General features: G+C 40.7%; 2 long non-coding RNA genes across 2 annotated transcripts; both read right to left on the minus strand.

Moving 5' to 3' along the window:
• Window positions 1–4,830: 4,830 nt before the first annotated feature.
• Window positions 4,831–33,233, minus strand: LOC140694853 (uncharacterized). The gene is made up of 5 exons (XR_012070496.1): window positions 33,075–33,233; window positions 24,860–24,935; window positions 18,355–18,452; window positions 11,652–11,775; window positions 4,831–5,061 (listed from the first exon to the last, which is right to left on the minus strand). It is a non-coding gene; the product is annotated as an uncharacterized lncRNA (long non-coding RNA).
• A 22,442-nt stretch (window positions 33,234–55,675) lies between these two features.
• On the minus strand, window positions 55,676–68,541 carry LOC140694843 (uncharacterized). Its single transcript, XR_012070487.1, has 5 exons — window positions 68,323–68,541; window positions 58,912–59,059; window positions 57,614–57,673; window positions 56,698–56,892; window positions 55,676–55,951 (listed from the first exon to the last, which is right to left on the minus strand). It is a non-coding gene; the product is annotated as an uncharacterized lncRNA (long non-coding RNA).
• Window positions 68,542–72,089: the final 3,548 nt, after the last annotated feature.

Below are 72,089 nucleotides of genomic sequence, written 5' to 3' on the forward strand. Positions count from 1 at the left end.
TAGTACCTCCCCATATATATTTATGTCGTGTATTTTCCCACTGAAAAGAAACTGTGTGTTCCCAACTAGCAAGGTGATTGACGGCTTTCACACACACTCAGCTGTCAGAATTGAGCATGTGGAGAGGCGTTCGTTCATCTAGCATAAATGGAATTTGAAAGCGATTATAATGACCTATGTTGGTATTAAAACAGTAAAGGGAGGATTAATTTAGAGCCTGTATAGTTATGATCAGCATACATGACAGAATTTCATTTTCAGCATAAATTTCTTTTTTTAACGTTCAGAAAACTTAATTCTTTCCTGTAACTGGATATAGATAGTGAATGTTTTAAAGTCTTTGAGCAACTGCTTTAAACTAGAATTGTTACTTTGCTTCTGGTCTTTAACCTAAGGGAATATCCAGAATTCCAGTGGCAGTTCAAAGCAAGGGCCTGAAACTTGCCTATTACTTGTTTTAAGTACAGTAAGAATAACTGTATACTAGGGTACCGTGGATAACTGAAGGGCTGCTTGGATATGTTATATGTAAGTTATATTTTCAAAAATTATTAATATCATGAAAATCAATCAACCTTGGTGATCTATTTGGTATAATTTAATCTTTAATAATGTAAATTTTGATAGCCCTTTTATTTATGTAACTTATGAAAAATAAGTTGGCTTTATATAACTACTTTTTAAATAAATGATTACATTTTGGGTTTTTTATCATTTGCTTATTAAAAATAGGATATTAATTACACAATATGTATTTTCCTTCAAGTTCATACATTTTTCCCAAAACTATCTTGACTTGTTTAGATAAGTTAACCCATAGTCTGATTTATTTTAAACACTCAGAATGTTCTTATGTATGTTGCTTTATTAGAGAGCAAGAATTCCTTATTATTTTTAATAAAATATACTTGCAGGAAACTATACTGGGATTCTTTCATTCACAGAGTCAAGCAATGATTCCTGTTTTGTTAGATCAGGTGTCTAGGTCTCTCAACTTCCAAAAGATTACATGGACAAAGTTAAAAACGCCATTAATGATCTACTAAGAAAGTTTATTGTGTTCCTTGATTAAAAGTATAAATATGGGTCAGCCTTAAATTCGGATGTAAAACTGTTATGAATTACATGAGTCTTCTCCAAAATTCTTTTTTTAAACATTTTTTATTGATTTATAATCATTTTACAATGTTGTGTCTAATTCCAGTGTTCAGCACAATTTTTCAGTCATTCATGGACAATAACACACTCATTATCACATTTTTTCTCTGTGAGTTATCATAACATTTTGTGTATATTTCCCTGAAAAATTCTTTAATTTGGGCTTTAAACCCTCCAGTAAAATACTGGTTTGAAGGAAGAAGAAAGTTGAGAAATGATTCAATTCAAATTCTATGGGAATAAACAAAGCTAAATGTTTCAGTCATTATTTGAAGCAGAACAGATATGTTTTCTGCACCATATGATTTTAATATTATTCATCTGAACATACGGTATAGACACCATGAGACCACAAGCCAACAAACAAGATGTCAGGTAAAGCAAGAAAAACAACTGAGGGGATTTTCTACTGCAAAATTTCCCCTAACTCGAACTGTAATAGAGAACAAATCTGACGCCACATTGGATCTGTTCCTTTAGTTTGAAGCACTGTGCCCTGTTTTCCAGGCTTAATCTTGCTGGCTCTGCACTTTTTGTAAAACAACGTTGCCTTTAGCCTAATACCTACAGGAAAGCCTATTCTTGGGGCTCTGACCTTTAATGATGTTAGCACTTCTGCACTTATGCAGGGATGGCAAGTTGCAAAATAGAGAATAACCTTTGTTTTGTTGGAGATTTACAGGGACACCACAGCCTGGCACACATGGATGACTGCAAGAACAAAGAATGCCTGCAGCAAGAAGTTTGCACAGCCAACCACACTCCCTCCCCTTTTTAGCTTAAAAGGGGCCTGAATTCTGACTTGGGCAAGATGATTCTCCAGGACATTAGTCCCCCATCTTCTTGGTCTGCCAGCTTTCTGAATAAAGTTACTATACCTTGCTCCAAAACCTTGTCTCCTGATTTATTTTTTTATCGCTGTTGTGTAGCGAGCAGAACAAGTTTGGCCTCGGTAACAGAACCAGCTTTGTCATTTCGTCTGATGTGAAATCTCTCTGGGTGTACACGTGCTTGCCTGGTGGTGGTGGTGGTAGTAGGCAAAAATATTTCACTTCTCCTGATTTCAATAGGCTAAAATTTCCTGCTATTTAAGTCAACTCTAGACTTTTACAGAATCACCTGCAGATGTGCTTCTGGAAGCTAGAAAAATTCCAACAATGAAAATAATTGTATTGTCTCCAGACAAGATACTTTTCCTCAAAACTGAGTAGCTGTGAGACACAATTCAGGAGTACAGATAGATGCAGTGTGCTTCATTTCCCATGTTGTTCCAACACAATTTTCCAGTTATATCAAAGTAAATTAAAATCAGTCTTCAATAGCAGATGCTCTGGCATGATACAACAATGTCAATTCCACATATTGAGCCAGAGCAGCTTTAGAGTAAATAATTTTATACCAAATCCTGCTTGATGTCCTGTCTTCTCCCTGGTGGCTAATTCCTTCTTCTGTCTTCCTAAAAGTTCTCCTGTTATGGGAAGTTAGCCTTTACTGTGCACATTCAATTGAGAAGACACAAATTAAATATAGGAGGGGATGACATGCATATTTAATTCTTACTTATACATAAATACAAACACACAGGACCTGTGTCTTGGAAGACGTCACTTCCTAATATGGGCAAGAGGATGGTCTATAGTTCAATCAATGATCTAAAAGCAGTTTTCTAGGATATAATAAAGCAATGCCTGAGTTATAAGACAGAACAACCCCTGGATATGAAACAGTGGCACCAATCAGTGGGGGCACATGTGTGCACACACACGCCCATGCACACAGAGCAGCCTTGGAGACACTCCATCTGTGCTGATGGAGCAAAGTCATGCTGGGGAGATGAGGAAAAAGTGCCTAATACAATCAAACCAGGACACCTGAGGAATGGGTCATAGGAGTCAATTAAATTTTCTGGTTAGCTGTAGGTCAAACAAAAACACTTTTAGTTTCAAACGTCATTATTAAAAATTTTGTTAAAGCACAGGAGCCTGTTTTCCTGCCTTGCTTAGTGTCATATGCCATATTAAACATGACAGATTCATGCTTCTCTGACTGTGGAATGGGAAAGGCCTTGCTGTCCTATTCTGAATATTAGTCTATGTTTTGCAGCACAGTGGATACTGAAAATGGGGCAATTTGAGTGAATGGGAATGGACATAACCTAGCAGTCATTGACTGTGTGTGATCTGCCAACTTTCTCCAAAAAGAAGGGGTAGCAAGCAAATCAGATTAATTCAGGGATCTTGGGGTGGGGAGTCGGGTGGGCTGACAGCTGGGTGGTCTCATGTAGCTGTTTTACTGTGTAAAATAGTGACTATGAACCACAGTGACACATTGTCAAATTCTTGTGCCTGTAGCTGTGATACCTGGCCAAGTCTGTGCAGCCAATTTTATCGATGGTGCATAATGAAAATAACTAACCTTCCCTGAGGACCATCTTATGTGAAATCCATTCATTGTCTCACTGAATTCCCTAAGAACACTTTTTGGTACATAACAGTCTTAAAATATGAAGCAGGGATAAAATGAAGCTCTGAAGTGTTGAAGCCTTGCCCGAAATCATGCAGTTGGGAAGACGCGGTGCTGGGAGCTAAGCTCGAGCCAGACTACAGAACCTGAAGGGCCCAGCAAGTCCCCTCACCCAGGAACCTGGCCCACAGCCACTGCCAGGTCCTGTTCTGTTTCTATGAGTGCTCATGGGAAAGTGCCAGGGACTTAGCGTAAATATGACTTGATTAAGAAATTCAAACTGGGATAGCCTTTTGTTTGGGACTGCAACCTGGGAGTGAAACTGGCAGTGAAGTAAGGGAGGAAACAGCCCTGGTTGTAAGAACATTTCTAGGGAAGAAGGCTCCCTGATGGGCTGGCATGGGAATCGCTGTGGTTGTGAGCCCCCTGTTGCCCTGTGGGGGTGTGGGCAGGGAAGGAGAGAGACTGTTCAAACTGGTCATAGTCACTACAGTTTGTAAACAGCTGAGTTCTGTTCCCTCACAGCTCAGACACATGCAGGACATGAGGCTGCTTAGCTAATGACCAACAGTGGGTAGCAAAGGCCAAGAGTGGGGTGGGGAGGAGAGATGGGACCACCTTCTAGAAGAACCTCTGCCCCAGGGGTCCAGGAATGTAATGAATGATTGGGGATTCACAAAGGGTTTATATGACCTCATCAGGTAGTTCCTACTTTAAACTGAGAGTCTGGAATATATGGTAAAATACGGTGGAATGACTGCTCTTATTTTAGGTTCTGCAAAAACTTAAACAGATGGATTTCTATCTCCATTATACAAGCACTGCTGGGTAACCTTTAGAGACATGTGAGGATCAAACGAGTGAGTACTTATTAATACTATTACCATGCTTCTACTGAATTAACACTTCTGCAACAGTATAATGGCCACGCTTCTTAACAACTGCCTCTGTAAGAGCTCTTGTAAGTCATAAATAATATTTATAAAGAAAATATATTAAAATAATAACAATTACAGTTACAACAAATATGTTGTTTATAGCGATGTCAGTGTTAGCATCTGCCTCTCATATTAAACAATGCCCAACACTGGATTCCTTAGGAAGTAATGCCAATGCATGTTTGGACTTTTCAAAGTCTTCAGCCCATGAAGACTTTTTACTCACATTGGTCCACCACAGCCAGAATTGCTGTTCCTTGCATGGTGGGCTGCCATGCTGCGATGTCCTGGGCTTTTTCTGGTACCATGCGTCTATACAGGGTAGTCAAGTTTCCACATACCCACTCTGATTTGCAATATATTGTTCTCCAGAGCCAACAGATTGGCCACTGGAAAGAGGCCACAGATAAGGTGGTGAACCCAAACTGAATACCTGTTGAAGGAATGGACACACAACATGGAGTGGTGGATGGATGGAAGGACAGCATCAATTCCTTTACTCCTGTAAAGAGAGAGGGGCAAATGGTGAACTAAATCCCAAAGAGAAAAGACATTCATGGTAATAATAATGTTCAACAGTGAAAGAATCCAAACAAAAGGCAAATATAAAATCTCTCGGAAGAAGACACATTACAACCTGTTTCTTTCACGTATATACCCTTAGTAGGAATAACATACTTAAAAATCTTCAACCAATCATAGTTATTTTCTGGTAACAAACTTGGGAATCTTGAAGCATATTATTCACTCTCAGTGTTGAAATAATACAATCTTGGAAGATGATTTGTCATTGAGGATTAAGAAAAAGAATATTGTGGTTGTATATAAGAATTTAAAAAGGAATAAGGAATGTACTTTTGGGAAAGCTCTGCATAGAGAATGTTGGAGGAAATGCACTGAAAATAGGCAAGTGAGCAAGCTCCCTTGAGTCTGGGAAGGTGAGTGCAGCACATTCAGAGAGTCTATGAAGTTATTACAAGTCACAGAAAGGTATGCAATTAAAGTGTCTTCCTAAGCAAAATATCCTTCTTCAGGAATTTTTATCTTGATATTTCTATGGTCTGTGTGGTCACAGGAAGTCAAAGTTATGGTGGTGGCTTAGAAGTTCTTTTCTCTCTGTCTGTAATTTACAGGACATTGCTACAGATGGGGCAGCAGAGATCTGCGGTAAGCTGTTCCATGGGGTGGGGGAGCAGTTAGAAATGATAAGGCCAGAGATCTAAAAGACTTTTAGACCCTAACTGGCAGACTTTTAAGTAAACTACCACAGGTATGTAACTAAGACAGTGGATGAAAGGCAAGTTTGTAGTCCCTTTAGTGTTACTGCTCAGTCAAGGGATAGGGACCACTCTGGCCAGGAACGGCAAGACCGTGGATTGGGTGGATGAGTAGGAGGAGCTGACATTTGCTTCTGACCTGAGAGGCAGGGGTGTGTTGCCGAAAAACCGACAGTGCTGGAAAGAAGCCTCATGTCCCCAGCCTAAAAGGAGATGTCATATTCAGGGAAGTCACAGAGAAAGAACCAGAGTTAGTGATGCCACAGGGTCAGCAGCGTGGCAGCAGTGATGTCAGTATCTGTTTCCATAACCCACCTAACCCTACATGAACAAGTCTGCCTACAGGGGGCGGGTAAGTATCAGAAAAATGTGGAGTAGGTGCAGCCACTGGCAAATTGGCAAGTGGACATCTTAATGAAATGCACTGCTCACAGTCACCATATTGGAAAGAGGGCCCCACACTGTCAGATCCCTTTCTAATTCAAGAGAAACTAGAAATTAAGACTTCATTAGCAATCATCCCTGTTCAAACCCAGAAAAGATATCATTTATAATGACAACCAAGGCACAGACTATTCAGAAATAAATTAATGAAAAATGTTAAAATGATTCTGATAAATGACTTAAAAAAGAAAAAAAATAATGATTGAATGAACAATAGAATGCACCATCCTCTTCAGTTGGCAGACTCAAATTTGGGGGACATAGAACATTTTTTCTCCAAAATAAATTTAGTATCTGAATGCAAATTTACTTAATAAACCCGAATGGATTTAAGAAAAATTTCTGAAAGGTGATCCTAAATTACTTCCAGAAATATACACAAATATACAAATAAAATAATGAGGAGAGATGTTTGAATTTGTAATATTAGGCACACTCTGGAAAAGGATAAAATAGGACCAACTGTAGGAGATATTAATCTATGGTCATGGAAACAGTATAGAAATAGTGCACTGAGAGTATGAATGAAATAGAATACATTTCAAGAATAGATGTGGATATTTAAGAGATTTTAGTAATATTATAAAACTGACACTTAAAATCAGTGGATTCAGGTACTGGTGTAATTAACTAAATCATTAGAAGGCCTGGTACATTGTCCGCACTTTTGACATTAAAATAAATTCCAGAAAATTTTTTAATTAAAAATAAAACACTAGAAATAACCCAACATGATTTAATCTGTTCAGATAGTCAAGCGAGAAGAACTTTCTAAAAAGCTTTTGGAACAAATACCAACAAGAGCAAAGGCCTAGCAACACAGCAAGGCCAGAAACGCCCCCTGTAAAACAAAACTGACCCTTGCCCAACCCTCTCTCACTGCCCTGTATTGCTCTCTGATACTTTCTATACTTTCTTCTTCCCTTTAAAGTCCAGTATCTTGGAGAAGTGCCTGCGCTGATGACTCCTCCAGGGCTCAGAGCCCTGCATCCCCCACGGCCCTCACCGCGGCACTGAGAAAGGAGTTGCACTGCCTGTGGCTGCGTGTTTCAAACCAGTGGGCATTTTCAGCTCCTGTTTATTTGATTACCAGGTAGCTTTTGCCGTGGACAAATATTTTCCTCTCAGTGGAATGTTTTCCCCCTTAATTTTTGTTTTAATTAAATAAATATTAAAAGCCCAGGCAGAAAAGTGTGTGTGCACATATGCACACACACAGATACACACAGATCTGTTTTTTAAAAGCTACCTAAGTGTAGTCCTCCTCCGCCTTTTCCTCAGTTTAGACAATTAGAGGTGGGCTTTAGCCCTTGCTTTTATGCCCCACACAACCCCCTTTCTCACTACGCTCCTTTTATTCAGTGTTCAAATCCCTCTTAAGCCAGGTTACAGCCTTCTCTGTGTTGCCTCAACTCGTTTTCTCTCAACTGCACTGCTATTCTTCTTTCTCTTGGTGGACCTCTCTTCTCCCATTTGCCATGTACATGGCCCTTTTCCCCAAGGCCTCGTCTTCAGTCCTCCACCTGGCAGGACTGAATCGCCCCCACAGCCTCACCCACAGCTCCTCTGAGCTCCTGACTGGTGAAACCAGCTTAACAATGGACATCACCCCTTAGATGTCCCATAGACACTTCACACTCCAAATGTCACACACAGAACCATCTCCTCGAAACCAGCTCCTCCCCTTACACTCCCCCTGCAGATCTGCTCTCTGGATGGGTCACTGAAAGTCAACTCAGCAGCTCTGCGGCCCGCCGCCCCGGTCCTGCAGTCCCCACTGCAGCAGTCACCACTTATGCCGCCCATGTCTCTCTCCTTCTGCCCACGGCCTCTCTGCAGGCATGTGCCAATTGTTGTCTGGGTTACCTGGGTTGGTCCCCGAAATATCCTTTCCCCCAAAATATGGGCCTCCCCCCAAAAATAGTATCTTCCATTCTGCTGCCAGAATAACCAGATATTCTGCAACATAAACATTATGCAATTCTCTTACAAATATTCCAATATATCCCTGCTTCCTTAAGGATATATTGAAGTCTAAGCACACAAGGCCCATCGTGACAGAGGCCTTGTGCACCTGATATTCCCACCTATGGATCCTTTGTTCTAGCTCTACTTGTTGTTCTTCAGTCTGGCCAAGCCACTTCATGCTGTGTACACATATATGTCTCTGCCTCTCTGCATGAAGTGTCCACTCCCTCTACCACAAAATTGAGAGCTAACTTCCTTTCACCTTTCAAGATTCAGTTCAAATATTTCCAGCTCTAGGAAGTCCAATTTGTGTTCACCTGCTTAGCAATCCATTAACTACTTGCCATGCCTCGCCTGGCCTGGGAAGTGCAGACACCAAGTCTTACCTGTCTTGGTCTCCCCAGCAGTTGATGCAGTGTTTGGCATAGCAGTACTCAATGTTTGTTGGTTGGATAAATGAATGAATCAGTAAAGAGATGAGAGGTCTAAAATCGCCCCCAGTTACTCAGCTGCCATTTTGGAAAGTTTATTCTGCGGAGTTAAGGAAATGTCAGTGCAGGTGGTGGGCAGTCAGAACAGAGGTGAGGGCGTGGGGGAGACAGGCCTGTTCCTGGAGAGCGCAGGAGAGGAGTGGGTGGGAGAGCACTGGAGAGATAGGGAAAGGAGGGGGCGGGTGCAAGGAGATGTTGAAGAACAACTGATATTAAATGCAGTAAATTAAATGGAGAACATAATATATGAAGGGAAGATCAAGTTAACACAGCAAGGGTGGAAAAGGCAGTACCAGAGATGCAGAGCTCTCACTTCATCCCTCACAGCATTCCACTTATGGCACCCGCCCTCTGGGAAGGCAGCGTCAAATTCTTGAGAGACTGGTGTTTGTGCTGTGGGCGCTCTAAGTACAAAACGGTATCTTATGGCTTCCAGATTTTAAGACTGATAGATTATTTCTCTTATGTCCCATGTCTGAGTTCTCAGGCAGCAGGATCATTCACTGGTGGGGGGAGAGATATTGTGGTTAACAACTCAGGGTTACTCTAATAATCTCAAAGGACAGTGGGGAATTCATGAAAACAAATAGAAGAGAAATTTCACTCAGAAAAAACCATTTGCCATATAGAACCTTGTGGGGGCATTGGGGGCAATGTTACCGCCACCTCATCTAATAGTTGTATGTGAGTGTGTTGAAACTCCAAGCTCAAGTCACTTAAACACGTAGGAGAACCAGGGTCCAGGCTGTGGTGCTCCAGACATGGACGGGAAGATGAAAAGTCTGACTACTGCCTCCGACAGGATCACTACAGTCGGGGAGCACAATGGACATGGACACGATCATGCACCATCAAGACAAGAATCAAGTACAATTCATGCCTAGACAGGAGAGCAGATAATCTCTAAAAAGTGGAGGGGTCCCTGTCAAGGCTTGGCAAGAGTCCTTCCAGGCAGAAAAGCAGAGAAAGGTAATTCAGGCGAAGGAGACTAGGGTTGGTGGCTGCGTGCAAGGCCTAACGAAGCACGGGTGGAGGGCTCCAGGGTCATCTATCAGTAGCTGTTCCCCTTCAGCAGCTAAGAGGCATAACTAAAAGGCAGGTGGGGTGTCATTAATGATCATGGGGAAAACTGGGAGGAGGAAACTGAGGTCAGGAGATCACCACCAAAGGCAATTTATTTTAGAGGAACAAAAATAATTCAAAAAGCACTTGGAAATTCTATCTCCCATGAATGAAAAGAACACAAAATAAGTTTCACTCCAGCATTGAATACAGAATAACAGACTTCCTACTCTCAGAAATGGATTGAATTTTCTAATTCGTCAGGGATTATTTAGATAATAGGAAAACGAATAAATCTGAAAAATCTCTCTAGAATAGCTGTTACTCCATCCTGTTATGTAGGGTAGAGTTAGGCTGAATTATTTAATTGGTATTTTAATGAGACTATAAAGTTCTAAAAGCCCTATCAATTTCTCCCAAAAGCGTACAATTTTTCCTTTCATGACATTTATTTGACTTAATTAGAACAATAACTTTTTTCCAAGGCTTTTTTTTGTGTGTGTTAAAATACCTAATGATATGCTGCCCCCAGAATGTTGTTGTTATTATTAATGCTGATAATACCCCCAATAAGACATATTTACCATTATGACTCATTTTGGAATAACAGGTCATTGGCTTAAAGTCCTTTTGAAAATAAGAAGAATAAACGAACATAATTTCTACACCAGGGACAGCAGCTGCACCCTTCATGGAACCTGGTCACTAAACACAGCAAAATCAAAGATGAAACTCAAATCAGACACCAGGCCACAAAGCATAGCTGACTGAAGATGCCACAATATGACCTTTCATTCACCGAGGGAACCAGATGCATTTCTATGTATAATGTATATTTTTAAAAGCAATTATTTTATATATAGAATGTAATTTAGGAAAAAGAAAACTCCATCTGTAGACTTATAAACAGGAAGCACAAAGGGTGCCTTTGCAGACAAGAACCTGCATGCATAAATGCAAAGCCTATTGACAAAAATCCTTTCCTGTCTCCTAAGTTTAAAAAAAAAAAAAAACTACTTCAAGGCAGTGGTGAGCTGAAAGTTTTCAGATACAAAACGTGCACATCAACAGCCTTCTAGTAGATAAAAGTGCACCATGCATAATAGAAAAGATAACGTTTCCTATGGAAATCTATTTTGAGATGCAACAATTTAAAGGCAACTGAGAGCTCAAAACCAAGTTCAACCAAGAGGAACAGAGCCCAAGCAAATGTACGGAAATGGACAAAGACATTGGAGAAGGAGGGGATCTGTGTTCTACCGATACTCCAGATCAGAAAATTCATCCTGAATTCAAGCCAGTGATGTGTCATGAGGTCACTCAAGGAACCAGGCAGAAACCATCAGCCAGAAGAAATAGGAACAATATCAAAGGCAGGTGTGAGATGTGGAAGGGGTGACCCAGTGCACCTTGCTGCAATGAGGCAGGATGCGCTTGCGGGCTTTCTGTACAGGCTGACTGGCTCACATGACTCTGTTTAGAAGGATATCAGCCAACAGCTGTGCCACACGGGCTACAGCCTGAGCTGAGTCACATCTAGTAACGGTTCTGAGTTCATCCTTAGACGACATGACCAGAAGGATCTGAGAATCAATGGTGGAGACATATCTGAATAAGTATTCCATTTCATTCCTTGGCAGTAAATCTTCAGCTTTGTACAACATAAATATTGACAAAGATATACACAGGCACCCTATTTGAAAGCCTGACTGCATAATTGCATCTAATGGAAAAAAGCGGGCTCCGTTTCGGTATGCTAGGACATTGTTTGGCTTGGTAACCGATGCTTCTGAGACCCAAAGCATACTCTAGTATAACCGACAGCACAGAAATCTCCACTGATGACTTACTCATTTCAGGGTATTCATAAAATAACCCCAGTTTGCTCATGGGATACAGATGGTTTTCCCGTTCCCATCGTGGGTTGGTCTGTTCTGCTCCCGAAATTGTGGCATCATTAGATTCATGATCCAGCTGTCAAACAGATCAAATTATAAGGCAGGATATTATCAGACCAAGGTCATAAAAGTATTACTGATATCTCAAGCTGAACACATCATCTTCCCAAGAATTTAATTTCTTGTTTTCAGGATAAATTTCTTTTTATTGCTGCCTCCCTACCCTCAAATATTGTGAAAACTAGTCCTGACTACGTGCCTTGGGTTTACCAAAATTGTAACGACTACTACTACTTTATCTCCTACCTCCTTTTCAGGTGGGCATTTTAGCTTTTAGAAGATGCCTTCCCTCATTTGTCTTTTTTACCCCCACTTTTCTGCTATTATCCACCATGGCCTTTCCAGTCTGAAAATCGTCAGAGAAAATAAGTAAAAGAAAGAAATACAGGTTCTGTGAGCTGGTGATAAGTGCTGTGGAGGAAAATAAAGGAGAGTGAAGAATGTGTGCTAGGGAGGAGTGGGGATGGGGCAGTGACCTTTGAATAAGGCAAAGACGGGAGCAAAGGGGTTTGCAGAGAATGGGCAGAGGAAACAGTGATCACAGGCCTGGAGGTCCCTCACGCTGGACAGACAGCATGGAGACTGGTGTGGGCCACAGTGAATAGGAAATAAGTGGTGGTTTTGGGGGTGGAGCCTTAGAGGCTGCCGTGAGGATGTGGGCATTTTTCCCTTTGAAGGAATTGCGGAGCCCTGGAGGGTCACCGAGCAAAAAAGTGATACTCTAATTTGGATAGAACAGGTCCAAGACCCTAATATAAGCTGAACAAATCAAGGGCCAAAGAAGTGACATGCCACCTCAAATTCAGTGCAGAGCTTGAAAGAAACACAGCCTCGACTCGCAGCCCAATGCTCTGCCCCCTTCTGGATGCTGTCCCACAGAGCTGTCTCTAACGTTATGTTTTTTCCTCACTCAGAGGCTTGTGGGCCAACTGAATGCTTCCCCCTTTTTCAAATGGCAATTTGTCCTGAAAGGAAATCAGAGTTGGCAGTGAAACAAGGCATGGACCTGTAGCCTACAGAGCTGTTGTCTCTGAAAGCAACAGGTGGCACGTGGTTTACTCGTGGAGTTCAGCAGAAGAGACAGAGCAACAACAGACAACTTAGCATCTGGCTGAGCTTCGGCTGACAACACTGCACGTTTGGATGGATTTCAAATTTGGACAGTGAGGCGGCTTCACACGAAAGGCAGGTGTATACATCATACATGCCCACACGTCTGTATGCATACACACGTAGACACACACAGAGCATATGATGTGACTTGTAAAGAGCTGCCTCTGCTTGGTTTCCCACGGCCTCTAATTTCAGCATTAACCTTTCATTGGCCATGCTCCCAGGTCTGCTACGAGATTTCTTTGCAATGGAACATGCCCTTCGCTTCACAATCTTTCCCCACTTCTTTCAATGACATTAGGGGAAGAGCAGGGAGCCCTGGGAAATGCTGGGGATATGGACTCGAGATACCGCTGAATCTGAATCCACACTTCATGGCTTATTTGTTATTTAACTTTATTTACATTCAAAATGCAATTGTTGCAGATCTCAGAAGATGATTTACACTCACTGCTATGGCAGAATGTTGCGGTTAGTAGACTCACCACTGGATCCTCTTATTCAACACGTTCTTCCAATATTTCAGATATTACTGTATCACAAATGCCCATTTATATATTTTGATATCTGCTTTTCAGTATAATTATCTTCCTTCTTTATTCTCTAAATCTTATGGTTTTAAAACATTTTTCTGAGAAGTGTTCCACAGGCACTTTACATATGATAATTTGATAAAGAGATCCTGGAGATCAAAACCACATTTAAATCCTGAGATAAACTCAACTGTGTCATATACATGGCTAGGTTTAGTCTGCTTACTTTGTTACTTTGTTTAGTAATTTTTGTTTCAAACAACAAGATCCTTCTGTATAGTACAGGGATCTACACTCAATAACTTTTAATAGCCTTTAGTGGAAAAGTATATGACAAGGAATATATAGATATAGTCCAAGAATTAAACAAGAATTAACACAATATTGTAAACCAACTATAGTTTCAACAAAAAAAGTTGAAATAAAATTGAGAGATGAAACTTCCACTGCCCAGGCTGCTATGAGGATGAAAAAATTCAAAGCAGGCCAGGTATTAGCAACCCCCCTGACACAGCAAAACCCCATGTGGGGTCTTCCTTTTGAGCAGCACAGGCTAACCGGCTGTGGTCACCTGTAAATAAGGTTGAAGTCACTTAGACCCTTGGCTTGGGATCACCGTGGCCACAGGGGTGGGGGTCACTGTAGCACCTACGAAAATGACGGGGCCAGCCTGCTGCTGAAGCCACTCCCCAGGCTGCAGCCCAGAGCGCTGCAGGCAGGTCTGTGGTCCGGCCGGGGGCGCACAGCTCCACAGCCCCTCGGAGGCCTGCAGTGCGGGTGGCGCTGGGACCGCACTCGTCCATTACCCTCCCTGGCACCCAGACTCGGGATTCTCCTGGGGGAATTTTTCTCTGCCTCATACTTCCTGTCTCAGCCACTTGTGGAATCCGGTCCATGCCCCAGGGAAGAAGGGCTTTTACCCTCTGGGACCCAAATCCATCACGGTTTGGATCCAGAATGAAACTTCCATGTTAACTCACCTGGCGCTCCCTTCTTGTGCTGAACTGCCCTCCCCCGTCGATGGCATTAGGTCATATTAGAAGTCCCGACTTGCTTGTCCTTAGCTAAGACTCTGAGCCTCTTGCTCAGTGTTCCTGAGTGGAATCACTCATCTGTGGCAGAAAAGCTTGGGCTGTCGTCTACCCATCATTGTCCACGGTCTTTTGGGCTTTCTGTTGGTTTAAGGTTCTTGTGCAGGGATATCAATTTGCACATGAGAAGCAACTGTAGACATTTTAAAAAATACAGACACTGGATCCTCCCCCCTCTCCTGCCAAGGCTGGAAGCTTTCTCCCTCTAGCAGGGGTTACACAATCATTTGCTTGGGAATTGACCACACATATTGGCATAATCATAGTATATTGCCCTTTACTCTGTGCTTGCCACGTGGCATTTTCTACTTCATGTTGTCTTTGTACCTTCATTATCACATTTAATCCCTGCATTATAGATTATCACCATTTCTGTTGAGGACACTCCTACTTGCTAATCTTGAATACAAGTATCTTTGATTCTCTTAAATTATTTCATTCCTGAGTTTCCTGTTCCTGAATTTAAAGAGTGAATTATGGACGCATGTATTTAAGATTCTCTTATTATATGTATCTGACTCATCCTCTAACCAAATCATATCTGGAGAAGAGAAATTTTCTCTTTTAAACATTTGCTTTTTCTTATTATATAGTAGTGCATACACACAGTGGAAAATGTAGAAACATATAAAGTAAGAAAATTACAGCCATACATTATCTAAACACCAAAGGACTATGCTATGTCATTTTGGGCATTTAACTATTTTTCTTTATATTTTATCATAAAATTTCCCTAGGAAAGTTGCTTAACCCTGGAATTGTACTAGCCTTTTGTCCAGTACAGAATAACATTCCCAGAAATGACCCCAACATCAAAATAGTATGTGAGGCTGGGAAGGCCACAGGGCACTCAGCTTATTGTCTGAGTCCTACAAAGAATGCTGTTAATTCACTGATGTTACGCATTCGATGCCTGTGAGTCATTCACTCACTCAGCTGGCTCGGACTGAGACCTACTTTATACCAGGTGCCGATCCAAGTGCTGGGGAGACCCCAGAGGGAGCCTGGATCACGGCATCACTGTCCTTAATTTGCTCCCAGAATCCTACTCAAGAACCCTACATGGGATAGGGGGGGCGGAGGCAGGTGAGATATGGTGAAATTCATTTCATTATGTTCCTTTAGACATATTTAAAAAGCATGAAAATAGTCGCTAATTTTGGTAAGTTTTCTTTTCCTTTCCTATGTATTTTTGAGGATGGGTATAGTTTTGGTGCAGCAAGAGTAATTGATAGATCTTTGGTATGTTAGGATTTTATATGAAAAATTAAGAAGGAAACTGCACTTATACAAAGAGAAGAGGCAGTGAGGAAAAAACAAGCCACCCTCGAACTTGGCTACAATTCAGAATTCCTGGTTTTCAAAAAAGGGAAACATAATTCAAAATAAATTCCCTAAATATTTTAGCCCATAGTAGAAATACATGGAGGCAAAGTTCAGCTCACTGGAACCTAGAACAATGTGCTTACTTAAGCGAAGGTATAAACAGACCACAGATACTATAATGCATCCTTTATTTTAAACTAGTTCATGTGAGCAAGTTTCATTTCACATAAATTGCTAAGTAACAGTTTTGGAAATATATCCTTCTTGATTGGTAAAAATAGCTCACGGATTACCAGATTCAACAAAATTTAGTATTAAATAATTTACTTATTTCCTTCAGGAAATTATTTTGAGTAATCTGAGTTAAGTGTTTCCTCTATCTGATCTATTACTTTTCACAGAGAAAAGTAGTATTATTTGCACATGACCTACTTTTACTCCTCTGGAAATATCTGACTGTGAGCTCAGGTTAAGGGTTTTCTACTGCACAGTAGGGAAAAAAAAGTTTCATTTCACAGCGGAGATCAGAATCATTTTTTTGAGGGGCGTGGTGAGCTGGGGGACAAGGGAAATGCCTTTGTTTCGAGACAGACCCAGGAATCCACACTGAAGCTGAAAGATGAAGCCCTTGTGAAGAAATGTGGAAGGACACACTGACACGAAAATGTGTTCACTCTGCAAAAACAGAAAGAAAGAAAGAAAAAATAATTTAACTGCCCTATAAAGAGAATGGACAGAAACTTGGTAATAAGGGAGAGAGAAGGAAGGTTAAGAAAGGGAGGAGAAACAATGAAAGGAAACTTGGATGCGGTGGGCAGAATACCAGGTTTCTGGAGCCTACAATGAAGGATGATAAGAAAAAAAGTACAGTTTAAAAAAAGTTACAAAGTTTAAAATAGTTTAAAAATTAAAAAACAAAGTTAAAAAATAAAATTTTATAGTGGCATGGAAGATTTTAAAATGATGGAGGTTTTTTATTTCAAAATTCAAGTTGTTTGAGTTTCTCCCCCATGCTACAAACAACAATAACACCTGCTTGTGTAAGTGGTTTTGGGGGACGCCACAGAGAGGGACGAGCTCTGCAGATGGTTGGCCAGGAGCATAATGCTGGTGTGGAAGGCAAGACAGAAGAGAGATCAACAGTTTCATGAAAACAGATACTCAAAGCCAGAAATTATCTTAAAAAGGTTAGTGTGGTAGGCAGAAAAATGTTCCCCGCCAATATGTCTATGTCCTCATCCACAGAACATAGGAAGAGGTCAGATTCCCTGGCAAAGGGGCCTATGGTTGCAGTTGTGGTTAAGGTTGCTAACCAGTCGACTCTAAGAGAGACCAGCTGGATTATAGATTTGGGCTCAGTGTAATCACCAGGGTCGTTAAAGGAGGAAGAAGGAGGCAGAAGAGGGGAGAGAGGAGAGGAGATCTGACCACAGGTTCAGAGTCAGAGGCACACAACCATGCTGACCTTGAGACAGAGAAAAGAGGTCACAGGCCAAGAGACGCAGGTGGCCTCTGGAAGACAGAAAAGTCAAAGATACAGTTTCCCCTGAGGCCTTCAGAAACAGCCGTGTCAACACTTTGACTTCATCAGGCTTCTGCGTTCAAGAACCCTACAAGGTTAAATTTGTGTTGTTTAGTGGAGACTTTTTCTTTTTTCTTCCTACTACCATGATGTTTGGGGATACTAGTTACAACAGCAACAGAAAGCGAATACAGTAAGCTCCTTGAAATGTTCAGAAATTGCAGATAACATTGGACTGTCCACTTTGATGTGGGATTGGGCTTATGTGAAAATCAAAAGGACAGTGTGACCTTTGCTAACATCTGCTTTTCTCATTTTTAGGAAGAGAACAGTAAGTCAAAACCTCTGTTGTTATTATTTTAGACAGTGTCTCTTAAAACATTATGTAACCCTGTGCCTTAGGACCCTAAGAGAGTCTCTGTTCTTAGAAGAACCTGGATTCAGAGAGATAGGGTCTTACATCTGAGTCCCACAGTGGTCTCTTATTGGCAATGAGAGCTTGGGCAAATCAGTTACCCTCTTTAAGCCACAGGATCTTCATTTGCAAAAGGAAGATAAGAATAAGGATTGTTTGGGTGATTAAATTGTACACACACACACATGCACACATACATATATGTACAACATTTAATACAGTGACTAGCACATACTAGGCACTCAACAAATTCCTGTTATGGATTTTTAAGTGCATATATAAAAGGAGGAGAAATTTGCAGGAAGTTGTAGGAAAACTTAGTTCATGGCCCCAAAAAGGGCTCTGATCAGTCAGTCCCCAGTGCTGTGCTAATAAGCAGAGACTATAGCACTTGAGGATTTATGTTAAACATAAAAAGGAAGGTATTTAAACATAATTATTAAACAGCAGGTACATTTATAATGTTGGCTGGATCATCTTATCTGGAGAGCTTTAATAAGCAGAGAGTCTCCCCTGTTCTAGAGATGGCCACGCAGGAAAATGACGTGGGTGGGTGGGCCGTTCTCACCCCAAGATCACATGACTGAGTACTCACGGAAGTAACACCTCTTGTATGTTATTCCAGATGGACTGTCCTCCCATGATTATTGTCAGCTGTGTCATCAGTTCAAGGAGACAGCCACTTGAGTCACACTGGAATATTAGAAAGAAAATCTCATTTAAATTTTGGATAGCTCTAACATGAAATAAAGTCATTATTTTATGCCTAAAATATCTAAGGAACAGAGAGTAAAGACACTCTTCATTGGGCAACTAAGAGAAAACCTGAAACAGGTTAGACTGTCAGAACACAAAGCTGTATTCACACCTCTTCATTTCTGTATTTTTACAGCCAATACACCAGATCTCACAGATAAGTCACAAATCTGCCCTTAAAGAATGTGTTGTAGAAACACGAGGAGTAGTAGTTGACAAAGTGGAACAAGAACACCTTCATGGCTGGGTTGTTCTCATAGTCAGTCTGGTCCTTGGGAGCTCTGCAGCTAGAATAAAGAAAAGGTAAGTCTGCAAAATTGTGAACGGCTTTGAGACTCTAATCAAAGCCACGGACACATGAGTTAACACGCTAAATATGTATATATATATATATATATATATATATATACACACAATTCACACTGTTTTCATATCAGCTCTTTTGAATTTCTTAACATATCCACTATGTTAATTCCAACTGTACACACTGTTGTAAGAGTTTCTCCCACTAAGAACGAAATATCCCACAAGGCAAAAAAAAAAAGTCACCCGTTCCTTAAAATTTATAAGCACAAAAGTATCTAATGGGCAAGAAATTTCCTTTGTCAGGTGTAATTTGAAAGAAAGCTACTTCTAAACATCCTGCTAAATAATATTCTCTTGTCTCCCTGAACGGCAGTAAGGTAGGACTATTGAAGAAGACAAACAAAACACGGGGCAACTTGCTAGAAGCATTTGGGGAACATAAAACGGGTCATCCTTCTAGTTCAGAATTTGAATTGGTCTTAGTATTTTCAGAAGATGACAACTGAGCAGACCACTGGGAGAACCACCCAGCCACATGCAACGTGTGGGAAGCACTTAACTTAGGCCGCTAAGCCGCTGGGTGGGATACAAGCCAGAGAGAAGAAACATTTATTATAGAAGTCGCAGCTGATGAGAATAGAGCTACACTAACGGGAACAGCATGGGGGGAAGACATATAACAGTGTGATTACTTGTCCTCTCCGTAACGCACAAGCAAATCTGCCACTGGAACCACGACCCTCTTCCACTTATTTGCAATACAGAGACTATTTACTTTCAACAATAGGGTACATTATCTAATGTAATTGAAATTATTATTAAGCACTGACATATTTACACAGAGTTTGGACATTCTAAAGCTTCCTTTGTCCCTTTTACTAATGCAAAAATGGAGCTAATTCACTTCTCACATAGGCTAGAGAAAATACGTTTACACTTGAAGTTAACTAAAGACTGTAATGTACTGCAATTGAAGTGCTTAAAAGATAGTCTCTGTTTTGACCTGGTTCTAAAACTAGTGTAGAAATTATCTCAGCTGCAGGAGGACCTTACCAGAGTCAGTCATCATGATTGCCACTTTCTCATATATGGCGTTCAGGGTCACCATGATGATAAATCTGATGAGGGAAGCAGTGATGGGCGTGGCCCACCTGCACAGTCAGGTACTTTTGGATTGGGTCTGTTCCATTCAGGTTCTTGGGAAGTTTTGCAGAAAATACAATGAACACTGAAAGTCCTTAGACAATGATCCCAATAACTGAAGCAATGGTCAACAGGACCTGACAACCCAAAAACCCAGCAGCATAAGACTCACTAATGATCGTATTTTTACACAGAAAACTTGCCCCCAACCCAGCTTAAACAGAAAACATGCATGTGTTGTAAACCTCACATAAACGTGAGAAGTGATATAAATCGCACGTAAATGCCATGAGACGTGAATATCAGGCATGTTAAATTTTAGGGGAGGAGGAATGAAAGATGTCAAAAAGAATGAGTGCATCCAGTAATGTAACATGCTGACAGCAGGAGCAGCTGTGTGCAGGGCATAGGGAATATATGGGAACTCCACTTTCTGTGAATTTTTCTGTAAACCTAAAACTGCACTAAAGAAGGAAGCCTGTTAAGTATATTTTAATGGGTGAAAATGGGGTAACTGGTGGCATGATATTTTGGAGGGAAGTCTGTGATAGCAGAACCAATGAAAGTATCCCTTCTACATCTGTAGAATTACTTAGGTTATGAACTAGTTGTAACCCATGAAGGGGATATGCTTCCTTTCAAGGGAGAACCTATCACTGATTCAGGGGTCAGCAGGTGCTAGCTATCGTCTTCATTCTGAATAAAACCAGTGAAGCTGTGGACATGCCCTGAGGGAAACAGTGGAAGTGACAGCAGGTCTCTGCTGATGAAAGCTTCACATGCTTTTCATACTCCTTGAGATCTTAAAATGGCAGGTATTCCTACTCCCTGCATTTACATAAGTTTCATGTCCCTGATCCCCTGTGGTTCTGACTGTGTGGACCCAAGGGCAGCGGGGGTGTCTGAAGCATAATTTGCATGTGGCTGATAGGGTTTCAGTTCCTCACTTGGCAGGTTTTTTCCTGCCCATTGAAGAATGCACATTAAAGATCCCATTTTTAAACTGTTTTCCTTCCATCTACCTTCTTGGTCATAGTCCAGAAGCATGTACTCAGTGTCCCTGGCTGCTCCTGATGACTGCCCCAGACAGAAAGCTACAAAGAATGTGAATTTCAGGACTAAGTGAACCACATCATGTTATTTACAGTAACAGCGGGTGGCTGGCTTGCACCTGCAGGGGAGAGCAGAGGGAGTGTTTACAAGCCCCCCCTGGAGCCACACTCCTGCATCTGGATCCCAGCTCCGATGCTAGCTGTGAGGACTTGTGGAAATTTCTTAACCTCTAGGGGCTTCAATCTCCTCACCCATATAATGGGAGGATAATAATAGCAATTTATAGGACCATTGTGATGAGTCAATTAGTTACTAATTGTGAAAACAATTGGAACATTAACCGCAGGCATGTGAAAAACTCTACCTAAGTATTAGCTATGAATATGGTGACCAAAGTCTTTTTTTAATTATTATTATTTTTTTTTACATTTTTTATTGATTCATAATCATTTTACAGTGTTGTGTCACATTCCAGTTTTCAGCACAATTTTTCAGTCATTCATGGACATATACACACTCATTGTCACATTTTTTTCTCTGTGATTTATCATAACATTTTGTGTATATTTCCCTGTGCTATACAATGTTATCTTGTTTATCTATTCTACAATTTTGAAATCCCAGTCTATCCCTTCCCACCCTCTACCCCCCCCGTAACCACATGTCTGTATTCTCTGTCCATGAGTCTATTTCTGTCCTGTATTTATGCTTTGTTTTTGTTTGTTTTTGTTTTTTAGATTCCACATATGAGCGATCTCATATGGTATTTTTCTTTCTCTTTCTGGCTTACTTCACTTAGAATGACATTCTCTAGGATCATCCATGTTGCTGCAAATGGCATTATGTTGTCGGTTTTTATGGCTGAGTAGTATTCCATTGTATAAATATACCACATCTTCTTTATCCAGTCACCAGTTGATGGACCAAAGTCTTAAAAAGGCGTTTTTCTTAGTTTTTAAGCCATCAGTTTGTAGAGAAAGCATTTTATTTTCTCCTCTACTCTCTTTCATCATCCTTTCCTTCACAGTTAAGTCTTCATGCTTGTGAAAGGAATAACTTTTTGGTGTGTGTGTGATTAAATGTGAAAATTAGTTAAGGCTGAGAAAAATGTATTATAGAAGGTATATTAAGCCTTCCTCTCTTGTACAGCACATATAGGCCATTTAAATAGTATGCATTTTTTAAAAGTCTGCATAATAATTTTTTAACTATGTATTAAGTAAACATAAAAGTTAAGAATCCTTAAATGCTTACTATTGCCTCAGCACACATCTATTTTTCAAAATCCTCACAATTACCCTGTGGGGAAAGTAATATTATATCTCTTTTACAGATGAGGAAATAGAGCCACGTGGAAATGATGCAATTTGCCCCAAATGAAGCAACTTTTATGTGAAAGTACTGAAATACTCAAAGAGCCCAAAGACACACTAACTGTATAGCACTGTCTCCTACATGGTCTGTAAAATCAATTCTAATTCATTTCAGAACTTTTACAAACTTGAAACATTTCCATTTTTCTTCCAAGCACTTAATGGGTTCAATATTTCTTAAGAAACAGGAAAGCTTTCCATTCTCCTTCCTTAAGTTTCTTATTTATCATCTTTTCTGATCATAAATTTAACATTTGCTCATTAAAGAAAATTTGAAAGCACTCAGTAATGGACAGAACTTCTGTCCTGTATCTGTCCCCAGTCTTAGAAGAGGACCCAGAACTTGCTTTAGGATAAGTAACCTCCCTTTCGTTTTTAGTCCTGTGATTTAACCTCGATTGACCCACTCTTTCTGAAGCACCAGAAGTAGATCTCAGTTGGTTTAAGACAAATAATACCCCTCATTGTATTGGCCTCGCACATGATTGGAGAATTGGCAAATAACCCAGGAAGAGCCACTATTATGTGAGGAGATATGTGCTGGTGCCCATGTGAATCATAAGCTTCCTCTATCAAGAGAGAAAGGGGCCAAAAGGGACCTGTCTTGGTTTGGATGGATGATCTGGGATGCTGCGTGCCTAGAAGCATCATGCTGAGACATCTTTGGACACAGAATGAAGACAGGACAAAAGCAGCCCTTGACATCATCTGGGCTAGAGTATCTCTCCTTGACTGAAGCCAGACCTCAGACTGGAGGTTTTCATTTACAGGAACCAATAAATCCCATGCATCCCCATTTTTTGGTTGTTATTTAAACACATTGGAGATTGATTTTGTCACCTGCAATCAAAAGACCCCAACTCTGAAAATGAATAAAAAATAAAATAAGAATAATTGCTTCGATCTTTAGACATAATTCCTTCAGAACGGTGCACTGTTTGTATATTACAAATCATTTTATAAATTAATTTTATCCTCAAATCTATCATAACACTTTGACATGTCATAAAATATTTTCATGGACACACTTTTTCATGACTGCATACTATTCTACTTTGTGAAGGGTTGGAAGAATATTTTGGCTGAGATTTTATATATATATTTATACACATACATATAAAAGTATGTCTGTGACTTGCATCCATACTGACTTTTCCCTGCCATTTTGAAATAATTCCTGATTAAAAGTTTTTCAAAGCTGAATTAGTGGATTAAAACATATGAGTATTTTTGACTCTTGATATCAACTGCTAGACTGCTTTCTAAGAAGGCTTGAGGAGTACACCAGAATTTAACACAGCATTGTAAATCAACCATACTTCACAAAAATTATCCAGTAACTAGGCATGGTATTGGTGATCACTGGCATTTCATCCTCATAAACAGAGCTGTGTCACTTGAGAGGTGGAAAACTATTTCATTTTGATGTGCACTGAGTGAATTACCATTGAAGTGTGACATCTATTTTTTCCTTTGTGAATGTGTGTTCATCTTTTCGGCCTTCTGCACTCCTGAGATTTTTTGATGTTACCTTTGAAGTGATCTGAAATCTCTATGTATTGAAGGAATTAGCCCCTGGTCGGATTTGTAAACAAATAACATCCTCTGGTGTTTTGTTTAAAATTAGGATGCTCCTGATGCATGGAAATCTTTGTATACTTTCCTCTGAAACTTACTGTTCATCTAGAGGCTGTATACTCATCCATATTTATTTCTAGTTTTTTTTTTCTAATTGTGTTACTTTTTAAGTGTTTCTGGAATTTATCACAATATATGGTTCACTGTATGATTTCAATCTTTTCTTTTCCCCCCAAGTAGCTAACAAGTGTTCTATTCACTGAATAACCTTTATTTATCTCCCTGATTTGTAATGCCTTCCATCTCTTATATTAAATTATTATTGATATCAGAGCCCATATCTGGACTTCCTGCCCTATTTTCTAATCTGGCTATTCTTGAACAAGTAAAACTCTCATTATCTTATTAATTATTATATTACTAATATTATTTTATTCACAATAAACCCAAAAGAATTTTATAATTTCTGATACTTTGGAGATATGATCTTTTAATCTAGAATCATGTGATTAAAGCACCTTTTATACCTTTCAGTAGTTTTTACTTTTATTTTTTGATAGTTCCTACTATCCTTTTGTTAGGCTATTTTTGGATATTTTACCTTGGCTGTTACACTTGGAAAATTTTAGAAATCTTAATGCCTCCAACTGGTCTCTTAATCAGACCCTGGAGAATCCTAAACCACTGATCTGATTTGAACAAATGAGGTGAAAAGAATTGGGTGAAGCACTGTGAGCAGAAGAGAATGTGGAACCTCCAGAGTGGCACCCTGCATTGGCTCAGATGTTCTCTGGAAAAAGTTTTCTCTATGAGACTACATAGTTCCCAGCTTGACTTTCAGTTTTCTCAGCATTTCACATTAGATTTTAAAAGTCTGTGGCAGGTTCTTACCCAGAAATAGAGCACTTGCACAAAGGGTTATATGTATACACTTTCCCCAGGTGGTAAAGGGAACACGCTCTTCTTCCTAATTAAAAAACAAGTTTAGTCAATCAAGGGATTACACCAATGAAATGATATTTTTCCTAACTGGTCACTAAATCCTAAACATAATATAAAAAAATAATAATTTTCAGACATAGCCTCATTGTTTGTAAATGCATGGGTTTTTTTCTGTTTATTTTTTCTTTTTCTTTTCTGTTAACGATGTCAAACGCACAACAAAATATGTACAGTGTTCGTTTTAATACTATTTTTTGAAAATTCACATGTGAACAGTAAACTGTTTCCCTGCCATGGTCTGAACACCTGACCAGGCCAAGCTTTAAAGCTCTATTCCTTAGCTTGCCTTTGATTTCAGAAGTGACGGTAGTTACAGCTTAGAGTCTGTGCAGGACAGAAAATATCACAGCTGTCTGCAGCTAACTGGTCTCTACTGTGTGTTTCTTGGTTGAACTTTATGTGTTAATTAGCTACGACTATGAAGTTTAAGAATTTCCATTTTAGAGTTTATATTTAGAATTTTTTAAGAGATGAAATCAGTAAGACTCAAGATTTACCTGGATTATAAAACCAGATATAGTATAATAATAGCTGTAACTAAGTACATGGCCCTTCCTCTCTGCCAGGAGGCCTTCCAAGTAGATTCTGTACATTACTTCGACCCGTCTTTACCACTGTCATGAAGAAGCAACTCTCTTATTCTTATTTTATAGGAAACAATGGCACAGAGAAGTTAAGTTGTCCAAGATCACTCAGGAAGTAAGCTGCTGTGTTCAAATATGAATTTAGGCAACTTCATTCACAAGATCTCACTACCACGACGCTGGCCTCTCTAAACAATGGAGCATGCTTTCGCAAGTAAAGTAAAATACTTCAAATAAAAAACTAAAAAAAAATAAGGCAATTTTTTAAATAAGGAAGAATGATAAAGTTAAATGAGTCTTCATCTTCAATTTTTCAACAAGCATGTTTCAATGAAAATTTAAACTTATTAGTTGGCAATTTTAAATTTAAACTTGGCAGTTTAAATGACCAAAAAACTTTTCTTCAGTATTTTTTGTATGCTGCCAATATGATAAGTTTTTGTTTTTCAGGACTCAAAAGCATTATGAAAATCTAATTTTGTCTTAGTTTCAGCTTTCATCTCTGAATGTACAGTCTTTCACCAACATACGCTTTTACCCACATCTTCAGTTGTAAACAATGGGAACTATTCATAATGGGGATTATTAGAAGCTTATTACATTGTAAAAGACCAATGTCACTTTCTATTGGTAGCTGAACCTCATTTTTGTTCATTTATAAAAAGAGGAGTTTGACCTACTCCCTCCATATCTTTTCAGTGCCAACATTCTGTAGATCTGTGATTCAATTTATTAAATCAATATTTGGAGACATTTTCAGATGATCCTAGTAAAAGCATTTTTTTCCCAAGAGTTATTCATGCTCACAACCTACTGTCCTGTTGCTGCTGACCGCAAGCACCATCAGCTCTAAATTATCTCAGCTGATGGAAAGAAGCAATAATACAGATGACTCAAAAATCATCTTTTCATAGCTCTGGAATGTTGATACAAAGATATATAGTTTTTTTTTTTAATTTTGCAGCAGGAGTGGCAGCAATAAATTTACATTTCCAATTATGTAAAATGCCTAGCTCAAACACTGCTCAAATACTGATGGCACCTCAACAAATGTTTCCCTGCTTCTTCTACCCTTTCTCTGACTTTAGGATGAGAGTCATGCTTCTTTGTGCACATCCCAATAGGAAGGGGGAGCAGTGACCGGGACTTAGTTCAAGACAAAGGGGCACCTTGTCTACGATGAAAAGGAGGCCGCAATAATGAAGGTGCATGTGAAAAAATGGGAGTCAACTATAAAAACCAATTTGTCTTTCCTTCTACATCTGTGTCATTGCAGCTAATTTATATTTTGCATTTTTTTATTGGTGTTATGAAAGGATACAGATCAATGCCTCTTTTCATATACACTTATACCAGTCTTTTTCTTTTCCCCTTTTTTCTGTTATTATGAAGGAAGGACCTCACTTCCCTTCTGTGTCCACCATTCCAGGCAGTGCTCCTTCAACTTGGCTGCACATTAGAATAACCAGAGGAGCTTTAAAAACTTCCCTATGCCAGAATGCACCCCAGGCCACTGAGTACCATCAGAGTTTGCAGTGATGGAATCCAGGCACCAACATTTTTTAAGGTCCCCTGGTGATTCCAACATGCAGCCAAGGCTGACAAGTCCAGAAGTAAACACACTAAAGTGCATCTAAACAGCACCCGCTTTTCCTGGGTAATCTCATCTATCTCCACGTGGGGACAACGTGTCTCCTATTCTGGCCAGACTTGTTCTTCCTGCTCAACCGTGTCCCATTTGTACTCAAGCACTGCCTGGCGCCGATTCCAGAACTCCAGAAGTAAGGTGACTAACAGAGAGAGAGAACAGCAGAATGTGGATCTTCAGTGATGACTGATGCTTCAGAAATCTGTACTTAATATTTATTACACTTAACACTTTGGTAAATGGTTAATAAAATCACATTTTATTTATAGGCGATACTAAAGAGAAAAATGAGTTAATACCTTTTTTTTAAGAAAAAAGAAAATGAAGATAATTTATTGAACTTTTGGAAACAGACAAGCCCTCTAGCTCAAGGGAAAGGTATTAACGTGATGGTCAGAGGCAGGTGACTGTCTGATGCTAAAGTACCTGCTTCCAGCATATTATGCCCACTAAAAACACAAATATCGGGGGGAAGGGTGGGTATATCTCAGTGGTAAAGCACGTGCTAAGCATGCACAAGGTCCTGGGTTCAAGTCCCATTACCTCCATTAAAAAAATTAAAAAAAGCACAAGTAACTGTCACAATTTAAAAGCAATGCACGGTGCACCCTCCAAGCCTTCTCCTCACATCACTCTGTCTCTTCTGTCCAAAGGATCTGAGGGTGGGGAAGGGGATGAGAATACTTTAGTAGCCCCTGCATTTCTATTTTCCACCACCCCAGTCACACAAACTTAAAATAATATTCTTAAATATGGAAAACTGCCATTTTCCTCAATCATCGGTAATTTTTAGAAATCATCATTCTGTTTTAAGACTCATAATTTTAAATAGTAGACAAAAACAACATGAAATGTTAATTGAAAATGTAGCTTCAGGGTGAATCCCCTAAGCCCTTCTTCCCACCAGACTGTTACCCCTAGGCCCCAACTCTAGAGAAATTGCAGAATAACCACTGTGTCCTCCACCATTGTACCTGAGTCTCTACAATGCTCTGAGAATAAAGAGGAAAAAGACACAGTCCCTGCTTCCGGGAGCTCCTAGGTGCACAGGACTCATTGTGAAATGATGGCTGAGGAGGCGTGTTAAGAGGGCTTGGATAACAGTCAGCAGAGGGTGCTCGGGGCAGGGAGCCGGAACTGTAGCCAAGGCTCTCCCAGAGGAGAGAACCACTGTGGTGAGCTCTGAGATGCCCTAGAATTGATCAGGTGAACTTATAATGTTAAGGCCATTTCTCCCTGGGGAGCTGCACATGCAAAGGAGGGAGGCCAAAGAGAGCCAGGTCCCTTCCAGGAACTGCAAATAGTCTAGAAGCGAGCACAGGGTGTGGGAGGCAGGTGAGGCAACCAGGTGGAGAGATCACAGGGGCACATCACAAAGGGCTCTGTGTGACTCCAAGGTAGAGGAGACATGCAAAGTGATCTAGAAAGAGACAAGATAGAGGCAGGGAGGACTATTGGCAGGTTCATGTGAAGGCCTGCTGAGGCCCTGCCAGGAGGAGAGAGAAGAAAACATTTCAGCAGGTGGACGGATTGGCCACAGGTGTGATGGAAGGGCAGGAAGGGGACAAAGATGCCGACCAGCTTTCTGGCTTTGGCAGTGTCTAATTTATAATGCCATTCCCTGAAATAAGAAAGGCAGGAACCTCCTAGAGGAAAACATAGGCAAAACATTATCTGACATACATTTCAAAAATTTTCTCCTAGAAGAAATAAAAGCAAGAAAAAACAAATGGGACCTAATGAAACTTACAAGCTTCTGCAGAGCAAAGGAAACCAGAAATAAAACAAGAAGAAAACCTATGGAATGGGAGAAAATTTTTGCAAGTGAAACCGACAAAGGCTTGATCTCCAAAATATATAAGCAGCTCATACGACTCAATAAGAAAAAAATAAACAACCCAATCCAAAAATGAGCAGAAGACCTAAACAAGCAACTCTCCAAGGAAGACATACAAATGATCAAAAAGCACATGAAAAAATGCTCAATATCACTAATTATCAGAGAAATGCAAATCAAAACTACAATGAGGTATCACCTCACACCAGTCAGAATGGCCGTCATTCAAAAATCCAAAAATGACAAATGCTGGAGAGACTGTGGAGAAAGGGGTACCCTCCTACACTGCTGGTGGGAATACAGTTTGGTGCAGCCACTATGGAAAACAGTGCGGAGATTCCTCAAAAGACTAGGAATAGACTTACCATATGACCCAGGAATCCCACTCCTGGGCTTGTACCTAGAAGGAAATCTACTTCAGGATGACACCTGCACCCCAATGTTCATAGCAGCACTGTTTACAATAGCCAAAACATGGAAACAGCCTAAATGTCCATCAACAGGTGACTGGATAAAGAAGACGTGGTATATTTATACAATGGAATACTGCTCAGCCATAAAAACTAACAACATAATGCCATTTGCAGCAACATGGATGCTCCTGGAGAATGTCATTCTAAGTGAAGTAAGCCAGAAAGAGAAAGAAAAATACCATACGAGATCACTCATATGTGGAATCTAAAAAACAAAAACAAACAAAAACAAAGCATAAATACAGGACAGAAATAGACTCATGGACAGAGAATACAAACTTGTGGTTACCAGGGGGGTAGAGGGTGGGAAGGGATAGACTGGGATTTCAAAATTGTAGAATAGATAAACAAGATTACACTGTATAGCACAGGGAAATATACACAAAATGTTATGATAAATCACAGAGAAATAAATGTGACAATGAGTGTGTATATGTCCATGAATGACTAAAAAATTGTGCTGAACACTGGAATTTGACACAACCTTGTAAAATGATTATAAATGAATAAAAAATGTTAAAAAAAAAAAGAAGGGCAGGAAGAGGGGCAAGTCATGAGAGGAGACAACTGATTCAGTTCTGGCTGGGTGCCTGTGGGCTCCAGGAGAGATGTGCAGTAGGCAAATAAAAGTCTAGAAATCGGGAGAAAGTTCTAGGCTGAGCCAAGTAGTTTCCTGTTTCAAGAGGCTAATTGGTGTGAGTGGACAAGCTCACAAGTGGTGTATAGGGATAGCTCTCACCCTCCTGCATATGGGATGCATTTGGGAGCCTTTAAAAAATAGTGCACCACAGCCTGGAGTGGGGCCTTTGTACTGTTTATTATTTTTTAAATACTTCTTTTATTTTTGTGGGGAGTATTGAGCTTTATTTATTTTAATGGAGGTACTGGGAATTGAACCCAGGACCTCTTGCATGCTAAGCACGTGCTCTACCACTAAGCCATACCCTCCCCACCTTTTTTTGTTTTTAGACGTTAGCTCTACCCAGCAGTCAGGGTTGAGAATCAACCTGCAGAGAGCAGAGAGCCTTGGGGTTAGAGAACAAGGAGAAGCTGCCCAGAGCCCTGTAGACCCCACCAGGGGCAGCCGGAGACGCAGGGAGCCTCGGAAGGGCTGTGAGGAATGTGAACTCAACACTCCCCAATGGCAAAGATGTCAAACATGTTTCAAGCACCCACTTCCCAGCAGTGTTTGTTCTGACTTTACTAGTATTCCAGTAATACTGAGTGAGAATAGAAATTATCTGGACACAGGGATCAAATTCAAATGCTGATTATGACCATTCTTAGTTGCATGATTACTGATTAAAAATTACTCGTCTGCCACATGTAAAACGGGGGACCTAGCACAGTGCTCGTGGGCTGCTGTGAGCGTAATGAAATGACATCTATAAAGGCGCTCCTGACTCTCAGAGGTAATTGCTACTATTGTCCCCATTTGGGACACCAAGAAACAGAGGCACAGAAAGCTTCAAACATTTGCCCAAGATGAGGGTTGAGGTCAGGAATCAAGCCAATGACTTCTTGGATCCAGAGCCCAGGATCTTCTTACGAACAACACGGCACTGCCCAGGCTCCCTGCTTCAAAACCAGCCTCCCTTTGGCTCAGTTCCATGGCACCTGCACTGCACAGATGTCCTCACTGCCTGCCTGCCCTCCCGGTGTCTGACCCCAGCACTCCTCCCTCTGTCCCACACAGCGCTTCCTTGGGCACACCATCGCTCACGAGGCCATTGCTGTGGCTACTCGGATGTTTACACGGAAACGCAGGTGGCAGCCCAGCTTTTTGCTATACATGCTGCTGTCAGTGGAGGCAAAGAGCTCACAGTTGGTGGGGGAGGCCACTTGTGGTCTCCTCCTTGGCTGGAGAGCTGGATGAAATCCAGTTTTCCTTTGCAACTTAGACATCCAGCATGAGAGATATGTAAGGCCATCTGGCCTCTCAACATAGAAATGATGCCCCCGCAGTCGTTCTTAACATTGTAATCTCCAGGCTCCACCAGGGAGCAGAGGCCATGGCCTGTTGTCCACCAAGTTTTGTTTCCTTGCACAACAGCTACAATGGGGTGAGTTAACACCGGACCAGAAAATCTACAAAGCCCTCGTGTACTATTTCCTGACACTTGCAGGTCACCAAAATACCCCAGATCCTCCAAGTAAACAACTAGTAAGAGGAACTGAGCTGGCTCGTCTGTCAGACCCCTGATGGCAGGACTGATTTGGCCTCTCCTGCTCTTGGGATGATCCGTTCTCCTTCTGTGTGCCCTTCCCCGAGTGAAAGGGACTGTTCTTTGTTTATGGGCTAGGGAGTATTTATGGCTGTCTGACCAGAACCTTCAAAAGTAGAGCTCTTGGTGAGAGTGGAAGCATGGCACCCACGTCTCATGAGCTCAGCTACTCAACAGCCTCATCTAGCCAAGACTGTGGCCAACACCAGGGGTCCATGCTGTTGAGTGTTGGGTCTGGAGAGCAATGCCTTCGCCACTGAGAAGCTGCCCCACCACTTGTGACCTTGTCCCCATCGAGGGGGAGGTGACGCATCCATGGGATGAAAGCCGCGAGGGCACTAGGTGACTGTGGACCAAGCTGTGACTGGCTGGTCCTGCCCCCCCATGTGACCCATGTTATCCTCAAGTGCAGAAAATCCCCAAAAAGACCCCTGCTTGAGTGAATGGGTCACCTATAAGCCAACTGTTCTTGAGCCGCCTAAGAAGCAACACAGTATATACAGTGAGCCACCCACTCACTGAAGTCCCCAAGGCTCACAGCTCCCTAATTTGACACCAGGTAATCCCAGCAAACAGAAGACCCTTACTTTATAATTGACTTGAGAATTCTACTACCAACACTGCCTTCCACCTTCCACTTATGAAGTTCTTTCCACTCTATCCCCTGCTCTGCAATTGTGCAATCAGTCCAGAGCTCCTTCATGAGACAGGAGGGAAGGGGGAAGGGCACTGCCATTAAAAGAATGGCACAGCCATTAGCACCGAGACGGTGGAAAAGTCAACTCCCAGTAGATCTTGAGCTTCAATACACACTCACTGAAATACAGCAGGATGCTATATGGCACTCCCACAGGTGCCAGGACAGGTTCAAGGCTGACCATGAAAGGTCAAAGGGTGAGTGGTGGCCCAATTTCTGGTAATCGCAACACCTTCCCCAAAGCGGTTGGAATATTCCTCCCACTTATTAGCATATGAAGATACTGAGGGCATAAAAACTAACAACCACACCTCGTGGCTGCTCTCTCTGCTGAGGGAGACAGCCCACACTATGTCTGTGGAGTGTGTATCTACTTTTCCTTTAAACTGGAACACCCAACCCTCACGCCTCATGGCCTTTCTGTTGCCTTCTGAAACAGCCCACTCTGTCTGTGGAGTATATATCTCTCTGAATAAATCTACATTTACTGAATTGTGGCTCTCTCTTGGATTCGTTCCTGTGCAAACCAAGGACCCACACATCACGAGGTGCATCTCAGGGACCCAAATAAGACCTGGGATATGGCCATCCTCTCCCCCACATTTTCCTGTATCATACATTCCTTCCCAAAGGATCTCACCTTGTGCACTCCAAAGTAGACGGCACTCATGTGTCCTGACGTGGATCTGCTTCTGCGTTTATCATTTCTTATGTCCACTAGAACGTCATCTTCATGAGGACAGGGATTTGGTTCTGTTCACAATGGAAGCACCAGCACATGACAGGTGCAGAAGAAGTATTAGCTGAATGAATGAGCTGTGGGAAGTCCTGGGAATTCAACCTGGAACTCCTAGCCACTTGGGCCCCAGCTCACTCCAGTTGCTCCCTCCTACTCATGGCTGACCTCTTGCCACCACTCTCTGCTCTGCCATCACCTGAGCCTGGATGAGCTGAGATGAGCACACACCACGGAGAGCATGGTGAATGGTTCACGTCGTTGGAACACACTCGCCCTCTGACTGCCAGGGGTTACTTAGGATGGACAAACTGAAGGGAGCACCATGTGCACCGCCCTAACCTACAACTCACTTGAAGCACCAGGAATGCACACATGGGAAGCGCAGGCCCTTTCCAACCTAAGGAGAGGGACTATGGGTGAGAAGAGGGTCTCTGTCAACTAACAGTCTCTTTACAAGCCCAGTCTTAGAAAAGCTCTTTAAAGACACTTTTGGTATCTTCCTTGTGTTTCGGTAATCCCTCTAGATTTTGTCATTTTAATCTATGCATCAGAAATACAGATGCTCTTGAAATCTCTATTGATTTTCAATGAAGAAAATCCTCAATTTCCTTCTCTGCTAGGAAAATTACTGCACTTTATATAAAAAAAGGCAGCTTCCTTTCATGAGTTTCTATCTTCAAACACCTAATTTCACAAGAATCAGTGAAGCAGGACATGAAAATCTTGCTGTGCTTTATCACCTACTGGTGGGCAGGAATGAAATGAATGAGTACTGATCTCATGAGATGGGAAGGCTGGGGCTGTCTTATTCCTGCTACAGATGGAAGGGTCCATATCTGTGAAGGGGAGGAAGGACCAAGGATGAGAAACCAACATTTTCTAACCCATTTCTCTTTTTCAGAGTCTCAGACAAAACACTGTGATTTTATAAACAAAACAAGAACATCTGCACCCTTTTAAAAGCACGCTACAACTTTACTACTACACACGGCACTCTGTCATTGACCTAAAGGCGAATGACAGCCAAGAAATTTGGGGGGATCTTATTCTGTGCTCATCCCTTTTGGTCTTTGGAACCTCAGGAAGTTTGCCTCCTCTCCCTGAGTGTCGTTTTTCTCATCCTTCAAATGGGAGTGTAACAGTCATTCATTTGCTCAGTGTCCATTCGACAACAGGAGACGGCTTATGAAAACAATAATAAAAAAAGCAAAACAGCATTTCTGATCTGTGCTTCTTCCTCCTCCTCCCTGAACATGAACTTACAGGCTAAAATGGCATCTTTCACTAAATCCCGAACGTAAGGAGCAGTTCTGATAAGGAAGTCACAGGACTGCAGGTGTAACCGAGAAATGACCCAGTGAAAAAGAATGAGTTGCCAGCAAATCCTCAAAACCCGTAAGGGTGCAAACCCTGGGAGTTACAGCCATGGGTGGGAGTTCCTTAGTTCCCCATTTCACAAAGCCGAGAACTTTGCAGGGCCCATGAAAGACACAGATAACCCAGTAAAACCACACCATGTTTTGGAGTACACCGGGGCCACATTGCTGCTGACCTGCACTGCTGTGTGTCCCAGAGCAAGAGCCCTCGGCGGGGGTGACTGTGTTTGAGGCTGGACAAGAACTTCCTGTTCTGTCTCTTTTGCTCTCTCTCTTCCTGCAATAAAACAACTGGTAGGACTCTGGTGGGGAGCACTGCACCCACATTCTCTGGGAAACCACACACCAGGCAGCTCTAGCTGATCTGAGAGAGGACACGTCAATGAACATATATACACCAAAGTCAGGCAGAAGGCTGCCTGTGGCCTTGGGAATCCAAACTAGCTTGTCCTGTTAATCAGGATATTACACATCTAAAGAAAGTGTGCACCAGATGAAGACGATGCCTTAGACAGCGTCGGTGGTTATGTCCAGCAGTGTCTAAGGACAAGTCATGCTCTGGTAGATGGGAGCATTTTGGTTGCTTTAAGGGTTTGCTACTGAAGGGCTGGGACATTTCATTGGGACTTGAAACTCCAGACCTCTTTACTCACAAAGGCAGACAAGTTAGGTGAGCCAGGTCAGCCTTTATTCCAACTTCCTAACCAAAAGGCTATGAGGTCGAAAATATATTTCTCAGACTCTTCCGCAACAAGGATTCCAGATGTGGCTTTAAAAATTCCCATCAGAGACTGAGATTTGCAAATATTAACTACTATATATAAAAATAGCTAAAAAAACTAAATTTCTTCTGTATAGCACAGGGAACAATATTTAATATCTTATAATAAACTTTAGTAAAAAAATATGAAAAGGAATTCATACATATATATGTGAATATGAAAGACTGGAACATTGTGCTGTACATCAGAATTTGACACATTGTAACTGACTATACTTCAATTAAAATATATATATATATATATATATATATATATATATATATATATATATATAATGCCCATCAGCAGCATCTGAGTGTCACTGAAAGAAGAAACCCAGATGAATGGACGCTGAGGTGGTTGGATGAGCTACGTTATTTTGCTGGGGTGGATGCAGCCTGCATGGCAGAGATCTAGAAGGAATGCTCACAACAGCCACTCACTGATCTGAAAGTGAGTTAGGTTAACAGCTTTCTGAAATCCTCACTGCCCCTCCTGATGAGCCAAGTGTCTGGCGTTTCTCTGGAAATCACTAGGCGCAGTCTGGAACTCAAAGGTAAAAATTAAAAACTGCAGTCAGGTAGCAAAGAGACTGGCAGGACGCGTTGGACAAAAGTAGGTCAGAATCAACAAGGAATGGGGAGGGGATAGAATGTGTGTTGAGGACCCTGAATTCAGGGGTGGATTGTCTATGTTGAGGACTCTGAGTCAGTATGAGTAGATGGATTTGTGTGGACTATGGACTAAAATGGTGGCCATTGTTCAGATAAGTGTGATTTGGAGTATATTTATTTGAGGAGGTTTTTTTTTTTTCCCCTTCAACATTGATCATTTCTAGGGAGCAGAATAATACTCTGCCACACAACATCTAAGTGCAAAAGAGATGCTATGGGATGATGGTGGTATGAAAAATTTCAGTACTGCAATTTCAAGCTTTCCTTAATGAGGTGCACAGCAGTAGGTACTTAAAATAAAATAAGGTACTTATATTAAAGACATCATCATATGTACATATCCTTTAAGATACACATATGGTGCTATAAGTGGGCCTGAAATGTGTTCTGCATTCTAAAATCCGATGAAATAAAATCAGTAGTTCAATATGCCTGTCGGCTCTAAAAACATGATGTAGCTCATGATCACAGAAAGCAAGATCAGCTAGGGAATTTGAGATTTGTCGTTTCCAGTGTCAAAGTTAATATTTTTTGCTTTACTTAAAAAGCATTTTTTTAATTAGGTCTGTCAGCATCCATTGGTATACGGGGTTCAGTAGATGTGTTCAGATATTCCAGACAGTGAATCAGAGCAAAGACTGAGGTTTAGACAGTAGTTAAATGCCTCACCCGTGTGATCAGCATCCACAAACTGCTTTACTGAAAATGCTTAAAAGTGAGAACTTCATTAAAGCAACGATAAGTGAGGGGAAAAAATAGCTACAGACTAGTGGAAGTTTTATAACGTGTAAAAATGACAAAAGGCTATTCATGAGCATATTTTTAAAAACCCCTACACTTTAATAAGAAAAACAACAATCTGACAACAGGTTGTACACTGCTGTAGGAGAATCCATGCAGATGGACTCTTATGTGAATGGGGCTGGAGCTGTAGAATTAGTTAGTCTTGCAAGTAACTCAGTTAAACACAAATGCAAATGGGATACACTTCTAGAATATCTGAGGAAATATCTTGGAAAACTTACTCCTCTATGAAGCAATGACAATGGCAAAATTTCTCAAAATTAACCTCTGTAGAACTCTGGAAATTAAACCAAGACTTCCAGCAATCCGGGGAGTCTTTATTTGAGAAAGAAAAACAGCTAAATCTCCATAAAGATAGTGAGTTTTGAGGCATTGTAACTTGATCTACCCCATCCCTGTATCCTCACCTAAATGGTGGCCTTTATAAGCAATAGTCTCACAATCAAGGTAGGGGCAGAAGTGATTTAAAGTTACCCAAAAAATCCGCCCCCAGAGAGCTGTCACTATGTGACCTGTCACAAACTCATGCTGTGCAAACAGCCTGTCCCCAGAGTGTGTGTGGGAAAAAATCAGCAGTGGGTATCTAACATTACAACTGCCTGAGGCAGTGGGACCAGTAGAGGCTAACTAGGTGCTGACTAGGAAACTTAGAAGGCAAAATTGAGTAATGAGAAGTTCTGGGGGTGAAGGTAGGGTTAAAAAGCTCCAAAAAATTCTGAGAATTGTAGAAGGCAATATACATGTGTGGCACATGGCAAGGAAAGATCTGAGAAAATCCTAAGCCTTCAACACTGGCTGAACTTGAGGTTCTGCATAAGCAAGAACTAAAGGCTACGGAAGAGCTGCTGACTGCATGCTGGTGCTGAGGGCATCCCTCAGCATGCGGACACACAGCCACCTGGCAACAGCTCAAACGATTGGCTCCAGGCATTGAAAGAAATCACTGTCCAATTATTACTACAGTGATGACAACTAGGCTTTCTTCACACACACTGATCTCATGGTCATGCATGATAAAGAAAACAGACTTTAAAGAATTTGTTCAGGAAAGTAACTAAATAAATAGCTGCAGCAGCAATGACAATGGAAGCAACAATAAACCCTTGAGATGAGGAAAATCTGGCTTTCAGATCTGCCACATTGTAATATTTTAAATGTCCAGTTTTCAACAGAAAATTAGAAGATGTACAAAGAAACAGAAAAGTTTGGTCATAACAGATGGGGAAAAAGTAGTCAATAGAAACTCCCTGAGGTAGCCCAGACACTGGACTTACTAGACAAAGATATAAATAAGCAATTACACACATGTTCAAAATACTAACAGAAACCATGCCTAAAGGATTAAATTATGTGCACATCTCATTGTACAGAGAATATCAATAAATAAAATTTATAATAAAAACCAACTAGAAATTCTAGAGATACAAATATGACTAAAATAAAAACTTCAATAAGAGGTTTCTCTGTAGATATGAACTTGTTGGAGAAAAAGTCAGTTAAATTAAAACTACTGAAATTATCCAGTCTGTGGAACAGAAAGAAAAAGGAATAAAAAAAAAATAGAACACTGTGTCAGAGATAGGTGGGACACCATCAACAATATCAATACACACATAATGGGAGCACCAGAAGGAGGGAGAGAAAAAAAGGGGCAGAAAGAATATATAAAGAAATAATGGCTGAAAACTTCCCAAATTTGATGACAGCATTAATTTGTACATCCCAGCAGTTCAACAAACTCCAAGTGCTATAAACGTAGAGACATCTAAAATAGGCACATCAGACTCAGTGTGTCAAAAGACAAGAATAAAGTATCTTGACAGCTGAAAGAGAAAAGTGGTTCAACATATAGAAAGGCTCCTCAGTAAGACAGTTGATTTCTCATCAAAAACCATGGAGACCAGAAGGCAGTGGATGGTATCGTCAAAGAGATAAAAGGAAAAGACTGTCACCAAGTATTTTATAGCCAGCAAAATGATTCTTTAAAAAAAATTAAAGGAGAAATTAAGACACTCCTACAAAAACAAAATCTGAAAGAATTCATTGCTAGCAGGCCTGCCCTACAAGAAATACTAAGGATAGTCCAGCAGGTGTAAATGAAAGGACACTTGCCTGAAAAATAAAGAGCACTACTACATGAGTAAAAAAATAAAACAGTATAAATCGAGTATTACATGTAAATGTTTTGTTCTATTTGATGTAAAGGACAACTGCATAAAACAATACTTATGAAACTGTGTAGATGAGCTTATAAATGCATAAAGGTGCAATTTGTATGACAGTGACAGCATGAGGAGGGGGAGGGAAAAGACTGATACCAAAGCAAAGTTTTTGTGTACTGTTGAAATTAAGTTGGTATTCATGTCAACTAGATTGCTTTAAAACAAGATGTAAATTATAATCTCCAGGGCAATGGAAGAGAAGGAGGAGGAGGAAGAGGAGGAGGAGAAGAAAAAGATAAAATAAACAAATTAAAATGACACACTTGAAAATGCTTACTTTGTACAAAAATGTGTAGTAATAGAGGAATGGGAAAAAAAGACATATAGAAAGTAGACAGCAGTTGTAACTTCAATCTGATAAGAAATTACATTAATGTAAATGAATTAAACATTCTAATCAAAATACTAAAGGCAGAAATAAATGGAATAGACAATAGATGAACAATAGAGAATAATCAACAAAAGGAATAGTTGGTTCTTTGAAAAGTTCAATAAAATTGACAAATTTTATCTAGTACTGAAAAAAAAAGAGAGAAGATTCAAATTACTAAAATGAGAAATGAAAGGAAGGATGTCACTACTGCCCTTACAAAAATAACAAGGAATGTAAGGGAATACCATGGATAATTATATAGCCAATACATGAGATAATGTAGATGAAATGGATAAATTCCTAGAAGGACATAAATGACTGAAGCTAATTCAAGGAGAAATAGAAAACTCAAATAATCCTACAGTAAGTAGTAACTGAAATAGCAATCCAAAACTTTCACACAAAGAAATGCTAGGCCCGTATGGCTTTGTTGGTGAATTCCATCAACTACTTAAAGAAAAAACAAAAACAAAAACAAAAACAAACAAAAAATGCTTCACAAATTCGTCTGAAAATAAAAAGGTGGGCACACTTCCCAATTCATTCAATGAGACTAGTATCACACTGATACGAAAACCAGACAAAGGGATCACAAGAAAACTAAAGACTATCTCTTATGAATATAAATGCAAAAAATCCTCAACAGAATACAAGCAAATCCAAAACAGTAACATATAAAATAGACCACCATTAAGTGGGATGTATCCAGGTATGCAAAGGCAGTACAACATACAAAAGTCAATTCATGTAATACACCATATTAATAGAATAATGGATAAAAACTAGGAATAGAACTTCCTCAACTTGACAGAGAACATCTATGAAAAACCTGAAGCAAAGATCATACATAATGCAGAAGCACTGAATTATTCCTTCCCAAAATCAACATTGTACTAGAGGTTCTAGTCAAATCAATCAGACAAAGAAAATAAAGCCTCTAGATTAGAAAGAAAGAAATAAAACTGTTTTGATTCCAGATGACATGATATTATATATTGAAATCACAAGGAATCCACAAAGGAAAAATAGAAAAGAAAAAAAATCCTCTTAGAATTAATAACCCAGTCTGACCAAAATTGTAAGACACAGATGAATATATGAAAAGTAATTACATTTCTATTCAACAGCAGTGAATAATCTAAAAATAAAATGAAGGAAACCTTTTCATTTACAATAGCATCAAAAAGAATAAAATAATTAGTAATATTAAGAAAAAATATGTGGAATACTGAGAAAAATATCTGAACCTTGTATATTGAAAACTAAAATACTACTGATAGAAGTTAAAAATGACCTAAAATAAATGGAAAGCTCTTCTGTGTTCATGGATCAGAAGCCTTATTATTGTTAGGATGGCCATTGTCCTCAAAATGACCTATATATTCAATGCAGCTCTGGCTTTTTGGCAGAAATGAACAAGCTGATCCTAAAACTAATATGTAAATGCAAGATACCCAAAACAGTCAAAACAGTCTTGAAAAATAACAAAGTTTTGAAGTTTCCAAATTCAAAACTCACTAACAAAACTGTGATCCATACAGTGTGGTACTTGCAGAAAGGACAGAAAAATAGATTGAGAGAAAAGAACTAAGAGACCATAAACAAAGTCTTACATGCAGCCATTTAATTTTTGACAAAGGTGCCATGACAATCCAATGGGGAAAAATAATCTTTACAAAAATGATGCTGGGACACCTGTACATACACCTGGAAAGAAAGAAAACTGAACTTTTATCTTAACACCATTTATGGAAATTAACTCAAAATAAATCACAGACCTGAAACTATAAAACATTTAGAAAATGAACAATGAGGAAATCTTCAGGACTTTGGATTACAAATACTTGTAATATATGACACCAAAAGCACAAACAACAAAAGAAAAAAATCAAGTAAACTGGACTTCAGTGAAATTAAAAACTTCTGTGCTTCAAAGGACTTCATCAAGAAAGTAAGAAGACAATCCACAGGATGGATGAAAATATTTCCAAAATTTTCTCTGATAAGGGACTTTTATCCAGAATAGACAAAGAAGACTTAAAACATGACAATACAAAGACAAATGTAATTAAAATGGGCAAAGAATTTGAATATATGTTTCTCCAAAGAAGACATATGAACGGGAACTAAGCACATAAAAAGATGTTCAACATCAGTAGGCATTAGGGAAACAGAAATCAAAATCACAATGACATACCACTTCATACCAACTAGGATGACAAATATATATGATATATGATATATAAATATGAATCTATAAACCCAGTAATAAAAAGTGTAGATGAGGATTTGGAGAAACTGGACTCCTCATACATTACTTCTGGACATATACAATGCTTCAGTCACTTTAAAAGCTATATTAGCAATTCCTCAAAATGTTAAAAGCAGAATACATCCCAGCAATTCCATTTTTTGATATATCCTGAAGAGAAGTGAAAATATGTGTTCACACAAAAACTTGTCCATGAGCATTTACAGCAGAATTATTCATCATCAACTGATGGATGGATAAGCAATGTGGTGTATTTATAACTACGGCATATTATTTGAATACAAAAAGGAATTTGGGTATTTATATATGCTACACTATGGATGAGCCTTGACAACGTCACACTAAATGAAAGACGATAATCAAAAAAGGCAGCATACTGTATGGTTCTACTTATATGAAATGCCTAGAACAGGCAAACCTGTAGAGGCAGAAAGTAGAGTGGTGGCTGTTGAGGGCTAAGGGAAAGGAAGGTTAGGGACTGACTTACTAAAGGGTACTGGTTCCTTTTGGGGGTGATGGCTACACAACCCTGAAATGTACATAAAACCCTAATGCACACTTTCAAAGGCTGCATTTTACGGTATGTGAATTATATCTCCATAAACCTGTTATTCTTGAAGCTGAGCCCACCTATGGAGCAACTGACACAGCACTGACTGTGGCATCCGAACGGGGAGTGACCCACCCGCCCACCGCGAAGGAGAGCAGCACCTGACCCAGTGTTGGAGGGGTGCAGTCTTCTTGCCAATGGACACTGTGAGCAGCACAGATGAGGGGGCCAACAGAGCAAGCTGAGTTCATGAAACAAGGAGAAGACACAAAGACCTCTCAATAAAACCATTAAGAGCGTTCAGTCTCTAGGAGAACACATCTTTGTTTTTAAAATCTTTTTATACCTGTTTTATTTTCTATTAGCTTTTTAATCTTTACTTTTTAAACAGTTCTATATGTTTACAATTCTCATTTCATTTTTAATTCTCTTGGATTTGATCTGTTATTGATTATTCACAGGTTTTAAATATTGTGTTTTGAGTTTTTTCTTCTTTGCATTAAGGTTTTAAAAAGACATCTCAACTCGATTCCTATTCTTCTTCAACTTGCTCTTCTATTATTGATTATACACTGTTTTCAAACCTTCTTTTCCTCCATTCTTTTAAAATTCTATTTCTCTCTCTCATTTTTAAGTTTTATTCCAGCATAGGCCTTAGATAGATAAAGAAATAAACCCCTTTAAGGGCCACAATAGATAACTGATACTCCTTAAGCCACAGTGCCAGAGAGATATGAGCAGTTGAAGAAGCAGAGAAAGTATTCCCAATTAAAAGAGAAAGAGAAATCCCCTGAAAGAATGATCAATGAAATAGATATTAATGGCCTATTAGATCAAGATTTCTAAAAAGAAGTGATCGAATTACTGAAGGAACTAAAAGAGATAGTATTTAGAGACATAAAATATGTCAAAAACAAAATAGTAGCTATAAAGAAGAGCCAAGTAGAATTGGTAAATTCATTGGCTGAAATGAGATCTGACCTAAAGGCAGTACAACTCAGGCTAGATAATGCAGAGGAACGAATAAGTGACCTAGAAGACAGGACAACAGAAAGCACACAATCAGAACAGTTGAGAGAAAAAATAAAAAACAATGAAAACAATATATGGAACCTATGGGATAATATAAAGCATGCCAATCTATGCATCATAAGAGTTCCAGAAGGGGAAGAAAGAACAAAGGGGATGGAGAAGGTATTTAAAGAAATCATAACTGAAAAATTCCCAAACATAAAGAAAGAATCAGACACCCAAGTACAGGAGGCTCAGAGGTTCCCAAACAGGAAAAGCCTAAAGAGACACACACCAAGACATAACAAAATCAAGATGGCCAGACTGAAGGATAAAGAAATGATCCTAAAGGCAGCAAGAGAAAAACAAAGAGTGAGTTACAAGAGATGGCTCTCAGCTGATTTCTCTACAGAAACACTGTAGGCCAGAAGGGAGTGGAAAGATATATACAAAGTCCTGAATGAAAAAACAGATGCAGCCTAGGATACTTTCTGCAGCAAGGCTATCCTTTAGAACAGAGGGAGAGGTAATGAATTTCACAGAGAAGAAAAACTAAAAGACTTTAGCAACACTAAACCCATGCTAAAAGAAATATTGTAAGGTACACTCTAAATAAAAAAGAAGCAGGATGATACAGAAATGAGAGCTCATAACTGGAAAGGTGATAACTACCATGAATTATAAATAGAATGAACATGAAATTGTAAAAGAAGACATCTAAATCATTGAGTGGGAGAGGGAAGCAAGAAAATATAGAGTATTTTTTCTTTCTTCTTTTTTCTTAAATTTTTCGTTCTAGGTAGGATGGGTTAGAGATTGCTTTACTATCTGTTTAGTACACAAAGTTACAGTAATTGCTTAACAGGCTTACAAAAAAGTGCAACCACAAGCCAAAAACTTACAAGTGAGTAACAAAAACTAAATACAATCCAAGATAACAGAAAGGAAAACTACCATACCACAAAAGGAAGAAGAAAGGAACAAAGAAGAAATATGAAATCAACTGCAAATAAAAGTTCAAATAGCAATAAACACTCATTTATCATTAATTACTCTAAATGATAATGGACTAAATGCTCCAGTCAAAAGACAGAGTGGCAGACTGGATAATAAAGCAAAAAACTTCAATAAACTGCATACAAGAGACACATTTTAGGGAGAAGGACACATATAGATTAAGAGTGAATGGACGGAAAAGGATATTCCATGCAAATGGAAACTCCAAAAAAGCAGGTATAGCAGTTCTGATTTCAGACAAAATAGACTTTAAAACAAGGGCCATAAAGAAAGATAAATAAAGGCATTTTATAATGATTAAAGGAGCAATACAAGATGAGGATATTACAATCATTAATATATATGCATCCAACATGAGCACCTAAGTACATAAAACAACTACTAACAGAGATAAACGGGGAAATTGATGGGAATACAATCATTGTCAGAAGTTTTAACACCACATTAATATCACTAGACAGATCTTCCACACAAAAAATAAATAAGGCAACAGAGAAATTAAATGATACAATAGAAAAATTAGATTTAGTGGATATTTTCAGAGCATTACAACCCCCCAGAATAGGATATACATTCTTTTCAAGTGTGCGTGGAACATTTTCTAGGATTCATCATGTACTTGGTCACAAAAGAAGCCTCAAAAATTTTAAGAAGATAGAAATTATCTCAAGTATCCTTACTGACCACAATGCCATTGAAACTAGAAATCTCTTCAGAGAAACAAAGCATAAAAAAAAGGAAAGCATAGAGATTAAACAACATGCTATTAAAAAAAAATGGGTCAATGATGAAATCAAAGTTGAAATTAAGGAATACATTGAGACAAATGAAAATGAAAACAACCACAAAAAACTTATGGGACAAAGCAAAAGCAGTGCTAAGAGGAAAGTTTAGGGCGATACAGGCCTTCCTCAAAAATGAAGAACAATTTCAAAAAAACAATCTAACCCACCAGTTAAAAGAACTAGATACTGAAGAGTAAAAACACCCAAAAAGTCAGCAGAAGGAAGGAAATAATTAAGATCTGGGAGGAAATAAATAAAATAGAGATTAAAGAAATAGAGAAAATAATCAATCAAACCAAAAGCAATTTTTTGAAAGAGTAAATAAAATCGAGAACCTCTGGCCAAACTCACAAAGAAGAAAAAAGAGAGAGCACAAATTTGCAAAATAAGAAAGGAAAATGGAGAAATTACAACAAATAACATAGAAATATAGACTATCATATGAGAATATCATGAAAAACTACATAAAAAAAGGGATAACCTAGAGGAGATGGACACGTTTCTGGAAACATACAGTCCACTAAAACTGAATCAAGAAGAAACTGACCACTTGAACAAAATGACCACTAGGAATGAAATCGAATTAACAATAAAAAAAACCCTACAAATAAAATCCAGAACTGGACAGCTTCACCAGGGAATTCTACCACACATACAAAGAAGTACTCATACCAGGCCTTCTCAAACTCTTCCAGAAGATTGAAAAGAAGGAATATTCCCAAACTCATTCTATGAAGCCACAATCACCCTGATACCAAAACCAGGCAAAGACACCACCAAAAAAGAGAATTACAGAACAATATCACTGATGAACACAGATGCAAAAAAAGTCCTTACCAAAATACTAGCAAATAGAATTCTACAGCACATAAAAAAGATTATACAACATGCTCAAATGGGGTTCATCTCAGGGACACAAGGGTGGTTCAACATATGCAAATCAATCAATGTAATACTTCACATCAACAAGAGAAAGGACTAAAACCACATGATCATCTCAATAGATGCATAAAAGCTTTTGATAAAATTCAACACCCATTTATGATAAAAATTCTCACCAAAGTGGGTATTGAGGGAACATAACTCAACATCATGAAAGCTATATATGACAAACCTACAGCCAGCATAGCACTGAACGGTGAAAACCTCAAAAGCTTCTCACTAAATTCTGGGACAAGACAAGGATGCCACTATCACCACTCTTATTCAACATAGACTTGGAAGTCCTGACCATAGCAATCAGGCAAGTAAGAGAAGTAAAAGGGGTCTAAATTGGAAAAGAAGAGGTAAAAGTGTCACTACATGCAGATAACATGACACTATATATAGAAAACCCTAAAAGGTCCACACCAAAACTACTAGAGCTGATTGAAGAATTTAGCAAGGTAGCAGGTTACAAGATTAATGTTCAAAAATCAGTTGCATTTCTTTACACTAATGATGAATCAACAGAAAAAGGAAGTAAAGAAATAAAACACTTTAAAATAGCACCCAAAGTAATAAAATTTCTAGGAATAAATCTAACCACAGAGGTGAGAGGATTTTACACAGAAAACTATAAACCATTGGCAAAGGTAATTGAAGAAGACTTTAAAAAATGGAAAGGTATCCCAAGCTCTTGGATTGCAAGAATAAATATTGTTAAAATGGTCACACTGCCCAGGGCAATATACAGATTTAATGCAATCCCTGTAAAATTACCCAAGACATATTTCATAGAACTAGAACAAATCACAATAAAATTTATATGGAACCATCAAAGACATAGAAATTCCAGGGTATTACTGAAGAAAAAAAAGAAAGAGCCTGGAGGAATAACTCTCCCAGACTTCAGACAATACTATAGAGTTACAGTCATCAAGACAGCATGGTATTGGTACAAAAACATACATACAGACCAATGGAACAGAATAGAGAGCCCAGAAATGAACCCAGAAACTTTTGGTCAACTAATCTTCGACAAAGGAGGCAAGAATATACAATGGAATAAAGACAGTCTCTTCAGCAAGATAAACATAAGACAAGATACAATAAACCTCCTAGAAGAAAATACAGGCAAAATATCTGACATACATCTCAGAAATGTTCCCTTAGGGCAGTCTACCCAAGCAATAGAAATAAAAGCAAGAATAAACAAATGGGACCTAAAGAAACTTACAAGATTCTGCACAGCAAAGGACACCATATGTAAAAAAAAAGACAACCTACAGAATGGGAGAATATTTTTGCAAATGAAACTGACAAAGGCTTGATCTCCAGAATATATAAGCAGCTCAAATGACTTAATAAGAAACAACCAAATAACCTAAACCAAAAATGGGCAGAAGACCTAAACAAGCAATTCTCCAAGGAAGACATACAAATGATCAATGGGCACATGAAAAAATGCTCAATGTCACTAATTATCAGAGAAATGCCAATCAAAACTACAATGAGGTATCACCTCAAACCAGTCATAATGGCCATCATTCAAAAATCCACAAATGACAAATGCTAGAGAGGCTGTGGAGAAAGGGGAACCTCCTACACTTCTGGTGGGAATGCAGTGTGGTGCAGCCACTGTGGAAAACAGTATTGAGTTCCCTCAAATGTCTAGGAATAGACTTGCCATATGACCCAGGAATCCTGCTCCTGGGCATGTATCCTGAAGGAACCCTACTTCAGGATGACACCTGCATCCCAATGTTCATAGCAGCACTATTTACAGTAGCCAAGACATGGATACAGCCTAAATGTCCATCAGCAGATGACTGGCTAAAGAAGTGGTATATTTATACAATGGAATACTACTCGGCCATAAAAACTGACAATTTAGGGCCATTTGCAGCAACATGGGTGCTCCTGGAGAATGTCATTCTAAGTTAAGTAAGAACGGTAACAAGGAATAAAGACAATTACCCACAGGTACAGTTATTTTGATTAAAATATCCACACAGAAAGCAAGTCACCCCCACGACTGCTGCCAGGAGGAGCATCTGAGTGTAATAGCCCAGCCAAGCAAAGTAGATTCTGAACTTCTCTCCTTAGAATTTCCTGCAGAAAGACAGAAGGAAGTTTCAGAAGACACAAATAATCACTCTGTAGCTTCATTCTCATGTTAATTTATTTTTTTCTTTTTTGGGGGGCATAACTAGGTTTATTTATTTGTTTTTAAATGGAGGCATTGGGGATTGAACCCAGGACTTCATGCATGCTAGACATGCACTCTACCACTGAGCTATACCCTCCCTCCATCATATTAATTTCTGATTCTAAATCAAGGGGGCTTTAAGTTTAATCCTCCGACTCAATTCACTCTTAAAACATATGCGTTTTCATAGCAGCCCCCAAATTCTACCGTGAAATAAGAAGTGTTTTATGTATCATAGAAGTACAGATCACTGGCTCACCTGCTGAAGAGAGATAAATGAGAACAGAGCAAAGGAGAGGACGAGGCTGACTCCAGAGCAGATGCAGGGGATCATCACCACTCACTGGACAGTCTGGCACATTCAACAAATCCCCCCAAAAATCATTCTTAACAGGCTTGACACAAATGGACATCAACAAGTGGCTCAGTCATCTGCTCCTGCCTTATCTCGGGAATGTCCCTGGAGCAAATACATCGTAAACCACAGATAATAAGGAAATGGCTGATAATGATAACAACTGGGAGTGCAATGTCTGTCTGACAAAATATTTATAAAACTCATTGTGGGAATGGGAGAGGGCAGGAGGGATGTGACTGAGGAAGGCACTGCCCTGTATTCTTTGTATCTAGCACGTCTGTTGTTCCTAGGTTTTAAAACCTCTTCTCAGTTAACCTGGAGTAGATGGAACAGGCCAGGGAGGCAAGATTAGAAGAAAGGAGGCAGGGCATTAAGTGGTGCCAGGCTGATCCTAAAAGGGAGACCGACACAGACAGGCAGACACAGAGAGTTTAGGGATGAGGCGGAACAATGAGACGGCGGCTCAGGTGTGTCTTGCTGTTGCTGAACCTTCCCTCAACTGGCTCACTGATGACTCGGCAGTGTGGGTAAAACCTGTGGATTTCCTCAGCTCTGAGTTCTCTCTGAGGCTTCCGGCTCAGTCTGGAGCTGAGATGAGTTCCGTGGGCTTAGCCTAGGGGGGACTCAGCTCCGAGAATAGCCTGGAATCCTGGAAAACTTCACGCAGGAACCCCGGAGGCTGGACCAGCACTCACAGGGCTGCTGTGAGACCAGCTCCATAGTCAGAGCCCTGGGCATGGACCATTCCATGGGGAAAAGGGCTGAGCCTGATGCCAAATCAGATAGGAGCGAAAAAGTGTGTTCATTCTCATGTGACTGGGCTTTGTGGCCTGGCTCACGGGTGGCAGGCTCAGGATGGTGTCTGGCAGAGAAAACCCTGGCAATAGGTTTGAGATGTCTTGGACTCTTTCTTGTTAAGCTTTTTGTAATACATTCTTATCAACTATCCATCCTGAAAATGCCAAATTCAAAACTGAAAGAATGTTAGAAGTTTCCTGCTCTAACTGCCCAATGGTAAACACACCCTGCTACAGTTAGAGAGCTGGTCAGGCAGCCTCTGCCTGGATATTTACAGTGACGGGGAGTTCATTACTTCCAAAGGTTACAAGTCGGCAGGAAGGTCAGACAGAATTTTTGAACCTTAAACAGATATCTGCCTCCTAGTCCTTGCTGAAAGGCAAGGAATAATGAGGATCCCTTCAAATGTAGTTTTGCCTGATTGTTATCTCTCTCTGTCAAAAGCACCCCAATTTTTTTTTCAAAATTCAGCTTTGATTTCTTTTTATCAAAGTAATGCCATACATTTAATAAAGAGTCAAACAGTTCTCGAACACCGATTGTAAAAAGGAGCAGTTCCCATCAACTGCCCCATTTCCTGGCCAGAAACAACCACGTTCAGCTCCTACTGCTGACTCTTGGAATACTTACTCCCTTTCTCTGACTAATATCCTTGTAACACAGCCTACTGACTTTTTCAGCTTTATGTATCACCTATTTAACTTTCTATTTTGGAAAATGGGGATTCAGCTCTCTTTCAAACCCCATCTCATCTACACACCCAAACCTTCATTCTTCCAACCTTTTGATACAATTACATTATAATTTTCATCAGCTCAGTATCCTTGATTTACATTATTATTACTCTGTACAGACTATTCAAAGCTGTAGCAATTTGTGCTAGTCTTACCTTTTCTTCCCTACTTCGTTTTCCTGGAGTTAATAATTGTCTTGGTTTTTCATAGCTTAGATTTCTGTGCACTTAATAATTCAACCTCAGACCTTCTCTTAACGAACAACTTTCACAATACTTTCCAATACATTGTCTACAAATTTCATCTCCTTGAATAAATCTCTTCAGATCTCCTTCCACATGGATTAACGACATGCTAGTCTTGTCACAGAGCTCATGGGGCCACTAGTGGGAAGTAACATGGGAATACATGGACCAGGATCAGGGAAAAGATCAACATAATTGCCTTAACAATACATACTTAAAATAGTAGGAAAATTGTTTTCTTTACAAACACAAACACACACACAAACCCCAAAAGCCCATAAAGAATGATTAAAGAGTGGTCAAACCCATTGCCCTGCCTTCAAATTCTGTATAACATAAAACAAAAATAACAGAAGGAAGATATCATATAAATATGAATCTCAAGGGGGATTGGGTACACTCAGTGGCAGAGTGTGTGCTCAGCATGCTTAAGGTCCTAGATTCAATCTTCAGTACCTCCATTAGAAAAAAAAATTAAAAAGAAAAAAAAATTATCAATTTTAAATATTTACATATTAACAAATATCCTCCTTTAAAACTGTGTTCTAAAGGATAACCCGGGTTAAGGAGAAAGTACCTCTTCATGACTGTGATCCTGCTGATAATTGAAGGAGGAAATTAGAGTATGACCACATGAAATAAAATTCCTTATGAAATAATGATCCCGGGTGACAATCATTATTGGCTGCTGTCATCACAAAAAAGAGAGTCGAATGTAATATTATGTACCTTATGACAGGAGTACAAAACTTCACATAACAATTATTTTTGCACAAAGTTGAACCTCAATCAGATCAAGCTTTTAGGGGAGGATTAAATCACTTAGCTAAAGCCAATACATAGGATGGAGAAACAAGTCTAACACCATAGGGGAGAATGAAATCAGCCAAACAGGAAATAGAGAAACCCCTCAGCAATTTCAAGGAAAATGAGAAACAGGAAAATTATAGATTAGAATGCACTTGAGAGATATGCTAGCTGCAATGTCTGAATCTTGTCTGGATCTTGATTTCAACCCCAAAACTACTTAAAAGTGTATTTTTGTGACAAGCAGGGAATTATTTTGTAACCCTAAAAAAAAGGAATATTCCAATTTTATTTGAAAGAGACCTTGTCATTTCACTAATGAAAGGTTAAGCTATGTAGGATTGTCTTCAAAATGACCCCATAGTGGGGGAGGGGAGGAGATGGAGATGAAAGATGCAACAACAGTGACTCTGAGTTTATAATTCTGGAGCTGGGTGACTGATAACACCCAGGCAGGCTGGCTGTACTGTTCTCTCTATTTCTGTACATGTTTGAATCTTTCCATAAAATGTGAAACAACAAATAGACTTCAGTGTTTTAAAACCCTCACTTTGAAGGTTAAGAGGTTTGCCCAAGTAGGTGGGCACCTGCATGGGGCACTGAGATAAGAAAGAACAGACACCTGGCTCCAGACCGACCTGGGGCTACCTTGACCCTCCTCTTCTCCTAACCATCCACAGCCAGCCCATAACTGCATCCCGTCAGCCCCACTCCCCAAATGCATTCCTTATTGGCTCCCACCATCTCTCAACTGGCCCAAACCAAGAGCCTCCTACCTGGCCTCCCTGCTTCCTGGGTCCCTGCCATACATTCTCCACATTATCTTTGCAAAATGTGAGTGAGAGAAAATTACTTAAGTGCTTAAGCTATCATGACTGCTTCTCACTGCGCTTAGAGTCTACACTCCTTTCCGTGCTCCTGATGCCCTTCTAAACCTCGCGTCTCATCACTCTCACCAGCGCTGGCTCCAGTGTCTCCACAAACCTGCTGAGCACATTTGTGCCTCGGGGCCAATGGACAAGCTGCCTCTATTCCATGGGTGACTTTTCCCAGATCTTCAAATTCCAGCCTCCTTATCGCCATCTCAGCTCACATGTAACCTACTCAAAGATAGCTTTCTTAACTCACTTCCCCCCAAGTCTCCCATCTCAACACAGTGTTATTTCTTCATTTCAATCTGACATTGTTTCCTTATTTGCACGATTATTTTTGTTTTCTCGGTTGTCCTTGGCCTCCATCCCCCCAGCAGCCTTGCCCAAACAGCATAAGCCCCCGGGGAGCAGCCGGCGCTGGTGCTCTGAGAAGACACATGCTGAGCACGACATTACAATCACGTGGTGTAGTGAAACGGTGTCGAACAGCAGATACAGAAAAGCAGTGAGAATTTCTCTCTTATTTTATAATTTAAATGAAATATAACATTTACTCCTATGTAATGAAGAATTTGGTAGGTCTTTGTTCCCAGTTCCTAGGCAGCAACCGCTAAAGCCTCGAAATTTCCCAAGATAAGAGTGTCTTTGCTATTCATGGTGGAACCTTGGATGGCTTGTGTTCATGAGATGACTCAGGATGGGGACTGGCCAGCCAGAGACACCAACCATGTGATTAGAGGAGTGGGGCTTTGAGCTTTGTGACAAGTGAGTGGCCACCAGGAGAGGAAGGGGCTCAAAATTTAGGGCTAAGGAAAGGTTTGACTTACAGTTAGGGTTTGGGTTAGCCATGTCGGTAGTGACCCAATAAATCATGGCTTTGTAATAAAGCCTGCAGTAAAAACTTGGGGCAACGAAGCTCAGAGCTCCTGTGAGCTTCCTGGTTGGTAACACTCTTGGAGGACTGTCACACTCAGATGCCATGAGGACAACCCTGAGCCCTTCCCACTGGGGTGCTCTCCACAACAGCTCACCTGATGAGACCTAAGGGCTGCTGCTTGTCTGTGCTTCGAGGAGGAGCCCATTCCCTGTACAGAAGGCCCTGATCACTGGGGCAGCTGAGGTCCTCTGACGGAGGCTGAAGTGGCACTGGGAATCAGAAGCAAACAGGTGAGCGTCACTGTCACAAAATGTTCACATGTTCTGTTGATAAAATTTGGTGCTAACACTTCATGGTCATTTGTAAATAAGGGGCCCTCACTTGCCAGGAGGGATGGAGGTACCATATAATTTTTCATAATTCTCACCCAGGATTAATATTAACCCCTTGAGGGTCATTTGCAAACGTGGGTGGAAAGGAACGCTTGGATGTCACAGTCCTGGGACCACCGTGGGTACCTGGTGAGAGCCTTGCAGATGCTTAATGTTCTACAACCGGGCCAGTGTTCCACAGCAAAAATCTAGTCCACCCAAGTGCCCAAACTGCTGCAGTGGAGGGACACCTGATGGTCCAGCCCCCTCTTTGGACACCCGGAGGAACTTGGACCCTGACAGGTTAGGGGCAGGGTCAATTCTAAAACCCAGGCATTTTTGTCCCCACAATTCAGTAGTTATTCGGTGACAGCACATGGAATATAAACAACAAAGTAACTTGACATGATGTTATATATTTAGCTTACTCAAGAAACAAAGTTTAAATCCAGTCATTCTCCTTCCCACCTGACCTACTTTCCTTTGTCTTGTACTAGCACCAGATTATTACCCACCCAGCCTTAACAAGGGTCCTGACTCCACTTACCTCCCTCCCAAACACCACATGAGATGATTCCTCAGCCTGGATGTGGGACCAGCAATTACAAGAAGCTTTAGTGGAAAAGAACTGGTTATGCACAGATACCAACTAAACACTGTAGATTCCTGGTGTCCCACAATAGTAATCATGACAGCTGTTTGCAAGTGTCCCCAAAGTTCATTTAAGACTCTCACTGCTAATTTTGCTGGGACATAAATATGAAACATGTGGACTGCTGGGCTGGACTGCTAAGCTGGGTCTCTAATCCAGGAAGCTCAGTGTCTGCTCCCTGCACCCAGCTCCCTGTTCTGTTCATGCATATGCATCAAGAAGCTGTTTAGTGTCCATTTTAATATCTTAAACAGTGCATTTCAATATTGTCTTCATCCACAAATACGTGTACCACATAGTAGTAATGATCAATCTTAGTATTTGCTTTCTTTGGTCTTAGAGAGTCAGATAAATGGATAGCAAAGATAACAAAGTCATAGAGGGCTATAATATAGTATTTCCTTTATTTCAATGGCAGGATTTATTTAAAGAGCTTAGATATAACATCCTTGCATTTATGGCATCATTAAGCGTCTGAAGCTGTTACATTATAAAAACTTCATTTCTAGCGAGATGTTATCAGTTAGAGAAGAGCTCCTAAATTTGAGGGGTTGCTGTCATCTCAGACAGAGTCCCTAAAAAATGTCAGCAATCTGCAGTATTGCCATCATGACAAGAACCCAGACAGATGAAATTTGGAAAGCCCTGTGGCTTTCTAGTGTACAGACATAAAATGGTATTTCAGAGGGAAAAGCCTGAATTACAGAAAGTGATAAATGAAATGGTCTAACATGCATTTCCCTTTCAAAGAACTAATATGTCTTTTGTCGATAATAACATCTGTCAGTAATTATGAAAAGAGCTGACAGATGCATAGTACTTAATATAAGCCAGGGCAGTTGTATCACTGACACAGATTCATTAATCCCCATAGCATCTCTACGAGGTGGGTACTACAATTATCCCCATTTTATTGGTGAGGAACTTGATAGACACAGAGGGTAAATGACATTTACAAGGTCGACAGCGAGAAACCAACACAGGTGTTCCAGCTTGAGTCTACGCTCTTGGCCACTTCTCTTTTTTTTTTTTTTTTGTTGGTGGGGAGATAATAAGGTAATTCTGGTGGGGGGTGGGGAGGTAATTAGGGTTATATGTCTATTTTAGAGGACGTGATGGGGGCTGAACCCAGGACCTTATGCTTGCTAAGCATGTGCCCCATCACTTGAGCTGTGCCCTCCCCTCTAGAGTCTATGCTCTTAGCTGCTAATCCTCACTGTCCCACATGGTAACTGTGGGGGAAGTACAGTTCATTCATTCACTCGTTAAACTCAGCCTTCCCGGTGCCTGAGATTCAGCAGTGAACAAGACAACATGTTTCCTGCCTTAAATGAGCTTGTCGCCTCCTGATATATTATCTTCATTTTACCCAGGAAGAAACAAGGTCAAGAAGATTAGCCTTTTCCTGTTAACACCAGAGGATACATGAGGTGCTTTATTTCAATTCTGCCATTTGACTTACACCATGGGGAGGGAAAGCTGCCTTGCAAATCCTGGAGCTCACAAACCTGTTAATCCTGAATTTTTTTTAACACTGTCCCTTACTTGATACTTGATCTGAGAAAGGATGAAGTAAACCTAAAAATGTTCTAAGAGAGCTTGTGGCTTATACAAGGTAACTAACCAGCCACTGTTTACTATCCTAACAGGAATCTGTAGGCATATTTCTTTTCTTTCTCTTTTTTCCTTTTTATGGGCAGCTTTTAAAAACCAAATCAAACCAACCAAACCAAATCACTGATAATTCAACAGCAGGTTCTAAATCACCCCCAAGACAGCAGCTAAACTCGGTTTAGACTTACAATGCGGTTTCTGGTGGTTGGATTGAAGAATGTATCTCTATCCTGAATATAAAAGTCTTTCATGGAGCTCTTCTCAAATAGGGCAATGAAAAACTCTTGTTCCGGTTGTTGATACTTTCATCCACTTGGAGGACTTTCATCAAACAGCGGAAGTTATCAAAGGCTGAGGACCGGGTTTTCAAATCATTGGGCTTCAGAGGCAATATTATGTGCAGTATCTCAGCGTATGTACAGAACACCTCCCACAGGGGGTGTACTTTTGCAAATACAAGCTTGTCATCCAAAACCTATATTGGGAGAATGAAAACACAAACAAGGAAAATATTTTCACATTTTTAGTATACAGATTTTTCCTACGTTGCTGGTAGTTAAAGCACTTGTGCAAACACACACATATGTCACACTGGTAAAAGTGAAGATATAATAAAAATAGATTTGCAATACATCATACATTTTTGCCTTAAAGATAATTTCTTTGTTGAAATTACTGAAAAGTTTTTTAAATTCCTTGCAGTTCCTTCATAAAATAACCAATGTTTTAGATAAAGAAAAGCAAACTTGTTAATTTTTAGTCCAAATTAGTAACTAAAAATAGAAACACCAAAATATTCTTTGCAGTGGTATTGTAATGACAATTTTTTAAATTTCTGAAACCTAGAACTATTTACATATCTGTTCAATATATTGTTAAACAGCCATTAAAAGGGATTTAAAAGATTTATATTTATTGATATGGAATATATAATAAAAGGAGAAAACAAAAAAATGTGAAATAATAATTTTCCTTTTTGGAAGGGAAAAATATCTTCATTTGAACAAAAAAAAGTTTAGAAGGATTTTATGATCCTTTATATATAATTAAGGTACAGATGGTTTTTAATTCCACTGTTCTTTCACTTTCAATTTTGGGGGTAACTTTTTATAATAAAAAAATCTTTAAAAAGGTTCTTGCATAAATACATTAATAGATATATTTATGACTATATTCTCTGGCTATTAAAAAAGATCTCCTAGCTGTGGATCTGAAACTTACATTCCATAATGCAGATTCTGACTGACTCGCCTCCCAGCCCACAGCAAAGGCACGGCTAGTGTGACATGTTTCAAATACCATTCCAAGGAACATGCAGGCTCCCAGCCAATGGCTGCAAGGGGACTGACACTGATCTGGTTGCTCCCAGCTGCAGACCATCACAGATGAGGTTAGATCCACAGGCTCATATTTTCTCTGTCAAAAGAAATCAGAAAGTGTTAGGCTTTTACTTACACCAGGGAACAAGAATTTGTTTTTTTATGCAAAAAAATAACAACAAACCAATTTGAACCTGATGAAAAGACATTTACTCAAAACAGCACAGTAGCAATGAAGGTGCTCTGGCAGACAGGGACTTGTTGGATTCCTGTGAGTGCTGGACTCCTCACATGGAATTTCCTTGGCACTCCAGAAGGCCTGTGGTTGTCCTCATGGGTTTGTGGCCATAAGTGGCACACAAAAGTCTCTGGCTTTGCCAGAGTTTCAAAGCCTTTTTGGCTTATGAAAGGTTTTGCCCTCAAATGGAGTTTTCTTGAGTCCAGTCACTGATGTCATTTACCAGAGTTACAGTCCAGATCTGATATTCTAGACTCTTAATATCTTGCAGACATTCAAATGGTTCAGGTTTGGATGTGTATTCACCTCTGCAGGCCTGGACCAAATCCGATAAAGACACCCGGACAAGTTCAGCAAAATACAAAGAAATTTTTCTCTCTGCAAGACTGAAATGTCTGTGAAGCTATAAAAACATCTGCACCTACAAAAATAGGGAACCAACTCATCAATAACATATCTATCCATAATGCATGGACATTCAAAATAAATACTGTATTTACTCCTATTAAATTCTATCTTGCTTTTGCCAAACTGTGTCCTAAACTGAAAGGAAAGTAGGTAAATGTAGAGAATTTTTTACCTTTTAAGAGAAAAAGGAACCCTCCTACTCGGTTGGTGGGAATGTAAATTGGTGCAGCCTCTATGGAGGACAGAAAAGAGGTTCCATAAAAAAATGAAAATAGACTTCCGTGTGATCCAGCAATCCCATTCATGGATATATGTTTGGAGAAAAATTTAATTCAAAAAGACACATGCACCCCAATGTTCACAGCAGCACAATTTAAAATAGCCAAGACACTGAAACAACCCAAATGTTCACTGACAGATGACTGGATAAAGAAGTTGTGGTATATTATATATATATATATATATATATATATGTATATATACATGTATGCATATATATACACACGCATATATACACATGAACACACACACAAATGGAATACTGTTCAGCCACTAAAAAATAAAATAATGACATTTGCAATAACATGGATGGACCTACAGGGTATTATGCTAAGTGAAATAAGTCAGAGAAAGAAAAACAAATATTCTATGTATTAACTTATATGTATATCTAAAAAATAAAACAAATTAATGACTATAATAAAACAGAAATAGACTCACAGGTACACAGAACAGACTGGTGGTTACCAATGGGGAGAAGGAGAAGAGGGGAGGCAGGAAGGGGTTAGGGGATTGAGAGGTAAAAAGTACTAAGTATAAAATGGATAGGTTACAGGGCTGTATCATACAGCACAGGGAAATATAGCCATTATTTTATGGTGACTTTAAATGGAATATAATCTATAAAAATGTTGAGCCTCTGTTTTGTACACCTGAAACTAATATGATGCAAATCAACTACTCAATTACAAAATTTTTAATCAAAGTTTTCTTTTCATATTATTTGCAATAAGTTAGAAGCCAGCACTGTCAACAGAAACATAGTGCAAGTCACAATTTTCCAGTAATCCCATTTAGAAAATAAAAAGGAACAAGTGAAATTAATTCCAGTAATAATTACATTTATCCCAAAATATCCAATATACTATCATTTCAAAAGTGTGATTGACACTTTTAAAACTTATTAATAATATTTTACATTATTTTTGTTGTACAAAGTCTTGAAAATCTATTATGTATTTTCCACTTATAGAACATCTCAATTCACAATAGCCACATGTGGCTGGTGGCTACCATACTACACAGACCAGATTACACCATTCACACTTCTGATAAATTAACTGCTCTTACTTATTTAAAAAACTTGCAGAAAAGGGTTTAGATATTCCCTCTATCAAACAAAGCAACCTTGACAGGTGGGGATTATTTTCATTATAAAGTGAAAAATAAAGGTAAGAGAGCCATGCTTACATGTATGTTAAGGTAACAATACCTTCTTAATTCATTCAGGACTTTACAATCTTTCTTCATATGCCAAGGATTCACTGTCACTGCGCAATGTTTTTCACTACTATCATCTTTGTGATTGAGAGGCTTCTGATGACCCTGCTTTGTGCTTCTGTACATAAAGTAACAAAACAGAGAAAAAGACCTTATTAAAGATAATTTAGGGGGGAGGGTATAGCTCAAGTGAAAGATCATGTTCTTAGCATGCACAAGGGCCTGGGTTCAATCTCCAGTAATTCTTCTAAAAATAAAATAAATAAATAAAAACCTAATTACCACCCCCCAGCAAAAAATTAATTTATTACTTTAATTAAAAGTTTAAAAAAGATAATTTAGTGCAGGCTTATCAGGCTACAAGAGCTACAATGAATGCCCCCACCCATTAATTTAGAAGAAGTCTCACAGTATTTCTCAACATAAAGGCTAAAATATAATTGAGAACACTTCCTGATGGTCAGCATCATTTTAACAAAAATGTAGATAATTACGTCCCTGTTGTCAAATTTCTGTCAGAGTTGGGCATGGAACATTTAGTTAGTAAAAGTGATTTTGCAGCTCTCTTTGAAAGAAATGCTGAGAAATGACCTTTTCTGTTGGAAATTAGCCTGCTTTTAAATTCTTCAGTAGGCATAAGTGTTTACAAACCAGGCAGGAACTGGATTATATTTTACATATACTTTAGAAACTGATTTGAATTTTGCCCTCTACCTGCAAGGCTATTTCTTAGGTAATAACATAAGCAGGCCACTATACTAAATTTTGTTTCCCTGTTTGCTTAATCCTCACAACAACTCTGTAAGCTGCTATTATTACCCCCATATAACAGATAAAGAGCTTGAGGCAGAAAATAATTTGGGTAACTTGGTAAATGGTGGAGCTGGGTAAGACTGCAGCCAGTCTGACACTCAGGTCCATTCTTCTCACCAATGTCTGATACTGCTACCTACATTCAGCAATGACCGCTAATTTCATATTTAAGTGTGTCATTTCTAAAAGTGCAAAGCTATATTAGTACTGCTGTGTAAATTATCCGTTTGAGATGTGATTGCCAAAAAAAAAAAAAAGAAATAAAATCAGGGTGCCACTGAGGGGGGGCAAACTGCATATGGACGGACACAAGGGGACTTTGTGAGGACAAAGTTGCACAAATCTAGAAATAGCTAAAATGGCTGACTTGTACAATTATAATGTGTGAATTTTATGGCCTGTAAATTACACCTTAATACAGATATTAAATTAAGAAACTGGGATACAAAATTAAGACTAAAACACATATATAAATCACACAAAGAACAACAGGCAAATATCATTATTTACTGCACCATTGTCCTTGATGCAGCTTCCTATCCTCACCCATTCCTGAAAGGATGATTCATTTTTAAAATAGTCTTTTAATTTATTCAGCAAATAATTTTTGATTGCCTACTATGTACCCAGGACTAGTCTAGGCAGTTGGAATAGATAAATAAACAATACAAAAGTCCTGTCCTCACGGAGATTTGTTGGAGTCTAGCTGGGATGGGGGTGGAGATGACAATTCACACAACAGAGCAGCAGAGGAGGTGGCATGTTAGGAAAGAGGAACCATGGAAAAATCAAAAAAGGGCAAGGTAAAGAGAGTTTAGGGTATGGGATGAGGGTGATGTTGTATTAAATACCAGAGCAGGCCACACTGAGGACTGAGGTTAGAACTAAGACTTGGAGGTGAGAAGTCCCAGGTGGACAGAATAACCATCACCGAGGCCAGCGTGCACTTCGCATGTTCCAGAATGGGGGCACGGCTGGAGCTGCGGAGAAGGGTCAGTGCAGATCCTGTATGGCCTTGGAGGACGTTGTAAGGACTGTGGCTTTTACCCAGAGTGAAATGGGGAGGCACTGCAGAAGGACGACACAATCTAACTTAGGTTTTCGAGGCTCACTTGACTGCCAGGTGAGAATAGTCGAAACGGGTCAGAGATGAAAGGAGGGAAGCCTCTGAGAAGGGCTGTGCAGGAGGAGAGGACAGTGGCTCAGGGTAGGGAAGCAGCAGTGGAGGCAGGAACCATGGTGAGAAGTGGCTGGGTTCTGGATATGTTTTAAAGGCAGTGTTAAACCAGATCTATTGACAGAATTCATGTGGTATGTCAGTGAAAGTCAGAATAACTCCAAGTTTTTTGACCCAAGCAGCTGGATGGATTAAGTTTCCACTAACTGAATGGGGGAGGTTGCAGGAAGAACCAGTTTGGGGTGTAGGAGAACAAAGAGCTCAGTTTTTACACATGTTGCTTTTAAGATATCAGAGTTTCAAGTGAAGATGTCAAATCAGCAGAAGATTGTAAGAGTCCAGAGTTGGAGAGAAAAATTCTAGCAGGAGACAGAAATGTGGGAATCATGTGTCACACAGGTGGCACAGGAAGACATGAAACCCAGGTACTCAAACATTAAGATAACCTGGCATTAACCATAGAAGTTGTCCTTGAGGGCCTGCCTACTAGGTGTGGATATCAGTCCTATTTCCTGACCACTCGAGTTTTAAAAAGCAACTTACAAATTAATTCGTGCAAGACACTGCCTCCAGTGGGTGGGTCCAGAGCTGGAGTGGGAGAATTGGATGGTGCACACTACTCCCTACAGTAGAATGTGTGTGTGTGTGTGTGTGTACACGTGTGTGTGTGCGCAGGGGGATGAGATACACCTGGCTTAAGAAAAAGAGCTAGTAAGTCTAGAAGCTGAAAGATGAAAGAACATCCAGATATGGTAGAGGGAACAGGGGAAACACTGTGTACTGTAAGACATATCCCCATAATGCCATTTCCCACCATCCTTTCATCAGGAACACAGTTGGAAAGGGGGGAATTATGTAGATACGTGTGATGTACACAAACTTTCTGAGTATGTAACACAGAATATCTACATATGTAGCAAGTTAGTGATATTTATATATGCTTCAAGTTTAAAAACAAGTTCACAACAGAGGGAAAATAAAATACTGAGGAGTGGTAGAAGTATCATAGAAGGCCTTTCAATGCTCAGAATGGAAGCAAAAGCAGCTTCACCCAACAAAGAACGTCAATAAGGGTCAAGAATGTTTATATTTGCTTAAGAAATTGAGAGTTACAACTTCCTGCTTTAAAGAATTAACATAAGACAGATACCACACTATAAGCAACGTCTATACTGGAGCTTTCTTAAAGCTATTTTAGTTCCTGCTTGTTCTGATGTACTCCAGACACTCTGCAAAGAAAACCTTCTATTCAAAGGCTTAAAGGAATAAAATAAGAAATAACACTGCATTCTTTTCAGTGGTCTCTGTACTGAAAGTCACTTGCAAATGCAGCACCCTGCCACAGGTCCACATTTTTAACAATAAAGACCTTTGCGCAATTTTTCAATTGCTATGTGACTTTGGGTCAGTCTCTCACTAAGAAGCAGAATGGAGTACCAGAAAATGACACATCAGGTCTAAAACTACAGATGTGGGAGATGAACCTACACCAGGAAACAGCTAAGTGGGAGGGTAAGGTTTACCTTTGAAGTTACCGTAAGTGCAGTTACACGTGCTCCCTGCTTCCCCTGTGAAGTGAAGAGCTAGTCTTTTCCAGAAAAGCTCTTATTCTGAGAACTGTCTTCTTTAAAATATTCGGAGATTCTCTTTTAAGGTTCTTTCACTTTTAAGTCTTTCCCCAACTCTACATCCTATAACAAGTGTAAAAATTATCCTATAGCCTATTGTTACAGAACATACTCTACAAAAGCTGAGGTTTCCCAGGGTTTGAATCCCAGAACTCTGCTACCAGATAATCCTAAAGCTTTCCTTCCATAACAGACTCTTCCGCCAATTCCCAGCTGTGGGCAAATTCGGCTTCTCAGATCAGGTAACTTTCTAACTCTGCCTACGAACACTCTGCTGCCAGTAAAGGAACTCTCAGACAGAAAGCACACAATGCCCCTAGTGAGGGTTGCCTCCTTCAATCAATCAAGATGCCATCACCAAGCAAATATTTAAACCTACTGCAAAACCTCTAAAGACATCTTACAAACAATATAGTTTGTATAGATGCATACTATTTGCTCTGGAATAGTGATTTCCAATGGAAGGAACAAAGGACAACATGACCCAAGCAATTTTTTAAAACTGCACATAACCATCCCTCTTCACGTGAGGATTCAGGCAAGACGGTCTTACAGGCCTAGGTGTAACAGAATGACAGCACCTCTAGGAGTAGGTTGAAAAGCAGCGAGGTAGACTTCTAGTGAAAGGGGGTGATGTAATAGGCCCCATCGCCCACTTACCTACCAGCACAGGACAGTCATCTCAGATCGAGAACAAACACTTTGGGAAACAGAGTTTGTTTATATTTTTATGGTATTCTGGTGGAAATAATGCCCTGAGTCATGTGAAGTTGTGGCTGCAAAATTGAACAGGGGACTGGACATTTTCACATTCAGGACAAAAATAGCCCCTGGATAGCCACCATATCTGCTCTCCCCTTTGCCTGTTCACCCCAAAAGCTGCAGGACTCTCCTGCTTGCAATGACACCCACCACTTCTCACAAATTCTTGCCAAGTTCACATCAGCAGCTGGTGGTGTCAAAGTCACCATTTGTACTGCTATGAAGTCCCTCCATTTCTTTATATCCCTTCTATTTTCTCTGTTGTCTTCCTAGCTACACTTGCATTCACAAGATAGTTACCGCACTAACATTGCCTCTGTAATCAGTCCAGGATATAGGAAGTAGAGATTCAACTGTAACCAGTCCCAGAATACTTGTCATGCCACACTAGTGTCCCAAAAAATACTCTGGCATCCCTCATCTCACTCAAAGAACCACTGCATTACTTAGAGGTTGTAAAATTAGAGGGCTTTCTCTACTGGGAAACACTGTGGCTTGTGGTAGAGTTGTGATTTCAGTTTTTGCAACTACTTACAGGCAAAAAGACATGGCCCGCAAATTTTCTTCAAGCGTTTGGTATTTAAACTTTCATTAGATACAGAGCCGGTGGACTAACCGTAATCTATGAACATATGGTCATATTATCAAATAATGTTCATGTCTACCTTACAGACATGTAAGAACTTGGATTACACCTGCAAGCCTCTAGGACTTTAGAATTAGATGTGAAGCATCCTGTGAGATAAAAAACCTCCTATCCAGTCACAGAACACAATTATAGACAACATGACACTAATGTCACTGAATACATTAGTATAGTCCATGTATGGTTAAGTTACATCTCCAATTTCTCAGAGCTGGAAAGGAGATGTCTAGAAAAGCTGGAAAAGCCCAATTACCAAAACAGCTCAAAAGTTAATGCAGACTCCTGCACCTCCCAGAGCAGAGGGCGGAGGGGGCATTGCCCAACACTCTGTCCTCCCCCAGGATGTGGCATGTGGGGAAGCAGGCAGGAATAGGTGGCTGGGACTCGGAGGTGGAGAGGTGATGAAAGCAAGAGTGGAACTGCTCTGGTCCTAGAACAACAGAGATGTAAAAAGCTCGGCTTCAGTTCAACCAACTCCCTCTCCCACTTTCCCTCCCACCTACGTGACAAACAGAGCACAGCCAGGCACTTTCTGCCCATGACGGTGACTACTAGTAGGAAAGGGACCAGGATAAAAGCATGTCCTATAAAAGATCAGTCTGATTTTAAGGCTATGTTATAAACAATGAACAGCACTGTCAGAGTGGGACACTTGTGTGGCACTCAAGTAGGGAGGAGGAGGTTGAGGATCCATTTCCAGCACTTCCATGTCTTTTATCACTCCTATTTCTGACCTTTCCTTTGCCACTTTTTGAAGCACTGCCATCACTGGCAGGTAAAGGGGCAGCAATGTGACTTGGCCGTTTGGCTGATGGGGCTACATTTCCCAGCAGTGGAATGAAAAGGCACTGGAAGAGGATCAGCTGGAAGATGTGAACTGCGGTCCTGGCCTGTGCCAAACACTAACCAGGTGACCCTGGGTTAGGCTCTTAGTCTCTCTGGGCTTCCGGCTGTTTACTTATAAAAGAAGGTTTTGTCATTGCACAAATATATCCAATATGAAATGTAACATGAAAGTCAAACATAATGACATCTCACCTGCTTGCCTCAGGGAACTGTACAAGCACTGAACACTATGTGAATGTAAACACAGTCTTAAGAAAACTATTGAGGTAAAGCACTAAACTGAACATGGAGATAAAGTTTTATGGATTTTCTTGGCTTTCTTTTTTAATTGCAACACTGAATTAATAGTTATTAGCTATAATCCACACCACCACCACTGCGAATAAATAAAGAAGGTAAGCACTGCCTGGATGCCTGTTATTGCCCGATGCTAAGCAGGGTGAGGGGTATAAAGGAGGCTGAACAAGTGAGTCTTCTCCAGTTACCAGCTAAGTGAGGAGACACATTGGAAACCACCCAGGAATGGTACCAAGTCAGTACTCAAATCCAAGATTACAGACTACTGATCATAAACAGTACAGGAATACAAAGAGGAGCTAGAAGTATTTGGAATAAATAGGGAAGACTCTATGAAGGGGATGGGGCTCCAACTAGTTCTCAGGGCAATTCTAAGCTGTTTTAACTGAGGACTGGATAGGAAAAGGCTGGTGACTCCTGGTTTTTAATAAGGCACAGGTTACCCTAGGAGGCTAAGTTACATAATGATTGGAACAAATAAGGTAAGTCCAAAATGATGAAGGGTCGAGACTCCCTGGCTGAGATCTGGTTGTGTTAAGTCTTTGACTTGACTGTAGATGTGGGAGCACCAAAACTGTAGGTTGACTGAAAGGGGGGGAGAGAATATCCAAGAATTCAGCAGAAGGAAAAATTCATGTATCAGGGATGAAAGCTCTTCATCAGAGTATCAGCAATCAGAATAGACACTTGAAACCAAAAACATACAGTTCAAGAAGCTGACAAAATGTGGAGGGTGGTGAGAGAAAGATAAATCAAAGACCACTCCAAGCCTTTGTGTATTCAAGACCGAAAGAATGATTATCCCACTGAATAAGTGGAGACGCTGCAAGAAAAAAGATTATGAAATCAGCTTTAGACATGTTGAATCTGACGTATGAGCTAAGAGTAGGTTTTCTCTAAGAAGCTCAAAATTCAAAACTGAAGCACAGATGTTGAGTACAGGCTTAAGATGCAGATGGACAAGACATGATAAATCTCCTAAAAGAAAACATAGGCAAAACATTATCTGACATAAATCTTAGCAACATTCTCCTAGGGTAATCTACCCAGGCAATGGAAATAAGAGAAAAAATAAACAAAAGGGACATAATTAAACTCATAAATTTCTTCACAGCAAAGACAACCATAAGTAAAACAAAAGGAAACAACAACCTACGAATGGGAGAAAATATTTGCAAATGATACGACTAACAGAGGCTTAATTTTCAGAATATATATAACAGCTCATACAACTTAATAACAAAAAAACAAACAACTCAATCTTAAAATAGGCAGAAGACCTAAACAAGCATTTCTCCAATGAAGACACAAATGGCCAATAGGCACATGAAAGAATGCTCGATATCACTAATAAACTGAGAAATTCAAATCAAAACTATAATTAAGTATCAGCTCCCATCATTCAGAATGGCCATCGCTCAAAAGTTCATGAATGATAAATGCTAGAGAGGCTGTAGAGTGAAGGGTACCCTCTTACACTGCTGGTGGGAATCTAGTTTGGTGTAGTCATTATGGAAAGCATGGAAATCCCTGAAAAAACTAAAAGTAGACTTACCCTATGACCCAGCAATCCCACATCTGGGTATATAACTGGAAAGAACTCCAATGTGAAAAGATACCTGCACACCAGTATTCACAGCACCACTGTATACAAGAGCCGAGACATGGAGGAAAGCTAAATGTAGCAACAGATGACTGGATAAAGAAGTTGTGGCATATTTATACACTGGAATACTACTCTACCATGAATAGGACAAAATAAAACCATTTGCAGCAACATGGATGGAGCTAGAGATCGTCATTCTAAGTGAAAGCAGCCAGAAACAGAAAAATACCAAATGATACCACTCATATGTGCAATGTAAAAAAAGAGAGAAAAAGACACTGTGAACTCATCTACAGAACAGAAACAGACTTGCAGACTTAGTAAACAATCAAGGTTACCAGGGAAAGGGGATAGGAAGGGATAAATTTGGGAGTTCGAGATTTACAAATGTCAGCCACTATATATAAAAAGAGATTTTAAATTAAGTTTCTTCTATATAGCACAGAAACCTATGTTCATTATCTAGCAATAACCTATAATGAAAAAGCTGATACAGCCACCAACTGAGGAAGCAGGAGAAGAAAGGAGAGTTAGTTATGCTGGGCTAGAGCCCACTTCTAAAATCCTTGTCAGCCACTGAGGCTGCCCCGAGTACACTGAGCTTTCCTCCCAGGGACAGGCTGACATGACATGCGTCCTGCAAACCTGGGGCAGCAGAGGCCGTCCCCAGGTCTGGCCCTAGGGGAGATGGGAGCAAGTCCACCTGCTCCCCTTGGGGCAGCACCCATCCCTGCAGCCCCCGCCACCTGACTGCACCACGCCTGCATCTCAGGAAACCACTGACTTGAAAACAACTGATCCACGAACCTGGGGCAGCGGCAGGGAGATGGGCAGCGACCTGGCAAGCTGGTAGACTTGCCCCCATCTCCCCCATGGCCTGTCCAGGGCTCGGCCTCTGCTGCTCCAGGCACGGTCCGCAGGTCAGCCTGCTCTCGGGAGGAGGGCACGGTGTGGTTGAAGGCAGTGGCGGGTTATGGGGTCTGCCCATGGGAGCCCTTGGATTTGCTTCAAACTCCCCAGCGCATGGCCTGAGCTTGGCCTCTGCTGCCTCAGGTTCGTGGAACTCAGGTTACAGGTCAGCCTGCTCCTGGAAGGCGGGTGCTGTGCTGTCAGGGAAAGGCGGCAGCTGCGATGGCGGGATTGGGGCTGCCCTGTGAGAGTGCGGGGGTTGCAACAATTTCCCGCTGCTGCTGCAGCCATCCCAGCACACTCATCGCACCGAGCCCATCTCCCAGGAGCAGACTGACCTGTAACCTGAGTCCCACTAACCTGGGTCTTTAGAGGCCGCCCCCAAGGTCAGGCCGCAGGTAAGATGGGAGCAAATCCATGGGCTCTCATGGAGCAGTCCCCATTCCATCCGAGGCCCCGCGACCGCACCGCACCTACCTGCAAGGAGCAGGCCATCGTCTGAGGGCCAGTCGGAGATGCTCTGGAACCGTCCGGCGCCCTCCCAACTCCCGGGGCTGTACCTGCTCTCCTAAACCCGTGTATAAGCGGCGGCAAAAACACGGTGTTCAGGAACTACTAATACCGGGGTTACCACGAACCACAGCGGCGGCTGGGACCCGCCTCAGGGTCCTAACGGGACGCGCGGCCGGGACCTCACCTCCGCACCCCTCCCTGGGCGCCTCCTCAGCTGCACAGCCCAGGCGTCACCCGCCGGCTTCCCGAGCAGCGCGCCCCCACCAGCGCCCTCTTAACTGTCCGGCAGCGGCAGCCGAGCCGCGGGCAAGCGGCGGCCCAGGCCCCAGGCCGTGTTCCTCTTCCAGGAGCTGGTCCAGGAGCAACCGGCTGCCGCCAGCTTCCACGCGTTCTGGGTGGGTTCCGGCGTCCGCGCGTCTGTCCGTCTGCGCGTGCGCGCCCCTCCTCCTCCCGCCCGCAGCGCAAACTGCTCGGGTGGGTCTCCTGCTTTACCGGCCCTGGCCGCTGGGGCCGGGAGGAGCCAGGTGGGGCCCCTCCTGCTTGTCCCGCCGGGTCTCCATCCCCAGAGCCTTCACCCAGCCACCGACTGGGTCCTGGCATTGAACTAGAACCACGACTGCCCTAGGCCAGGCCTCACCCACCCAGCCCCACTTTCCCTGCTCAACTTCCCCTCCCTGTTACTACCCTCCCACCACTGGCCAGGCCCAGTCTCCCACCAGACCTTGAAGACAGGGCTCCTTCTCCTCACACCATGGTCCCTGCCCTGACACTCCATCCTGCTAGGTCCTAACCTATGGCCCCTACACCCACAAGCTTACCCCTCATGCCTCAGCACAGGACACCCAACATCCTGAAATTATCCCCCTCACCTCTCAGCCAGGTCATTTCCACTCTGATCGGGCCCCACACCTCTCAACCTGTACCCCCACACCACGGGATCCCCTTAAATCTGAGTGCACCCCTACCCTGAGCTCACTCACTCACCCTTCACCCTGTGGTTGGGGTGGGGAAATCCTTGCTCCAGTAATGATGACTACTGCCACCAGTGGGGGATCGAGCCTAGTGTGCACCTTCAGAGTTAATGTCTGAGGCTACAGGGTGAGGCAGGCTGGGATGAAGGTGGTTCCAATTCCTGCCTTGGCATCCTGATCCCCGCAGCCTGTGCCTGAACTGACCTGATGGGTCAGGTTGATCCCAGACTGCCAGCCACTGGCCTTGGGCTTTCGGTGGTTGATGGTCCTGATGGTGATCTGGACTCCTAGGGCGGAGGCACTGGGCACGCGGACCTTTGGGGTGGGGGAGTTCAGAGTATGCACTTAATCCCAGGGTTAGACATCAGATGGTGGGCTGTGTGCATGGGGCTTTGTGCATGGCATGGACTCAGCACAGGTGGGTGCAGGGAACTTGTTCATTCACACCAGGCCAGAGGGAAGAGGGAAGGGAGCTTTTAAAGTGTCAAAGTGAGGAAGCCAAAGCTTTAGAGCAAAGTAGGAAGGTGCACTGGCCAGGCCACCATGGATCTTGCCGCAACGCTTGTCCCTTGCATCAGGGGAGACTGGCAGTTGACTGGCCAATGAGACATCCCCTGCTGTGGTATAGTTTACAGGCAATTGAAGGGATTTTGAAAGGTAATTTTAATCCAATAATTTTCAGTTTCTCTGTGGTAGATTAGGTCCAAAATCATGGTGAATCTGGCAGGGATCCTGCCTGAAATCCAGCCTGGGACAGTGGAGGACCCACCCAGGAATCATCCACTTAGCTCTCACCAAAAGTCACTGTAATAGAGAAGAACAAATCTGACTCCATATTGGATCTGTTCCTTTTCCTTTAACCCTCTGCCGTGTTATCTAGGCTTAGACTTGCAAGCTCTGCACTTTTTGTAAAACAGTGTTGCCTTTAGCCTGAAATAAACAGGAGAGCCTATTCTCAAAAGTCTGAGCTTTAAGGATATTAACACTTTGCACTCCTATAAAGATAACAAGTTGCAGAATAGAAAAAGTTTGTTTTGTTGCAGGTTTTGCAGGAACACCATGATCTGACCCACGTGGACAGCTGCAAAGGATTCCAAGAACAAAGAATTCCTACACCAACAAGTTTGCAACAACCAACCACAGCCCCTCCCCTTTTTAGTAGAAAAGGAGCCTGAAGTTGACATGGGGAAGATGGTTCTCCAAGATATTAGTCCGCCATTATCTTGGTTTACAGCTGTTTACGTAGACCAGGTCATAGTGCCTCTGTAAATCCCCTAACAAAACAAAAGTAGTTTTCTATTCTACAACCTGTTGTCTTTATATAAGTGCAAAAGTGTTAATATCCTTAAAAAATCAAAGCCTTGAAAGTAGGCTCTTCTGTATATTTAAGGCTAAAGGCAACATTGTTTTACAAAAGGTGCAGAGCTAGTAAAACTAAGCCTAGAAAAGAGGGCAAAGGGTTAAAGCCAAAAGGACAGATCTTCTATGGAGTCAGATTTTTTCTTTTCTATTATACTATATTCTATTTTTGTTTTAAGTATATAAGAATAAAGTTTAGCCTTTTCCCATTTTAAATTGTGGAATTTTAAGGAGCATTAATTGCATTCACAGTGCTGTGAGACCAGCACCTCTTGTTTCAGACTATTTCCTTCCTCAAAGTAAAAGCTTGTATACAAAGAGCACCCCACGTCCTACCTCCCCTAGCCCATGACAAGCCCTAATCCCCTTTCTCTCTCTATGTCTTTACGTATCCTGGAGGTTCCCTATCAGTGAAATCGTATAAAAGGTGGCTTTTTTTTGGTTTGTCTGCCCACATATCTTAAGTAGGGACGGGTGAATTTTTTTTTTTGTTTTCACGTGAATTAGCATTTTTGTATTTTGAGGGGAAAGTCCAGAAGGATTAAAGATGAGACGTACCAAATGAAGCCCTTTTAGTAACTCTGTGTATAATCTCGGGGTAGGCACTGCTGTTCTAACTGTGAAACCAGAGCCAGAAGGGAGATGCTTAGCTCTTCTTGTGGCAAAATAAATCCAAACAAAAGCAGAAAACAAAGGCCAAGAAAGACAGCTGGAAAGACAAACCACAGCCTGGAAAAACCTTTCCTCATGACCCAAGATCGGAAAAAAGCTTCACATCCCTGTGGTCCAAAAAGCTCTTGAAGCCCAGTGTTCTGAAAAGAAACAAAACACACAGAGTCAGTTCCAACGAGAGGCAGTGCAGGTGGCCGGTTTGTACTGGAGATGCTTGACCTCTCAGGTGAGGACACAGGCAGACAGACAGACTGCAGAGACAGCATTGGCCACCATCACCCTGGCAGGTCTTTAGCCCGGTGACAACCAGCCCTGGTGACAACGTGAGCAGGCAGAGGCCCCAGGAGGTACCCTGGAAGGAAGAGCAAATGGACGCTCCTCTCCGGCAGAACAAGGTGTAGGATGCATCAAAGTGCCACAGGTGCATCCCTTCCCTAGCAGTGCTGAGCCTTAGAGAAGATCCCACCAAAGTGCTTGCACAATTTTCAAAGATAATGTTTCTTCAGTAACATGAATTCAAAATAATCAATATTTCGTCAAGGGATTTTCAGAAGTGACCTGCCCTGGACCCGTACAATACACACACATAAATACACACATATACACATAAATATATACACACATACATACAGGAAAAGAGACAGACAGACTGAAACACAGAGAAGCAGGGGGAGACAGAGAAACAAAGAGAGAGACAACTCAGAGAGGCACTGAGAGACAGAGACAGAGAGAAGGAACACTGGAGCTGGTAATGAGTGGAACTCACATACATTTTCACAAGTCAGTCTATGTGTCAGAACCTGGTCCCAAATTCGATCCACCCTCCAGGGGAGGGTGTGGGGATCCCACAAGGGTGTGGGGATCCCACAAGGGTGTGGGAACAGAAGGCAAAAAATAGGAAGCCATTGTGGGGCAGCCCACCACAGAGGCCGAGATGGGACACTGGGCC

This window comes from Vicugna pacos, unplaced genomic scaffold, assembly GCF_048564905.1.
Source record: "Vicugna pacos unplaced genomic scaffold, VicPac4 scaffold_105, whole genome shotgun sequence".
Taxonomy (NCBI): Eukaryota; Metazoa; Chordata; class Mammalia; order Artiodactyla; family Camelidae; genus Vicugna; species Vicugna pacos.